We start from the raw sequence: 72,089 nt of genomic DNA, 5'->3' as shown, positions 1-72,089 counted from the left end.
TAAAACATAGCCCAAAGTGGGCTCGCCTCAGGGGTTCGGGAAGGCAATAGAGCATCTCTATCCGGCCAATTGGAGTGGACACATAGAAATCCCGTTAGTAATGTGCAGTGAGGGGGAGCCAGAGGGTTCTGCAAGCATTACGTGACTGGAATGGACCAACATGTGCGTTAGTTAACTTTTAGACAGTTGCAGAAGGCTCTTCTCTTCATTAGAGCTGGGTGAACATTCGAACAAACAGGGAACTTCTCCAAAACCCAAAGATATCATATTTGTCTTGGAGAATTATAACTCTCTTAGAGAAAGTTTATTATCTAGTATAGGCGGCCTCAAGAGGAGTGAGATGAAGGAAAACTACCACAATGAAAATGATGTATGGGACTTCAATCTGGGAGCCGAGCGATGCATCACTCTCAAACTGTGCTCCTCAAAGCTCTTTTAATGAAGTGCACAGAGAAATCACAGCCAGATCTAATAGATTCAGGAGGAAATAAGTCTTGCTGTCTTTACATATATGAAGAAGCATGATGCTGTTGTGTTATTTAATATTAGTTTGTAAAAGAGCTATTAAACAGGCAGCAGACAGTGGCAGTCGAGTGGCAATTCAACCCAGCAGACGCGCAGGGGATGCTGAAGTTGATTGATGCAATGTCATTATTGGTTTGCTCAAAGTAAATTTTCAAAGTTTAGCTTAAAATTGTAAGTACACATGTCACATCCAAGAATAAATGGATGTGACCTCATACTGTTGACAGCATGTTATTGAGGCTTTAAAAAAAAACATATTTTAGATATGTTTTTACCCATATGGCCTCTGCAGTTCCATATGGAAAGCAAAAAATACATAATTTTAACATAAAAACAATTTTTTTAGGACCATTACAAATTCTTTACATTGTGCCAGTTTTCATGACAATTAAGCACATTTCCTAACAAATCTCTCATTATTCTCAGAAGTGATTCTTGAAAAAGTGTTTTTTCAAAACTTTTAAAAAAAAGATTTTTAATTAGCCAGAAATCTTACTGAATCTTTCCAATATGTTTATTAATTAAGGGAGACACGACAAAGGATCTGATAAATACAACAATAAATCGTCCGCATAGAGCGAAATTTTGCACTCCACATCTCCCCTACGAATTCCTTTAATAAAAGTGTCTTGCCGAACAGCTATAGCCAGTGGCTCGATTGCGATGGCAAATAGAAGAGGGGATAGCGGGCAGCCTTGCCTGGTACCTCTTTGTAAACTAAATGGGGCAGATCGATGATTGTTAGTGCGAACCGCTGCCATTGGGGAGGGATAGAGAATCTTAACCCACGATATAAAATTAGGGGCCAAATCCAAATCTTCCTAGAGTGTAAAAGAGGTAGTCCCACTCCACCCGATCAAAGGCCTTTTTGGCATCGAGTGATATCAAAATCTCTGGTATGTCGGGTGAGGAGGGACTGTAAATAATATTTAAAAGATTCCTAACATTACAAAAAGAATAACAATTCTTTATGAAGCCAGTTTGATCTGTGGAAATAATGGAGGGAACAAGCGCCTCAATACATCAGGCTAGCAGTTTCGCAAGAATCTTAACATCAGAGATTAGGAGGGAAATCGGACGATAGGAGCTGCACTGAGAGGGATTCTTGTCTTTCTTCAAAATAAGAGAGATAGTTGCTTCATGCATAGTGTGATGGAGAGAATTTGAGGACAAAGATTCTTTGAATACAGTGAGGAGCAGAGGGGCAAGTACGTCTGAAAATTTTTTAAAGAACTCGGATGGATAGCCATCTGGCCCTGGCGACTTGCCATGTTGCATACTTTTAATTGTGTCAATCTCTTCTACCGAAATGTCTTTCTCTAGATTGGATGCCAAATCTGAGTCTAATTTAGGAATATCCAGGTTGTGAAAAAACGTATCAATGGCAGATTTATCGTCTGGTGGTTCTGAAGTATAAGGGGCAGCATAATACCGACGAAAACATGAATTAATCTCCATATGGTCCACATGTTTTTGACCTTGTTCATCACTAATCTCCAATATATACTGATTAACAGTCTTCTGACGCAAAATTTTCCCAGCCCTTTCCCCGTATTCATAAGAAACATGCCTGGATTTTAATAAAAGGTTTTTACTTGACGAGTTGAGAGGAGATCAAACTCCGTCTTAAGCAACAGACGACGTTTAAGTATATCCTCAGAAGGTGAGTGGCTGTATATAATATCTAATTTCAGAATATCGTCTGTCAGCTGCCTAAGACGTTTGACGGTGGCTTTCCTTTGCATTGAACCATATGAAATGATCTGCCCCCTCAGATAAGCTTTCAATGCTTCCCAAATTGTTAAGAAAGACATGCCCAGGGTCTTATTGTGGGATAGAAAGAGATCGATCTCTGATTTAATAAAATTGACAAAAGTTTCATCCGACAGAAGGAGGGGGTTGAATCTCCATGGGCGTTATCCAGGATCTGTGCCTGGAATATTTAACTTCATTTTCAAGGGGGCATGATCCGAGATGACTATGGAATGATATTCACAATCAACAACCATGTGAAGAAGTTTATTATCAATAAAAAAAACATTATCGATTCGTGAAAATGAGTTATGTACTGGAGAAAAAAAGGAATAACCCCTAGAGGTAGGGTTTCTGAACCGCCAAATGTCTGTCAAACCATATGTCTGAAGAAGATGATTAACTGTTTAGGATGATTTAGATTCAGGACACACTTTAGATGAACTGCGATCTAACTTGGAAGAAAGGACACAATTTATGTCCCCCCCTAAGATGAGGTGGTGGGTATCTACATTGGAAATTCGGGAGAAAGTATGGGTGAAAAAAGTATTATCATCCCAGTTTGGGGCATAAAAGTTTACTAAAATAACAGGGAGTCCATACAATCTTCCCATCACAATGATATAGCGCCCCCTGGGATCTGAGTCTATATTAGACACCACAAATGGTATATTCTTACGCACTAGGATTGCTGCCCCCCTCGTCTTGGAATTAAAACTGGAATGAAATGTTTGCCCTATCCATCCTCCTGTAAGTCTAATCTGGTCCGCCACCCGGAGATGAGTCTCCTGGAGAAACGCTATGTCAGCCTTCAGATAATCAAGGTGGAAGAGAACCTTTTTCCGTTTCACAGGATGATTTAAGGATTTCACATTCCAACTAATAAAATTAATAATGCACCCTGCATTTCCCACTGAACTGGTGTTAGCCATTAGGAAATTTAGTTAAGGGAACACTGAGAACACAACCCCACAAGATAAGACAGTGAAATGCTAAAAATAAAAAACAAAACAAAAAAATAAACCCTTCCAAAAAGTCAAGTCTGATGGACCCCTACCCCAACCACCTAAATGAACCTGGTGGCTGTAACACCCATTGTAAGATGTGCCATACATTATATTATGGCAAAGGAGAACCACTTTAGTGTCAGATAATGAACCAGCTTCCATCCAGCTTTAAAAAAAAATGTAAAGTAAAATAAATATATATATATATATATATGTATATACACCTTCATTATATATATACACAGAAAAAAAAAAAGCGCTTCACATTGTATTGACATCGAGCAACATCGGTAAAATATTATCACTGCATCCATAAGAAGGACAATTGCCATGGGACCCTTTGGTTCATCTAAACGGTAATGTTCCAAGTTGGCCTCTTATTACTAGTATTGAGCCAAGGTAAGTGAAATCCCTGCACTCTCCGTTTCCAAAGAAGAGAGAGGCTAAAATGTATATGTATATTAATAGTACTTTACCATAATACCAAAGCAAATGCCACGAGACGAAAAATTGGTCCTTTGGTCTCTGTCGACGTAAAGAAAAGTCCAAAACAAAGTAACGTTAGTAGAATGGCGTATTAAATTCACTTGTTTGATGTTTACTCGCCTTGAATCGTGGACTTCACGTAAGCCATTGCTTTCTCCGGGACCAGAAATTCCTTGTTATCACCCTTGTAGGAGATTCGGAGACGGGCTGGGAACATTAGCCCGTAACGAACGTCACGCCGGCCTCGAAGAAGGTTCCTGACATCGTTGAAAGTGGCCCGTGCTCTGGCCACACTTGCGGTGTAATCTGGGAAGATGGCTATCGGTTCACCTTTATAACGAAGTGGGCCTTGTTCTCGGGCTCGGCGGAGAACTTCAACGCAGTCCTGGTAATAATGGAGCTTTGCGACAATTACCCGGGGCTTTTCGTTAGGCTTTTTAGGCATCAGGCCTCTGTGTGAACCGTCGATTAGGATGTCTTTCTCCAGGTTTAAAACTTCCTTCAGCAGCTTAGAGACAGCAACGGTAGAGCTCGAGCCGGTCTCCTCTGGAATCCCCACAATGCGTACGTTACATCTCTGCATCCGTCCCTCCAAATCGTCGTTCTTTTCCTTCAGGTTAGCAAGCTCTGTTTTAAGTTCTGCATTTGTCGCCTGTAATGAAGTGATCTCGTCCGACCATGATGATATTCCTGTCTCCACATCGGTGATAGCGGCCTTCATGTTATCTATTTCAGCACGTACCGCCGCCGTATTTTTCGCAGTTTCCGATTTAACTTCTTTTAACTCATTCTTAAGGAAGCTATAATCTTCAGCAAGAGCATTTTTAAGTTCCGCACGGATGAAGACGGAGATATCCTCTCTCAGGGATGTAAGAATATCTGCTTTCCAATCCTCCGTGTCCGTCACCTACTTTGACTGTGAAATAGGAGGCGAATCAGCGGGGGCGGTACTGGCTTGCGTCGAGGTTGTCTCCGACCTGGTGCTCGCAGGGCCGCTTTATTTATATTTACGCAGGTTAGACGCCATTGCAGAGACTGATACGGATGGCAGTTGTTCAGAGGGGTGTCACGAATATTAGAAAACGGCGTCCACAATAAATTCAGCAAAAATGCGCTATAAAATAATAATTTTAAAGGAAGCTAGACAGGAGCTAAGCTACACACGTCTTACTCCATTGAATGCTCACTAGCGCCCCCCTGAGAGCATCTAATTAACATTAAACTGCTAACTGTCTCAACTCTATTTCCCACAACCCACATTAACTATTTTTCAACTCTAAAGCATCAGAGATGCTACTTGATTTCAAGCTTGGAAACATTTTTGAGTGCTGTCAGAAAGGACAAACATTACTCACGCTGCTCATCAGTTTCAGATCGAGTAAGTGCCTGTGGTATCTGTTTTAATTGCTGTGAATTAGCATCTGGCTGGGGCACACACACATGTGGAGGGGCCATTTGAAGAGATTCCTATGGTAGGGCATGAGGTCTTTCTTTTCTTTTCTTTTTTTTATGACAGCGAACAGGGACTCTCTGAAATGCAAATGTGTGCATGGGAGAGATGATGGCCATCCGACACGGATGCACATTTTGACATTTAAATGGCAGACGCTGTGACAGAGGTCATTGGCTTGCTGACAGTGACATCACATGACCTCTAATCACCCCTCTGTATCCAATATTCCGCTCATCTCCTGCCTGTTAAATTGAAGATTGAAGTGTCGCGCTGCTTATATTGGCGGATCAGTTGCCACTTGAGTGGAAAACAACAACGAGCAAATTACAAGACCTGTAAAGGTGCCGTCTTTATTGGGACAAGTGTGACACATCGTAAGGGTCCCCACATTTTTCCCCCCTAATAAAGCACTTGACATAATCTAATTAATCCCGAATTAATATATACAGGAAATGGCTGCATCTTAATGGCATGTTAAAATGCATCTTGTCAGCTTATTTTGCACGGTTCATTTCAATTTGTTGCAATTCTCTTAAGTATCTATCTATCTATCTATCTATCTATCTATCCATCCCTACGAAGAGCATTTAAAACAGCCAGAGGTTGAAACAGAAGTAGATTTAATAGTCTGTTTTTTATTTGAAGAATCAGAAAACTCTATTATTTTGCTATATGCCAGTGAACATTTCAATTACAAGCGTTTGACACCTATCTTTTGCGCAACACTTAAGAAAAGCAACAATCGATGCGTTAGTTTTAAATGCTTTGCGCTCTCTGAAACTCTCAGCTGGTGTGTTGTGTGTGTGTCGGCCCTGAACCTGCTGTGTGTGAAGATCGCGGCCCAGCTGTGATAGAAACGTGTTATAGATCTACGGCAGAGCACAAAGACCAATCAATACAGACAGTAAGAGGCTACACCTCTGTCTGCCGATCTGACGGAGAGCTCTCGTCCGCGATCCATACTCAACAAGCGAGGAAAACTTCAAGGTTGAAACGCTGCACGAAAAACACGCACGTTCTGCTGCTTTGAAGGGCAGACAAAAACTTACAGAGACAGCTGAAAAAACACTCTCAGGCTGTTGTGGAGAGATGCCTGCATTTGAATGATGTTTAAAGTAGTGCTAAACTGTAAAGAAAATACATTGTTTTTATAAAAAAAAATCCAAAAACATGCAATATCATATGAGACGTAAGATTTATTGCACGTAAAAGCATTGATTGTTTGTTAAATGTTGTATTTATGTAAATAAAGGAGTCAAATACTTGTAATTTAAATATTTAACAAACAAATCAAATGAAAATGGATGGACACAGACGGACAGTCAACAGAGCAATATAGATAGATAGAACAACAGAAAAATAACGATAGATAGAACAATAGACAGATGATAGAGAGAGATCCACAACTGTAGGGTGTCAAGTGTGCAGGCTGAACCAACTTATGAAAGTTGGTGTCTTCTCACAGTCTCTGTTGACAGTATGACTGTCACAAAAGTATTTATCTCACAGTATTTATAATTTAAAGAAACACGATCTAGTTAAGTTGATGCAAAGTTTTTACATACCAAGGGAAGAGGACTGTTAAATTTTTGCTAAATGTCAGCAAGCGAACCGTGTGGGTGGCCAAGCATCATAGTTCAGGCTGAAATGGAAGATATTTGAACAGAAAAGTCATCTCACAGAGAACACACCAGAGTAAAATACACCCTGTTTTACACTATCAACTTCAGTCGAAACTATAACAGCTCAGTACAGATATGCAAATACTTTTCAGTCACTGTTGCTCCTTTTGAATCATTGCAATAGTCCAAAATAATTTACATAAATGTCCTATTTTCACATTCTTCTTTGCATTTTATATTTAATAAACACACTCGACCTGTGTCTATCATTATAGTTGAAATGTATAATTTCTTTGCCACTAGTGCAACTGAACCAAGTGTGTAGTTTCCCAAACACATATATATATATTTTATTTTTTTTAAGGATCTACTGTATACTATTTTTAAAATGGTATTTACAGTATAGGATGAGCACTTTTTTTAAAAAAATAGTATAAAACAGTATGCATTATGCACCAATACATTATTTGTAATTTTTTAAAATTCTATAAATATTTTAGTATTAGCGTTGGCATGAATTATATCTTAACTGAAGGCGGTCATTAATCATTAATCACAAGGAAATATACTATTCAGAACAGTGTTGTTTACATACTATGTGCAATATATACTGTATGATATATTATGGAAGCTTATTTCCACAGTGGAATAAAGAAATAATAATTTTTTAAAAAGTACCTGCGACTTTTTAGCCCGCAATTCTGTTTTTGTTTAGTTTTTTGTTTTTTTCAGAATTACAAGAAGAAAAAAAAAGTCAGAATTTTTAGATAAAAAAAAGTTGCAAGTGCTTCTATTTTTTTTTTTTTTTTCTGTGGTCAAAATAAACTTAGATACTATATTCTACGAAAATAGTATGGTATGCTGTTCTAAATATAGCTCTACTTTCCTGATAAACAGTCTATTACAAGGGAGTCCCACCCCAAAATCATGCCACTGGTTGAGTTAGAAATTAACATGTCGGGTATGTTCAGAAAGTCAACCAACAAATATACTTACTTACATTTCTTTTGTGAATGAAAGTGGGATAGAAATATTTGAATACTGAGAATGTTAGTAAGGATAGCTACTGATAAAACAGCCTGTTAAAATGCAACGTTTATAATTTTAGCAGGATCATAGATGCTGTTAGAAAATGATGGCAAACCTTGAGCAGGAGTGCTGGAAAATGCATTTTAATATGTTTCCCATCACATTCATTCTTGAATTCACAGCTTGAGATGGAGATGAAGATGAAGGGATGCCAAACGTCAGCATCTACAGTGACCTCTACTGGTGGAGGCTGCAATAACACTCCATTAATGTCCGTTCATCTGTCAGAAAACTAAGATGTCAAATATGATAACATCAAACACCAAACATCTCTATCATTCTCAGGCCAACAGAGAGAGATAGAGATTTAGAGAGGGATAGCAACAGAGAGTAAGTGTTGCATTGGGTTTCATTCATGCCAGACCGCAGGCTGTATCTAGGGCAAAAAGCTGTGCTGATGAAAACTGCTTTGCAAACACTGTAATAGATAAATAATTAGGTGGGGACCGGCAGGAATCTGAACTTTGTCACCTTCGAGAGATCCCAGATCAACACATGAAATGTCCTCCGGCAAAAACAGAGATATCCTCTGCTCTTACAGGTCAAAGACATAAGAACACATTCAGAATTCACATGCATAAAGTATCAAATCGTACAAGCCTGGTACTCATAGATGTGTCTAATTATGTGGTCATATATAGTGATGGAAACAGTGGTGGAAACTGGATCAACTCTATTAAAGGAATAGTTCATGCAAAAATATAAATTTGCCTATAATGTAGGCTGTTGACTCTCAGGCATATCCAAGATGTAGATTAGTTGTTTCTTCATCTGAACAGATTTGGAGAAATGTACATTCCATCACTTGCTCACAGATGGATCCTCTGCAGTGAATGGGTGCCGTCAGAATGAGAGTCCAAACAGCTGATAAAAACACCACAAGTAATCCACATGACTCCAGTCCATCAGTTAACATCTGGTGAAGTGAAAAACTTCATAAGAAACAAATCCATCATTAAGATGATTTTAACTTCATACAGTCGCTTTTGGCCAAAATACATGTCAAAAATCCATAATAACTCTCCCTTCAGTGAAAAAGTCAATCCCCTGTTGTTCTTTCACATCAAAATCCACCAAAATATTTGTTTAGAGCTGTCTTCACTTGTAAACAGAGCTTGATCAGTGCATATTTCTCTCCTGATTCAAACAAGATGACTTTGTTTTCACTGGGGAGAGCAATATAATATAGAGAGTACCCATAATTTAGCCAGAAGCAATGGTTTAAAGTTATAATTCTCTTAATAATGAATTTGTCTATTTCACTAGATGTTAATTGATGGACTGGAGTGGTGTAGATTACTTGTGGATTATTGTGTTGTTTTCATCAGCTGTTTGGGCTCTCATTCTGACAGCACCCATTCACTGTAGAGCATCCATTGGTGAGCAAGAGATGTAAAGTTACATTTCTCCAAATCTGTTCTGATGAATAAACAAACTCAAATACATCTTGGATAGCCTGAGAATAAATTAAGAATAAATGTTTAGAAAATTTTCATTTTTGGGTGAACTATTCCTTTAACGTGGCATCAGTAGATGGTGTTCTGGTGTGCACTGGGGAGACTGGATCTAAACGTTTTACAGGATTCAACCTAAGTTTCCGTTCAGGCAATAACACAGCGGTGCCAAGATCAATTGTCCTGCAGAGTTCAGTTCCAACCAAGAAAGTTTATAACACCTGGCGAAAGCTATATAACAGCAAAGGTGCCCAGATTGTACAGTAATACTAGTGGGTCCTGTATGTATTTTTGGGCTAAAACTGCCCACAATTCCTTGCAAGACAGACATGAAAACATTCACTCTTGTGAACACATGTCGACTGACACGGAAGAAACAAAAAGTATTCTCGAATAGCTACAAAAAAATTAAGGTTCAACCACCGATGTCAAATGGACTATTTTAACAATGTCCTAACTACCTTTCTGGGCATTGAACATGGTAGCTCCATTGCGGTCTATGCAGGGTTGAAAAACTCTCTGATTTCATCAAAAATATCTTAATTTGTGTTCTGAAGATGAACGAAGGTCTTATGGGTTTGGAACTACATGAGGGAGAGTAATTGATGACAGAATTATTTTATTTTGGGGTGAACTACACTGTAAAATGTAATTGCTGAGCTTACTAAAATGATTAAGTAAACAACTTATTTTATTACGTTTGTTGACATTACTTAGTTTAACTAAGTAATTCCAACTTTTTCCCCAAACAAAGTGCTTAAACTCAACTTCTTCATTTAGCTCAACTTAAAAGTTTAAGTATTGTGAATGCTCCAGATATACAGTAGGTGGCGGTAATACTCCTAAGGTGTGAGAGGCCATTAATTGCACGAAGAAGACAACTGCACATGAGTAATTGCTTGGTACAGATTGCAGGTTCATTTTGGACGTGGCTGGATAAGAGCATGATGAGGTGAGTCTCATTTTTTTATAGTTAACTGCTACATTTTCATTACAAAATAATATACCAATCAAAGTTAATAAACAGTAGTACTTTGTTAATATATTGATATGAAATCGATGGATGACGTTGGATTGCTTTTAGCAATCTAATAATTGGTAATCGTCTAACTTTAAAGATAAACATGTTTTAGGTCAACAGACAAGTTACAGAGGTGGATAGAGTAACAAAAACTTAAGTAAAATACAAGTAATTGTGTGAATGATTAGTTGAATCCATAGTCTTAATAACTACTTGAGTAAAAGGAAAGGGTATGCAATGGAAAAGTAACAAGTTTATAATTAGTGTTCATGTCGTTTTTATACATATAAACAACTGTTTTCAGATTAGTGATCGGCTAGAGAAGCTCTTTACATGTGTAACGTTACTCGTACCCGCAATTGAACATTTGAGCATAGTATACAGGATTTTTGGCTTCGGTTTTAAAATTCTAAAATCTTTCTGTGTTTTCAGATCTATTTCGACCTCACTCAGACCGTCACCATGGTCTTACCTTGAATGACGCCATTCTGTTAGCTCTCTTCGAGACCTAATGTAAACAATGTCAGATGACTGACCCCTAGTGGTTGGTTCCCTATAAATCATCCGGATGAACCGAACACTTCCTCTTTGCCTTTCTCGCCTCTCTAGAGACCGCTTTGGAGGAAATCCACGTGTATACGTTGTTATTTAGAAATCTTTACCCATTCAATCAGTCACTATAGTGCAGGCGCCTGGTGCCCCTGAGGATTGCGGTATTTTTTTCCTTTTTCTTCTATATTTCAGGTGAGTGGTTGGTATTATTTACATTTTAATGAATTTGATTCATGTTAAAATTTGTTTTGTAGGGATTGTATTCCGACGCTTAAGTAGCGTACGGATGTGGTGAGTAACTTTTTGCTCTATATTCACATCAGTTGAAAGGAGGTTTATTTGTTTACCTGTTGATCTGCTGTTCGCGCATAGGTGTTGCATAAAAAAAATAATAATAAAATAAATCAAATAATTTTCTTTTTGAATCAAGGAATGTAGTTATCACACTGACTCCACTGTTCACAGCGGCTCAGTGAAATTAAGTAGATATACATATGATTTGTGATTGTGTATACACACATTTACATATCATTGGCAAACTCCTGTGCGCAGGAGTATTCATATTTTTATGTGTTATCCGAGCTACAACTGTACGCAGCTGTCTAACAATCATGAGTCAACCTCTGTGCCATTATTGTTGTGCTACTATGCATCCTCGGGATGGACATCGCAAATGTCCATCATGTCTGGGTATGGCCCATTTACTGGAGGACATTGGAAAACCATGCCCGGCCACAGCTGAGTTCTCCCTACGATAGAGGGTGCAAAGATCTAGCCTTTTTAAACGGCCAGCTCATGATAGAGGTGCATCAGGATCAGTGGTTGATGCACGCTCTCTTAAACGGAGAAGGGAACATTCTCCTGTTGAAGTCCATGATGGACCTAGCTGTTCTGATGGAAAAAGGTCAAGGGCTTCAGAACCTCAAGCTGACACCCAGATGCAAATTCTAGCAACTTTAGGGGTTTGGCTGGGAAAATTGATAATTTTAGACCCCACGACCGGGGGTTAGGGAGGACTATTCACAAATGCTAAGCAAAGCCTGGAATCATCCCAAAGCTGCACACCAGTTCAATGCTGGTTGCAGACGCTTTGCTAATATAAAATTTGCTGCAGAAACCGGCATGGGCGGTATGCCAGCGGTGGAGCGTGAAATGGCATCTTTAACATCCTTGGGTCTAGACCGGGTGACTGATGACCCACGCTGTCCCTGGAAAGAGTTGTGAGAAGACTGATAACCTAGTGTGTCGAACCTACAACTCAGCCACACGTGCAGCCCGATCTGGTAATGTCTTAGCCATAATTCTGGCTTCTTTACGGAAAATTATAAATCCGGAGGATCGGGACATTATGGGTTTGGTCGATGCAGCCCTGGTTACGCACGCCCAGCTCACTAGAGACAATGGGGCTTCTATGTCATCTGCAATCCTTTCTCATAGACACATTTGGTTAGCACAGACTTCCCTACCTGATACTATCAGGAAGGAACTGACCTACATGCCCATCACACCAGGCCGTGTGTTTCACCCAGACTCTCAGACGATACTTGATAAAGCTGAGCAAGCGCGGAAGAGAAGAGAATCAGTGCAAGGCACGTTTGGTCCCGCTAAGGCAGCTAGACAGCCATATCGAGGCTTTCAGCCCCCTCATCATCCCCATTTAAGTCGGCCAGGACCATGGGAGTTCAACAGAAGACAAAATAACCATTCTCAGAGGTTTGATAGCAGCCAAAGTGCCAGACAAGCACCACGGCATTCACAAATGGCTCGGTCTCGTACATTAGTTAGAGATGCACCACAAAAGAAGCGAAACCCCAGGGGCTCAGGCCCCTACGGGGGAACTGCGTAGCAATCCTGGAAGAGCTGCCGGAATCTGCTCCCAGCTATGCCTGGACAGCTGGGAGAGGAAAATCGCAGATCGTTGGGTACTCGCTACGATAAAAAGCGGATACAGAATCCAGTTTCGGCAAAGAACTCCGGATTCACTTAACTGTGGTCAAAGACGCAGTCCAGGCAGAAATTTTATCCAAAGAAATAACAACCCTTCTTGGGAAGAAGGCAATTACTCAGCTACAACCCTACGAACAGCACACTGGGTTTTATTCGAACTATTTCCTTGTGCCCAAAAAAGACTGTGGTCTCCGACCCATCTTAGACCTAAGACGTCTGAATGCATACATAAAAGTGTTGCCATTCAAGATGCTGACCACCGCCCAAATCTTGGAGGTTATAGAGCCAAACGAGTGGTTTACAACACTAGACCTCAAAGATGCATACTTTCATGTGCCCATTCATCCAGATCACAGGAAGTTCCATTCGAGAACTTCCAATTCGAGGTCCTTCCCTTTGGCCTTTCCCTCTCTCCCCGTGTATTTACCAGGGTGGTGTCAGCCGCTCTTTACCCTCTTCAGGCAGTGGGTATAAAGATCCTCCCATACCTGGACGACTGGCTGATCTGTGCACCAAGCCGTCACAAGGTCTTAAGAGATACAGAGGCTGTTATCAACCATATACAAGAGCTTGGGTTCCGCATGAATCACGAAAAAAGCAATGTCGAACCACGGCAAGAAACCATATTTGTAGGGTTAGTTTTGAACACCTTAACAATGACAGCATCTCTGTCCCCACAGAGGGTAGCAAAGTTATCTGCCCTGGCACAATCTTTCTGCTTAGGCAAGCGGATGGAGTTGGCACAGTTCCAAAGATTACTGGGGATGATATCGGCAGCAATAAAGGTAGTGCCTCTGGGACTGCTCAAAGCACGACCATTGCAATGGTGGATCAACAAATTTCAACTCCACCCCAAATTACACAGGCGAGTGAAGTTGAAGGTCACACAGAAATGTGTTCAGGCTCTGCGTCCATGGATAAGAAGCAGCAGGTTGGATCAAGGTGTTCCTCTGGGGAATATACCAGCGAGGAGAATGGTGGTGACAACTGATGCTTCTCTGAAAAGTTGGGGGGCTGTCTGGCAAGGAAGATCAGTCAGAGGCTCATGGATGTTGGGATAACTACTCGAGCAAGTGGCGTGTGTCCTCTAACTGGTGTCAGGACAAAAACTTAGACCCCATGAATTGTGGTCTTGATTCTATTTTATGCTTTCTTCAGTCACTTTTAGACTCAGGAAAAAAAGTCAACACAGTACGAGTTTATGTGGCGGCTATTTCTCATTTCCACAGTATTGTGGAAGGTTTATCAGTTGGTAAACACATGTTGGTTACTCAATTTCTCAAAGGTGCACGTCGCCTCTATCCAGAAAAAAGGCTGAGATCACCATCCTGGGATCTTCCCATGGTTCTACAGTCATTGACTAGAGCCCCATTTGAACCATTGGCCCAAGCGGATCTTAAATCACTAACGTGGAAAACAGTTTTTTCTTCTTGCTATCTGTTCAGCAAAGAGAGTGGGTGAGTTACATTCTTTAGCAGTAAGTGAAGACTGTCTGAGATGGAAAGCAAACTATTCAGGGGTCTCTCTTTGGCCGAACCCGGCTTTCCTGCCTAAAGTTCTTAATACTTGCACGATCAATCAAGTAATCGAACTTGCAGCGTTTCAACCTGATCCTGATCTCTCTTGTACAGAACTTGATCTTGCTACCTTATGTCCAGTTCGAGCACTTCGCACATACATTGAGCGGACACAGTCGTTACGACATTTACACACTCAGTTGTTTTTGTGTTTCGATAAGAAAAGTATCGGAAAACCAGCCTCGAAACAGCACCTATCACATTGGATAGTAGACACTATTGCACACACATACTCCAGTCAGAGCTTACCAGTCCCAGGGAACCTGGTAGCTCATTCTACCAGGAGTCTGGCCACATCCTGGGCAGCACTGAAGGAGGTGGCACTAACGGACATATGTGCAGCGGCATCATGGAGCTCACCTTGTCCCTTTGCCCGGTATTACAGGGTCAATGTGGCAGACCCAGTTACGCTTGGGTCCACAATTCTGCTCTCGGCCGCTAAGCAGGGATGTGAAGAAGGAGAGGCTTACATTCCCTCGTGACCTTGATGGCACTAGTCATCCAAGGTAAGACCGTGGTGACGGTCTGAGTGAGGTCAAAATAGATCGTAAGTTATGACTATAACTATGGATCTATGAGACCGAATGATGACCGTCACCATTTCTTGTCACTCGGGATGAACTGAGGCGTTCCAGGCAAGAGGAAGTGTTCGGTTCATCCGGATGTTTTATAGGGAACCAACCACTAGGGGTCAGTCATCTGACATTGTTTACATTAGGTCTCGAGGAGAGCTAGCAGAATGGAGTCATTCAAGGTAAGACCGTGGTAACGGTCATCATTCGGTCTCATAGATCCATAGTTATAGTCATAACTTACATTATCGGCAAAGAATCGATTCAAACGAATCAATTTAAATGAATCAACCCGAAAAAACATTATTTAATGCCTTAAAATGCAAAACAATGTTAAATAAGAGATCTGCTGCAAAGAAAACAATATTTTATGCAAGTTTTTAAAGTGGATGCTAAAAGTGTTTTTACAAATTGTTTATTACCATTAATCCATATACTTTGTTAACTGTATGTAACCTTTTCCTTGTCTTCACACAGACTGTCTGTGTTCTTTTAAATCATTCAATGTTCTAAAAGTGCATTTAACAAGAAATCACTCTGAAAATGCAAAACAAACAAGTGGTTTAAAACCAAAACCTTTGATATTTCATAGTCCTCTCTGTGAATTTAAAGAACCCTGCACAGAATCCTTGTTTTTCTGCCATTTGCGTCAACATCTGAAAAATAATGAAATGGTTCAGTGCCCATACAAAGACAGCGATTTTGAAATGTTGTTCGCTTTACGTAGATTATTGCTAAGTTCAACCAGATCACAAGCAAAAACCTCAGGCAAGAATTCTTCTCAGCCCTTGATAAACATACTTCTCGTTTCTGGAAGTTTTCGAATCAAAGAAAGGCACAGCTGGAAAAAAGCTCTCGGAGTATCTAATGTAAATGAAGTCTGCAGTGTTTTTTTTTTTTTTTTTTTTTTTTTTCAACAATAGTGTAAGTCCATTTTATCAAGTTTAAAGTGATCTGTTTTCACTGTTGATCTTGATGTTTTATGTATTATTTGTTAGAACATCACTGTCACTGCTCGACGGACAAGCTCCGTGGTCTTGCTGTCCTTATTTGGGAAGACACTATACAGACTTCTTCAAAACATGCTTTGTAAGTATTCTTCTAATTTAATATCTGTAAAAAGTGCTACAAGATTTTTGTGTCAGCATTATGTCTATTTAAGAGATCTTATATAAAGTACATAGAAGATAAAGTTAAATGCAAGTAAAATATATACTTTTTCCATAACATTTGATCATATAAATCTTAAAATGTGAAACGGTTTTCAAACTATAAAAATCTCATATAGAATAGTAACTTGAATTTTTCCAATCCAATTTCAATCCAACTACTCAGTGCAAAAAGGTCTCTCTATATAGCCATTCCTTACCTATGTCCCGTGACAGTTTTAGCAGCATCCGTTCTGCACCCTATCGCTTCACTCTCTGCTGGTATAGACTGTTTCAACAGTAACAACAAAAACAACAGCCTTGCAATGACCAATAATTAGCATTAAATAAGTTAAACATTAAAAGGATAGGGAAAGGATCTCATTTTGTTACAAACCTGTATAAATTTCATTGTCCTGATGAACACGAAGGAACAAATTTTGAGGAACGTTTGAAACCAAACCGATCATGGGATGAATGTAATTGTTTTACTAAAAAGACATTGCTATTAAAAGTTTTAATGATGCTTTTGCTGAAAAGGTCCAAATTATCACTGACAATTCCCACTGAAGCCCTGTTACAAATTGAAATGTTACTTCAAGAACTTGTAACAGCACCTTAAGCAGTTTAAAAATAGCTCCAACCCTGAAAAAAAAAAACCTACCTGTATCCAGAAGACCTTGATTAGCTTCTTCAGGTGTGTTTGATTAGGGTTGGAGCTAAACTGTGCAGGGACACAGGCCCTCCAGGATCAATGTTCCCCACCCCTGCTTTAAAGGAACATGCACTTGTTTGTGTTTGCAATATAATCGCTTTACTTTCTTTCTTAGGACTGTGATATAGTTAAACCTCAAGTATCGATAGGAATTCTCACTGTGATGCCAGAGGACAGCCCGATGTCTCCACAAGGTTTGCCATTGGAGGTCACTGATACAGCAATCATTTTGGAGGGTCTTATAGCAATGGACTTGAGAATGTTCCACAAGATGTGTTTGTTAGTAATAACAAAGATTTAGTCATGTCTATTGTTGCAGTTTGGGTGTTGTATCTAGGTTGATGGGTGACAAATCCCTATACCCTCAACAAAAATGTTTGTTTTAATCAGTTATCTGTGTGTTTGCAGTAACACAAATGTTTTATTGTAGGGTTGAATTATTGTCTGTTTTAATCGCTCACTATCAACCCTTTTTGTTTTAAACATGCTTTAAAGAAGCAATTTTTGTATACTGTTACAATAAAATGAATGTTTTGACAACATAGTTCATTTTTTGCTTTACTCGTTTTTGTTAGTTTAGCTTACTTGTGAATATAAGGAAACCGATTGCCTCACATTTTTAAGTAAAGTGAACACTAATAATAAGTTACCTCAACTAATGCTTTTGAGTCACCAGTACTTAATTGTACTTGATAATTAAGTTTACAAATACTATTTAGTTTTGCCAACTTAAAATGAATACTTTACTTATAAATTTAAGGCAATCGGTTTCCTCACTTTTTTAAGTTAACTCAACTTTTTACATTTTACAGTGTATGCATTTAACAACAAAAGCATATACAATCGATTGACAATCTCATAGCTCACAGTAGGTCTGTCTTTAAAAGTTTATAAGTTATTGTTAAAAATGAATTGCGCTATGGAGAAACGTTTCAGACTGTTGCACTCTATGACATAAGTTTAGGGCGGCACTATCTGTTTTTCTGTCCAATGGTAGATAGGTGCGTGTTCGGTAAACCTGTCTGAAAAGATTGCCTGAATTTAGAATATTTCTACCATATAAAAATATGGAGAAAATCATAAGAGTAGTATGATAATCCAAATTCTGGATTTCCATTCGCATTTCAGCTGGAAGTCCAGTTTGGGGCATTCTATTGCACTTTTCCAAGTAGGACATTGGAAGTCAGTTGAACGCAGCTTGAGCACCCCTGATCTAAAGTAAAAACAGCAGCACTTCTGTAGCATCTCGTTAAATTTCTGCTGTGTCTATGGACGGATCTGGTCCACAACTTGCATTTACGAAGCAATGATTATTTAATCAAAAGAAGCCTGTTTCAGCAGCAGAGGCACACAGTTCGACCCCGAACCCGCCTTTCTCCTCATCGCCATTCTTTTTCATCCTACGGTTTGAAGTTTGATGTCTTAATTGAATATGTTTACAGAGAAGCAGACTTCCTTCAATCTGGCAGCAACTGAGTTACCCTGTTTAACAGAAGAGGCTGCGTCCTCTGGTTCACCCCGAAATCTCTCTCTTTCCCTCTCTCTCGCTGGCTGGCTGTTCCCGCTTTGATCCTCCTCTGCAGACACCAGAAGAGATGACAGCTTTTCGACGAGTGTGTGCCACTGAGAAGGAGGAAAAAAATGAGGGACTTTTTAAAAATTTGATCAGCAGGTCACATGTAATGCACCACACAGGCTTCTTGATAGGTTATGAATGTCTAGGATGTGCTGAGAATGGGCGACACACTTCACTCACATGCCCATGCAAACACACACCCCTGATGTCCTGTGGGATGGTGGCAGCTGACACAAAATCCCCAGACTGGGTTCTCACCGTTAGTTTATGTGTAAAACCGGCTGCGGTAAGTTGAGATCTATTTGAATAAACTCCCCTCAGCACTGACTCTATCAGAGGTACGCAGCTGCATCTGGACTCCTGCATGTTTCAGGATGGAGATGCTGGATGGCTGTGGCGAGAGAAAGTGCCTGCTCTTTCAAGTGTAAACCGCACCTGAACCTTCACCTGCTAGACAACCTGACACCATCAGCATCTTTAAACGGACAGCAAAACCCATGACCTTTAGCCTCTCTGATAGCCTGCAGCATGAATTTGCATGCTGGTCAAGGAAGGTTTGTGCTAGAAAGTACTAGTTGGGACTGGTCTTGCTGGTTAATGTCCCAGGTTCAATACAAGTTAAAATCTCGACAGCATCTGTGACACATGTTTACAGTAATGCACTTATAATGTTACGTCAATGTTTAAGAGGTTTCATCGCAGGACCTAGAAGAATAATGCATTGGTGCTGTCAGAATGAGATTCCAAACAGCCGATAAAAACATCACAAAGTAATCCACAAGACTTCAGTCCGTCAATAAATGTCCTGTGAAAAGCTGCAAGTTTGGAAGAAGCAAATCCTTCATTAAGATGTTTTTAACTTCAAACTGTTGATTTCTGCTAAAATACGTCCATAATCCATAATATCGCTTTTTCAGTGGAAAAGTCTTCTTGTTTGAATCAGGAGAGAAATATGCACAAATCAAGCATCACTTACAAGTGAAAACATAACCAGTGCTATTTCATCTACCTTTAACAGTATCATTTAAACAATTTAAATTTAAACAACTTCAGCTTTGCAAGCTTCACAATAACCTTGGTGTCTGTATTTTATGAACTGAATTTCTGTGAAAATTTAGAATATGCACTTATATGAATATGAAATTAGTAATTGCCAAATAACAAAATAACGTTTTATATTGAATAAAGTGTATAGCTCTGAATTTGCGTACAGTGACTCCAAAAAGTATCTGTAAAATTAAAAAAGCACAAATGTCACTGCATTATAAAGCAAAACATAATACCTTTTCCTAAAATATGTTGCATGAAAAAGAGCCTGTGCAGTCTTTCTTTAAAATAAATGACTCTTGGTTTGATATTTTGACTGTTTACTAAATATAGAGCCCACACACAGTCAGACAGTTTTAATAGAATCACAGTGATTTTGCACATTATCTCATTTGAAAAATGCACAGAAATACTAACACTGCATAACAGCTCTATTATAAAAAGATCTATACCTCTGTTCAAATCTGGATTATAATTTCTATGCAAATTATATCATAGCAGTGCCATACTGCCCTCTTGTGTCCTTTCTATTAGCCTTGCAACTGTAGAGTTTTAGAAAAATCAGTTGACAGGAGTTATTTACTTATCTGGCTGCATTTAGAAAAAAAATTATGCAGGAAGTAAACATGCAACCTGTTTCTGTGAGATCCTTACCTGAATGAATCCTGGATCAGGACATATTTCACTCTAGAAAATATTTGTATTTAAAAGACTAAAAAAGACCAAACATATGTATTACAATCAAAATTATAATTTGCATTTAAAAAAATAATGCCTATTTGAGAACCATATATATATATATATATGGATTATGATGCTTTGATTTTATTTTCAGATTTTTTTTAAACAATACAATCTTCTCACATTCGTTTCACTTGTCTACACAATTTAAATTTCTTTAGTTTATTTCTCACAATGCAAAAAATTCCATGGGCATGCTAGGTTTTGTGAGATTCCCCAACATTTAAATTTAGTTCATACCAGATCAAATGAATTTTTGCAAGGATACTAAGCACCTTGTGTAACAGAAACAAATTATTTAATTGCAATTTGCCCATAAGTTGTGAGCAGATAGGAGTTTATTCATGTGGTCCCCACATATGTATAGTGTTTTTGCTTGTGCAAGGATTTTTTTTTCTACATGTCCTACTTTTTGTGACAGCATTTTGTCTTCGAATTTAGATGTGATTTCTGTGTGCCCTCCAGGGAGAAAAGTGAGTGGTTGCTGTGGCAACAGATGACATGCATCCAAATAAACAAAAACAATATCAGATGACTGGCCCTTGATAGTAGCAGATTTCCTTCTCGGGAACTCATACGGAGATGCTTTGGAAGATTAGAAAAGGCTAAAGAAATGCAAACACTGATGGATGGGCAAATAAATAAAACGGATGAGAATCATACCTGGTTGCCATGGAGACGTGCCTTCTCCTCACTTCAATAACTGCTGAGCGGAGAGGATTCCAGGCTCTGCAGCGAAAGAAATCCTTCTCTCTGGAACAGAAATAAAGCGAAACACACAGTCACTGCATTTCATGTATGCATAAAAATCCTTTGAAACGACATGTTAGATGCATTGCTCATGCTGGGATACAGATGCCTTGCAGTCATGTGACTCTGGAGACTGAATATCAAGCAGCCTGCATAGCTATTGACATTAATTTCCGTCAAAGTAACAAGAGTAAATGTTACTAAAGCCTTTATAATATAAACGCAAAAGAAGATCAATATTAAAGTAATGCATTATTACATTTGCAATCACTTTTTTTTTTTTTTTTTTTTTTTATTAATATCAAGCTGGGGCACATTTTAAGGTAGAAGTCAGCTAAGAATCAGCACTCTGTGAGTCTTAAACTCTTTCTAAACCCCATCTTTTCTAAGCTTTCAACCGCATATTAATTTACGCAAACTTCATTTCAGAAAAAAAAAAACAACCAAAAGTGGACAAAAACAAACTGGGATAATTTTGAGATTTTATGTTTTCAAGTGATATATAATTTCTGATGATTTCTAAAGTGTGATAGAGAAAAAGGCAACAAAGAAAACTTCAGGTCAGAACTCCTGTTATGATGTCGGTTTTTGAGATATACATTCTTGCCATAAATTAATCTATTACTTTTCCTACATAATTTTTTAACAAAAAAGATTGGTAAAATATCTATTTAGGAGTCTTAGACCTTTCCAACGATATATAGTTTGTCACGAATAGATTAGGATTTAACTGTAACATAGGGAAGTAAAGTAGGCGGCCCACCGACAGGCTGGTGGCAGTTAACAGGTTAGCATTCTTGTTATACAAATTTAAATGATGGAATGTGAACAGCATTAGGCTTGATTAAGGTTAGCATTACTATTTTTGCTATGATTATATTTGCAGTAATATTCATTGATTCATGAGCTACTTAAAGTCAATAGCCAGCAAAAATTAATACTCTGGGGGCTTCAAACCTTCTGTTGTGCGCCCTTTCTTATTTAAAGCGCACATTCATTTATATAAAGTTGATTTCAAAAGAAACAAACAACACAAAGTTGTTCTACACCTAAATTGGTACACCTCGCATAGCGTAACAAGGGCCTCTTTTTGTTTCTGAGCCATGCTGTTCAACCTATCCGCAAACGAGGGGGAGGGTAAACGCATCGGAGACACTACGTTTGACCGACAGCCACAAAACCCAATCCCAAATCAAACAGTCGTTCAAACGGACCAATAACGTCGCTCTCTGGGCAATTCCAGCAGAGTGGGCGGAGCTTGAACACAAACGCCCGCCCACCATCCAATCGTTAGGTTGCGCGAAGGCTGCAGTTTCAGTTTGTTTTATTCACCATTTTGAGTAGCTGAAGGTAAAATTTAAACTAAATACTTTCGTAAAGCAGGAATATTTCCCGCATTGTTTAATTTTTACCACAAGGGAGAGGGCGTTGGGTTTTGCGACGTCACCCTCGTGCGTTTTAAAATACCACATTTTGGTTGCATTTCTTTTGCTCTTTCACATTTTTAACCTCTACAGTATTCCTGCAAAATGGCAAGACCAGTGAGGTACGTGGGTTTCCGTTCGTCCTGCTGATGGCTGCTGCATGCACACTGAGTTCTAGGCTTCACGCATGTGCCAGGCATCCTTAGCTTCTTGTTTAGAACTTGATTTTGTAACATTTTTGCTCATTCGTGCATGCATTTTTATCGTCGCCTCTTTTTCTAGTGGCGCGTGACTGTCTCTTTTATATTTACGGGCATATGTTCCACGTTTCTAGCGTGCATCAGTCAGGATTCTGAAATCTGATATTCTTTGTGCATCACCTTCCCACATTTCAGAATATATCTGTTGTGTGAGAAGCACTGTAAGGCTTCATGTTTCCTTGAAAGCCACTGAGAATATGGCTTCCCATTCATCCTCGCCAAAGCTTCTGGAGGGGTAATAAAATCCCACTGGAGGTGCTCATTGGCCCATTCGAGTGATTTTGCAACCTGTGATGCGCACATATTTGCGTGAATACCTCGATAGTGCAGAAACAATGGGTTGCGAAAGGCCGTTGGTGTTTTTTTAGGGAGGGAAGCGCGTTTTTGATGGATTTTTTTTTTGATAGCGATAAATTAACACGACTCGGGTGACGTCAGAGGGGGCGGGGCGGTAGAGAGCGACCACACCCCCTGTTTGGAGACCATAAAAGATGCCCGGGGCCGATATAAAAAGATCGAAATGTCGCGAACATGCAAATACTGTTATAACGATAAAATTGGAATAACATAATATTAGCCAGCGCAGTTATTACAAATATGAATTACTGAAACGATAGAGATTCTGGAATGAGTCCTACAGTAAAAACTGTTGTTGCCAATAAGAATACGAAGCAGACGTTTCCGGCGAAATTGATTTTACAAGCTTAATTGTTATTTTTAATGAAAAGAAAATATATATGGCAAAATTCATGTGCTTATTTAATTTTTCATTTTTTTACTGTGTAAAATTTACATTCTGTATTTTATCATGTACATTTACGATTCATTTAAATATTAAAAATAGTTTTAATATTGCATGTTTAATTCAAACTTGTTACTTCTTTGTAATTCTTTGTAAAAAAAAAAAAAAAAAAAAAAATTATTACTAGCGATTTCTGAGTGGAAACACTCCCATTTTTTCATTCTTTTATTTATTTATTTTGTAAATGGCACATTTATTTCAATTGGTTACTTGCCATTTCTTTGTAATCATTTGTACTATTTTTCTAGCAAGTTCTGAATGAAAACTTACCATTTTGTTCTTTTTATAATCCGAAAAGTCTAGTAGTAATCCATCTAATTACTTAAAAGTAACGTGTGGCTCTTCAAGCATCTCAACACTGTGGGCCTGATTGGTTAAATGGGACAAGACTGCAGTATTAATGAAACCCTCATTGAAACACTAATTGAGGAACTGTTTAACGATCATTAATTCAAGTAAACATAATGAAGCGAGGCATGTTAAATGAGCTTTAATGCTGACCACCTTCCGATGGTCTGTAAACCCTTAAAACACTGCTGCATCTCAAATGTGTGTTTGGAAACTCGTTCCAGTATTCTCCGTCTCTCTCTTACAGGAACAGAAAGGTGGTGAATTACTCCCAGTTTAACGAATCTGATGACGCAGGTAATAAACCAGCATTGTTTAAGTTTGTCTAAAAAATTATGTCAGCAGTACTCTTTGCTCAATATTGGCATCAAAGTATTACTTCAAGTCCAATCCGTCTTCATTTCTGCCTCCAGATGAGGATTATGGGAGAGAAAAGGAAACAACTAAGAAGATACGCGCTCCACCTCGTGAAATCAAGCACAAGAAATCTAAGAATTCGCAGGAAGAGAGGCAAGAATATTTTCAGCTTTTGTGTGATGAATTCTCAGAATAATGCTTCTTATATGTATCGAAAGTGTGAATTTCATGTTCTGAACCTTTTTGAGATCCATTTTCTCCTTATGACCCAAATATGCGTCAGTAAATTATAACTAGGAAATAATTCCCACACACTAGGACGTTCTCCTTCAAAGATCAAGCTACTAACAAACCTTATCTGTTGTTTTACAGCGAGGATTCGGATGACAAACTCTCCAAACCCAAAAATGATTCTGCAGGTAAATTGCGTGAATTGTCTACTGTAGGCGAGTTAGTGATTCATAAAATGATGATTACTTTCTGATCTCGTGCTTTTCAGATGACTTGGGTAGTGATGAAGACAACGACTTCGGAGAGGAAGATGAAGATGGAGATGGAGGAAGTGATTATGATGATAAAAAGGCCAAGAAGGGAAAGAAAGTAAAGGTGGAGAAGCCAGGCAAAAAGTCACTGAAGAGGAAACGAGGTGGAGGTGAGTCGTGGATCGACAAAAAAAAAAAGATCACTTTCCCTTGAACTCTCATGCATTCAACATCAAGCACCAGATGTTAAACTATCAGCATTAGGTCTAGTCTTATTTTAGCCAAGAGCTGCCCATTAAGATCGTGTGATTCGCATATAAAACAAGCACAGTTTAAGAGTGCATGATCTGAAATCGGATGCAAATTAAATGAAGCATAAATGTAAATCTGTGCGCATGATGTTCTCTGCAGATGATAGTGATGATGATAAAGAGGTGAGCAGGAAACCGAGGCAGGTGAGGCAGGCTGCGTCAAAGGCCGTGTCCAAACAGAGAGAAATCCTTCTGGGAGACGGAGGCAGTGAGGATGAGGACAAAGATGAGGAAGAACAAGCATTCCTGGATCGTAAGTGTGCTACTTTTTAACTGCAGTGTTAAATATGTCACTTTGATTAAGCATCATCATTATTATTGTTGCTCATCCTTGCAACTTGTTGTGAAGAGATGTATTGTAATTTGTTTTCTAAGCTATTTGACTTATGTTTTTGGCCTGGCAAAAGATAATCAAGTGAACAAAAATTCCATTGAAGTCTTTTCTACTTGATACACCTGTATATTACAATTTTCTCTGTTGCAGAAGAGTCAGGCAGTGATGAAGACTTCATGGTTGATGATGATGATGACAGCGACTATGGGGGCTCCAAAAAGAAAGGCAAAAAAGTGGTGCAGAGAGGAGGAAGGAGAGTGGAGAAGAAGGACAAGAAATCCCCTAAACCCAGGCTAAAGGCCACAGGTAACCACTGCCCCTCTTGAGATTTTAGGGTTCGGAAAAGAGCAGCTTGGACATTCTTTGAACTGTCTCTTTTTGTGTTTTAAGGAGTAAAGAACATCAGAAGAGTTTGAAATGATCAGTAAATGATGTTAGCATAAAACAATGACACAATTATAATTTTTAGGTAAACTATTGCTTTAATTTTCTTATTTAAATCATGTTTTCCTTAAAAAGATCGCTAGTCTGAGTTTTAAAGTGCTGACGAAGGCAGAAATGCTGATGCTTTTTGAAATGTACTACTTTAGTCACGAGGTGGGAGTCAGTAAGATTATTGTGTTTTTGAAAGAAGACGCCTCTTATGCAATATATACCTAAAAAAATAAATGAATACTATTTAAAATAAGTTTTCTATTTTAATATGTAATAAAATTTGTAATTTGTTCCTGTGATGCAAAGCTGTATTTTCAGCATCATTACTCAGTGATCAGTGTCACAGGGTCCTGCAGAATTCATTTTAATTTGGTGCTCAAGAAACATTTCTGATTATCATCAATATTGACAACAGTTGTGGTGGTGCATATTTTTGTTGATACTTTTTTTTTTCCACAATTCTTTGATGAACAAAGTTCAAAAGAACAGCATTTATCTGAAAAGGAAGTCTTTTTAGCATAAATTTCTTTGTCTTTTGATCAATTTAATGCATCCTTGCTGAACACACACACACATACACATATATATGTGTGTGTATATATATATATAACAACCCTTAATCACCCCAGACTTTTGAACAAGAGTGAAAATGTGTTCGTCTGTCCCTCAGTGAACCCTAGCCCCATGAAAGGCAAAGGGAAAGGTCGCCCAGCTAAAGCAGTGGAGAAATCCTCGCCCAAAGATGACGAGGAACCTGAGAGTCCCCTTGAAGACGAGGAGGAGGAAGAGGTGGAGAAGAAAGAGTCTCCTTTATCCAAAAAGACAAAGGATGACGCCCCTGAAGACGAGGAAGAAGACGAGGAAGAGGACGGCTCGGAAGAGGAGGCTCCATCTGGGGAAGACTAGCCATGTTATTCACGTCATCCCTTTCTTCTATTTCCCTTTACACTCTTTCCTTTTTTGCTGTTTTTTTGGGGTGGGGAGGGGTGGGGGGTGGGTTGTTTGCGTTTCAGATTTGTCTGATGTGGCCTGGCTTAACGGTTTGAACTTTCTCTTTTTTTTTTTTTTTTGTTTACCTATAATTTTCATATCGCAAAAGGATGATTTCCCCGAACTTGTTAGCATATATATCTATATATATTATTGAGTAAAATGTGTCTGAATCCGTTTATTTATGGGTATATAATCTCGAGGGAAGCCCATCGTTCCAACCAGTAGCTTCGCTGCGTGCCCAGGGTAATCACAAAAAAAGCTTTTGCGCTCATTCATTTCAGTAACCTGTATAAAGCTTAAAATCCACTCTGCACTGTTGCGACCGATGATCTTCATTCATGAAGTAAATTGCTGTGTAAAATGCTCGTAAAACCATCCTTGTGTAAATTATTGTGACTAAGGGCCTCACTCGTGCAGCACAAAAAAAATGCAATTGTCTACAAACTGTTAGTCAATGCACTGCAGTTTGCACAATATTGTGCTTGTTTATCAAACGAGGACCAAATTGTTGCGTTCGGTTTTGCGAGCAACACCGTATTTTCTAAAATTACTACATAAAACAGCAATTTACCTACGAATAGTTTTGCGAAGTTTTGCTACGGTGTTTCCTGAATGATATCCGATGCGTTTGTTTGTCGCAATCCGTAATAGTTCACAGCATTTATTTTGGTCATGCTTATCCCAAGATTGGTTTTGTATTTATTCAACATGCGCTTTCAGCTCTTTACATGCGAATCATCAGCTGAAGATGGACAAACTGACAACTAATGCTCATGTTTTGAGAATGTCTTTCGTCGTGGTACACAAGCTATCCAGGGTTTGTGGTTTTACCTTTTAAATAAACGATTGTCTCCATTTGTGTAGTTTGAACCATAATGCAGTTAGTGTTTTAATAGAATACTCTGGGTTAAAAATGGGCCGAATTCAGTTTATGAAATCTGCAGAATTACCTTAGAAAGTCATTTTGATTCCTAACTGAGTTTGTTGTGCATCTACAATGGCACTGTAAGTGTGTTTTAGTTTTTTTCAGCAAACGAAGATGTGAGTTTTTTTTTTATGTGATGATCAGTTCTGCAGATGCCAGTCATTGAGCTTAACTATTAACATTGAGCTATGATCTCTGTAATATGCATTTGTTTTAGTTTTTTTCTCATCCACCAGATCATCTCGTGTAAAGGCTTCAGTACGAATGCTATCATCTCTATTCGCAGTGTGAGTGTGCTGAGATCAGGCCTTAAATGGTTAATTGCATGGGAAGTAGGAATCTGAAGTCTCGCGTACTCTTTCTGCCTTACAAAGCCTGTTTATTTCAATTTTTTTGATAGTGTACCGCAAAGCTAAATGTTCAAAAACCGCTAGTATCTTTGACTCGTGCCCGTTTTTGTCCAGAGATTGTATTGCCGATTGTTGAGGGATCTCTTCAGTTGAGCAAATAACATTTTAAAGAGTCAAACATTGTTATTCTTCAGCCCTGGATCAGATGCGTTTGTAATCTCATAACAGAGAGGCATTGTAAGGATGGAGAATAATTGTACTATTCATACCTTATGTGTGTTTGCTCATTAAATATATATTTCTGTTGCTGCTTGTTTTTAATTTGAGACACATATGACGTATATACCATGATGCTTTTCTGTCTACAGCGCATACATGGCATTCTTACTAGGTTCGATCCTTTCTGCCAGGCATCTCTGAATATTTCCACTCGTGCTGTCTATAAATTGGTTTTTAACCTAGCTGTCCAAAAATGTATGAATGTTTTGTTTTTTGTGCTTGATTAAATTTAGTTTCTTTTTTTCCTCCTCAGATTTTTTTTGTATTGTTTTTTTTTTTTTTTTTTTTTTTTAAGAAAAGAAATAAAATGTATCTTCATTTTAATGAGAAACTGTCTTACCCATGTCTTCTTGTGGAAAACACCTTCCTTGGAGATTGATATTTTGTACGTATTTAATGTATGATACTATCATAGATCAGTGTGCATGTAATTTGTTTTTATTCATCAAAATCTAATGTTTTAACATCCTTTTGCTCAAAGTCAAATTGTCTTAAAGTGATGAGAACATTCAGAAGTAGTGTAAGTTTGAATGCTTCCTCAGTGAGTTTTGATTGGTCTGTGCCAGCTCTGTTAATTGGAGAATAATCTTAAAGGAATAGTTATTCAAATAATTAAAATGCATTCACTCTCAGGCCATCCAAGATCTAAATGAGTTCGTTTCTTTGTTGGAACAGACACACTTATTTACTACATTATATTACATCACTTGCTCACCAGTGAATCCTCTGTAGTGAATGGGTGCCGTCAGAATACGAGTCCAGAAGCAACGGTTCATAGTTAAAAAGTATTTAATGGATTACAAACATGCAACTTTTGTGGTGTGGATTATTGTGATGTTTTTATCAGCTGTTTGGACTCTCATTCTGACGGCACCCATTCACTGCTGAGGATCCAGTTGTGAGCAAGTGAAGGAATGCTAAATTTCTCCAAATCTGTTACCATGAACAAACAAATAAATATATTTATAATAATATCTATTTTCATTTTTTCTAATTTTCTTAGTGGAACTTCATTATTTGTTCATCTCACTTCTAAAGAAATAGAAAGTTGAATCAGTTTTGACAGTGCGATATCTAGAATGCTGACAGAACTGCATTCCTTTAGAAGCATAATACATAGTTGTCTGAATCATCTGAGATAATTGGGATATTTGAGACACCTCCCTATCTTCTGTGTTGCTAGTATAATTCTTTATAATATGTCAACATGGATTGAATTAAGATTTAGAGTTTAAATATAGCAGGCTTATTTTCCAGTTACTAATAAAACCAACGTGATTTCCATAGAGTTTAAGTTAGTTTGTCATTCTACCGTTGTTAACGTAAACATTATGTCGTCAGTAGTTGCGATACTAAATTCCAACACATGGTGGCAGTGTTCCAACTCCTACAACCACCGTGCTAGTCTGAGACCATTCAAAGACGTTAACGATATATATTGCATTAGTAAAATGTAGACTATTCTCCTTGCTAATAATCTGTAATTTTCCTCAAATAAAATGTGCTGACTGTCTTTAGAATAAAACTAAATGACATTAAGTTTCTAAAAAAAAAAAAAAAAAAAGGAAGTTGAAGTGTGACAAAACACTAAAAAAAGAAGAGGCTGGTTGTGTTAAACTTATAGTGTGAAAAATGTCAAGTTACAAAAGAAACAAACAAAACTTTTAAACATGTATTGCTTGAAATTATGTTTGTGTGTGTGTGTGTGTGTGTGTGTCCAAAAGCATTTCTTAATAGGCCTACTTGTTGCCTGTTTTTCAAATAATATTTAAACTAGTTAAAAGCAAATTAATAATGAATAAAAGCATCATTACAATGCATAAATATAAATGTGTGACCCTGTAAATGTGCAAAAACTCAATTATTCATTAGACAGATAGATAGATAGATAGATAGATAGATAGATAGATAGTTTTCCTGTAGTCTATCGCCTTACAAACTCTCAGACTAAAGCTTCACATCCCAAATAATCCATTAAAGGAAATCACTCTACATGAAAGCAGACAAAAATGTTGTGCTTGACTTAAATGGCTTTAATTCATGACCTTCAGCAATGCAGAAGATTGAGCAGAGCCTCTGTGATGTGGCTTTCTATACGTGTGTGTTCTCAGCTCATCCCGCCCACTTCCTGCAGCGGCTCTTCAAATTTCTACTGATGTCACTGCACTTTCTACTCATTCACACGGGAATCCATATAACCACAGCAGACGACACTCCAAATCACACTTTCAGATGGATATGAAACGTACGTATTGTTTTTGTAACAGTTTGATGATGTGTTGCTGATGTTGCAGCTGTAGATATAAAATCATAAAACAAACCACTGTCTTTATATTTTTGGCGTATATTCGTTTTAATGTATTACCTTTAAGTGTCATGAATAATTGAGTAAATATTGGTGATTAGTTGTATTCCTTTACAGACAAATAAAAATGATCAATTGTTTAAAATAATGTTATTTAAATGTTAAAATGCTTGTTAATTTTATCCTAAAACAGGTGTATTCATACATACAGAATGTCAATTTAAGAAACAAAAAAATTCCAGGAGCTGAAATTCCCTGTCAGAGGCAGCGTCAGGTAAAATGTGACGCGCTTCAGCGCTTGTTCCTGTCTAAAGCCTTTTCATAACTCAGTTATGTTTCAACTTTTTACTCTTAGCTGAGGCAGGAGCTAAATAAAAGAGTCACTCCTAGAGTTAAATGTGTTTGTACATGTTGCACTTAAAGATATGTATCCTTCCTTCTCAATAATCTGTCAACTCATTGTGACCGGATGCTGTAACTGTCAATGAGCTAGCTATATTCAGAAAAACAGGTTCAGAACATAAGGGACCTCGCAGTATTTATATACAAAATCTAGTCATATTTTAAAATGTGAATGTTTTAAAATGTACACTAACATACACTGAAAAGGTTCATGGTAAAAAGATTGAAGTAAATTTGGTCGCTGGTGTCCCTTCATATTGGTGTTGTGATGATAGAGCTGAATTTTCAGCATCATTCCTCCAGTCTTCAGTGGCAGGTGATACTTCAGAAATCATTCTAATGCTGATTTGCTGCTGCAAAAAAAAAAAAGTTTTTTTATTATTATAATCAGCATTTTTTTTTTTTTTTTGTAGATACATTCTTTGATATACTGAAAGTTCAAAAGAACAGTATTTTATTTAAAAAAAAAATTAAAGATATTTTTGTAATATTAGAAATGTCTTTACTATCATTTTTGGTCAGTTTAATGCATCACTTAATAATTAATCAATTAATAACACCAACCGTATACAGTATACAAATCAGGAAAAATCCAATATTTATGTATAGAACATACAATGAAATTTAATCCACTACATTTTTAAAAAAGTAATAATAAAAGCAGATTCTGCCACAATGTATAAATAATTATTTAATTATGAATCTTAATTACAACAATAAGATTTCTGTGCTTAACTGTCATGAAAGTGTCACAGTGATGGTCCAAAAACATGCCAAAACAAATTGCCTACGCTGTAGAATTGATTGATAAATTTTTTGTTTATTGTTGCCATGCATTCAAAATTTTTCATAACAATCAAGGTTGTCTTATGTCCACAATCATAAAACTGCTCTAATAGATGTACTGCCTTTAAGTTCAAAGATCAGCTGCTGCGTGCTAAGAAACTTATCAATATTTTATAGTCCTGAACAAACACACTGTTGACTAAAGGGGTGTTTTATTCTGCCACACATCCTGGTGTCAACGGTCGTAATCACATGGCTGATTTTCTAATCTTTGTCAGCATGGGAAGTTGACTGAATTGAATTAAATTCTCGAGAAAAACAGCAAATGGACATTTCTGAAAAGAACACGATTCATATATTCAGTGTATTCTGAATCCATTTGGTAGCTTTGTAGCAGGAAGAGCACGCAACAGAAGACATAATGTTGGACATGTGCATTAGTGGTTAAACAGCTTCTTTCATCACTGCAGAGTTTGAAGAGGTGAAAGAGAGGAGAATCTGGACATGCATGGCAGGATCTCACAGTTGTTCTTGATTAATGCATTGACATGTGGCCTGGAGGTATGCTTGGCTGCTGGGACCATCTACATCCCACCTATGCTGCTGGAGGCAGGGGTGGAAGAACGATTCATGACTATGGTATTGGGTAAGTCACTACAAAAGAGATCGCTGTCAAAGTTGTTTCAATAGTGTAGCCGACTAATTACATATCTGGACTGACAAACAAACATTTTAAAGGTGTTGGAACTTCAGATGAGCTTCAAGGCTTTCAGTGGTTTTGAAAATTTAAAAGAATGTAGGCTAGTAGCCTACAAATAGGAGTATGAGAATGCTTCTGCATATCAGAAATATGTAAAACATGAGTTGTCAAACTCAGTTAACAAGTTTCTTAAATGTCATATATTGTATTTAAGTTAAATGTTTCTGACAAGACACCAGAAGGTGTGTCATCCTGTCTTTTTGCCGCTCCTTGAACGCTGACGTAAAAGTTCGTTAAGTTAAGTTTACGTATAAATGATTACATCTGACTCACTTACTGAGCCACATCAATGCTTCGTCACTTCTAGCTGGGGCTTTTGAAACTTTTTAATGTGACATTCAGCCAAGTATGGTGACCCATACTCAGAATTTGTGCTCTGCATTTAACCCATCCGAAATGCACACACACCGAGCAGTGAACACACACACACTGTGAGCACACACCCGGAGCAGTGGGCAGCCATTTATGCTGCGGCACCCGGGGAGCAGTTGGGGGTTCGATGCCTTGCTCAAGGGCACCTAAGTCGTGGTATTGAAGGTGGAGAGAGAACTGTACATGCACTCCCCCCACCCACAATTCCTGCCGGCCCGGGACTCAAACTCACAACCTTTCGATTGTGAGTCCGACTCTCTAACCATTAGGCCACGACCTCCCATCATGCTAAGGGCACTTAAATATGTATCTCCTTGTGAGGGACTACTTCTGAAATGTAAAGGCAACTGTATTCTTATTACAATATTATTAAAAAAATGTTTTAAAAAACTGGTTGTTGATTAAATTCATTTTAAATTATTCATTAAATACATTTAAATGTAATTAAATTAAATCCAAACAGTGCATTCAGGCTATACATTTTTTTCCCCTGGGAATTGAACCCACAACCTCGCGCTGCTAACTCAATGCTCTACCACTTGAGCCACAGGAACACGTTTTAATTAAATAATGAAAATTATCTATTAAATTACTAATTCAATAAATTAATTTGTCATTTTACTGTGTTGTATAACAATTCTTTAGAAGAAAATAGTATCATATATATGCATTTAGCAGACACGTCCAGATTGCACTTACATTTGATGTTTTTATTTCAGCTGTGGGCCCAGTCCTGGGGCTGATCGCGGTCCCTCTAATTGGTTCAGCGAGTGATAGTTGGAGAAGTAAATATGGTCGCCGGCGTCCCTTCATATGGGTTTTGTGCATGGGCGTCCTGCTCGGACTCTTGATCATCCCTCAGACGTCCACCCTCTTCACCCTGCTCACAAAACGACAGCAGCATTGGTTGAAGGTCCCACTGCTGGTCCTTGCCATTTGTTTGGTGGAATTCTGTGGTCAGGCTTGCTTCACCCCTCTAGAGGCCTTGGTCTCTGACCTCTTTCCTGGAGAGGAAGAGAGTCGCAAGGCTTTTTCCGTCTACTCCCTCATGCTCAGTTTGGGCGGATGCATTGGCTACCTGCTGCCCGCGGTTGACTGGACAGCTTCGGACACTGTGGTCTACTTGGGTGGACAAGAAGCCTTCATCTACATTGTTCTGACCTTCATTTTTCTCTCCTGTTTGATGGGTACAACCTTCATCTCTGAGGAGAAGACAGTACGAGAAAGGCTGGGGGAAGCTGAGGTGTCCAGAAAGCCTGAAAAACTGAAGACTTGCTGCTGCCCTTGTGTGGCATTCCCCAGATTTCTGCTTTTCCGAAGGACATACTCTAGTCTCGTTTCTGTGGTTCCCCGACTCTACTCGCTGTGCAGTCGCATGCCAAAAGTCATTGCAAGGCTGTTTGTTGCGGAATTGTGCAGTTGGATGGCACTTATGTCCTTTATGCTTTTCTACACTGACTTTGTTGGAGAAGGATTGTATAATGGGGTGCCCAGTGAAGAGCCAGGCTCCTCAGGAAGGATCCGCTATGATGAAGGTGACATATTATCTGTAATATAAAGAAAAAAATTCATTCCTAAAAGTATTTGAAACAAGATAAATTTACTTGAGAAGCAACACTGCATATGATTTTAAAACTTGTCTTCAGAAAAAGTTTACTCTTAGAAAAAAAGGCATATTAGCTGTAACTGTAACTTTTTTTTTTTTTACCCCTTAGGGGTAAAAAAAAAAAAAAGGGTAAAAAAAAGAGAGTGTATCTTTAATAGAAATGTATGTCGTCTGGCTGCACTTGCAAGTTTTTTTCTTCACTTGTTTTACATTTAACCAACACAAAAGTATGTAAAAGTCTTTTTTGAGCAGCATATTAAAATGATTTATGAAGGATCATGTGACACTAAAGTAATGGCTTGTATATGTATGGAATCTAAGTGTTTTAATGTCATTTTTATGTCACTGCAGGTGTTCGAATGGCCAGTCTGGGTCTTTTCCTACAATGTGTGACCTCTGTGATCTTCTCATTGGTAATGGAGCGTATGGTGTTGTGTATCGGTGCCAGGAAGCTGTATCTGAGCAGCGTGGTTCTGCTGGCTGTGAGTACAGCAATTATGACCATATCCCACAACATTATACTAGTCACCATCATGGCTGCTGCTACAGGATACACCTTCTGCACCCTGCAAATTCTGCCATACACACTCACATGTTTATACCACTCAAATGCACAGGTAAGAGCTTCAAACAAAGATTATGCATTTGCATATCTGTATTTATCCTAAACAGTTGCACTTCTTAATTTCTAGGTCTTTTTGTCCACCGAAAGGAGCAATTTTCCTCTCAGGGAGGAAGATCTAATGCTAATCAGATCAGAGATGCCATCCTCGACTAAGCAGAAAAGAACTAATGGGTATCCAGGTACGATACCCTTCCATAGCAATATAAAAAACTCACAACCACATGATCTGCATGTGTCTATCACCATGGACACACAACCCTCAGCCCAAAGAGGCATGGGCACAGACATCGCCATTTTAGACAGTGCCTACCTGCTGTCTCAGGTGGTCCCGTCCCTCTTCATGGGCTCCATCGTTCAACTCTTCCACAGTGTGACCGCATACATGGCCTGTGCATCTTTGTTGAGTCTGGTGGCTGTGTATTTCTCCAGTAAGATTGTCTTTGAGAAGGCGGATATTGATGCAAGATGATGGAGATGTTCCCAACAGAGCAACAGACTCTGGATAGTGACAAAAACTATAAAGGGCAGCTGGTTCTGTTTAGTATTTTTGGAGAAAGCGATGCAATGTGCAATTAAATGCCTTATGTAATTTAAGTAATTTATTGAAAAAAAACATGAGCTATATGATATTCAGCAAACAATATATGGTCATGCATATATATAAAAATTCTTATTTGAGCATTCATTTATTTGATGGAACTATTGCCTGCGCTTACTGCGTCTGTCTGTGTTCCCCTTGCTTTTTACCAATATATGGTTTAGTTCCTGTTCTTTTCTGTTCAGGTTCCTGTTCCTGTTTGCCCTTTTTTGGTTCTGCTCACTACCCTGTTAAGTTCATTATCAGTACCATACCAGCATCGGTTTTACCCTCATTAGTGGTCTAATTTAGTCTCCCTCTTTTGCTATTTGTGTTTGACGGTTAATGTAGATGTTAGCCTGTGTGTAAGCTCTTCCTAGTCATTGGAGGAGGATAACCAATTAAAGGACTTTATATTATTGGAATAACCTTTTTCTGCCTGCTTCATCATCCTAACAGCAGAGTAGGACAACAATATAATATTTGCAATATTACACAATTGTATGCCTTTAAAGCAGAGAAATAACATAAGTAACAATGAAGTATTAGATGACTTGGGCGTATTGAAGTGCAGTAAAGTAAATATGCTAAATGTTTGTTAAAGCCAGGACGAGTGATTGTCTTGTGACACCCTGTACAACCTGTTAAAAAAAAGTGCTGTTTACATGTTTGGTTCAGAGATCATTAACTATCTGAAGAGAGAAAGAAACAAGTCTGAAGTTTTGCTGGCTATTTTATTTTTATTTTATTTTTTTTCTTTGTTAGTGCTTAAATAACTGGAGCAACAAAAAGATTAGATTGGATGTCTTAATGGCTTATTTTATTTGATAAATCTTTGAGATTGCAGACAAATAAATGTATTCATTGCATTTTGTTTCAAATAGTTCCTTGTACTGTATTTTTACAGTAGGTACTTTTTTGTGTTTGATGTAAGATATAATGTTGCTATCTAAATGACATTTGCAAGTAAATTTGTTAAATTAAATTAACTAAATAAAATCTAAAACTTAGAATGAACTTTATAATTGAGGTCTGGCTATGTTAGGAATGGCATAATACAATTTTAATCATAGCCGGTTAGTTCTTGACTTGGGACGGGTGGCACTGGTAGGTTCTTTATTAACCACTGCCATCTAGTGTATCTGTAGCATCTGGTTTAATTTTTTTTTCATTGTCAAAGCAGACCAATTTACCAACCATTGCTCCATTCACTTGGTTTTTATTTTCCCATGTTCTTCTTTTTTCTTTCCATTCAGTTCTCTCTGTGTGTGCGCGCGTATACGTATGTCAAAATTTACCCAGTTGGAGTGGCTCAACAATTAAATGACCTTTTGACTAATTTATTAATCACCGGAAAGAACGATGTGAATCAAACATGATTTTGCTTGTTTTCACAAGTGTTTTTTTTTTTTTTTGTGACAATCTGAATAAATAATTAAACAAACGTGAACGTAAAATGAAGAGCAAGGGAAATAACTGTATGTCATGGCCAAAAATGTTGTGTTTTGCGATGTTTGAAAGCTGTTGTAGTGTTTATTCACATTTTTTTTTTGATTGTGTAGAGTGGTCCGATGCATTTTAAATAAGAGAGAGAGAACTTTTCAAACAAAAAAATAATAATAATTGTTGTTGTTTCCTGACACAATGACCAGCTAACATCAATTGACTAATCATATCAGCAACATGTGGAAGTGTGAATGAGTACTAGTAAGGTAAAATCACTATCACTATCAAAATAGCTATATGGTAAATCTCTCTCGCAGGTGTAACTTGGTTGAAGACTAATGTACATCAGTGATGTTACTACACTGCTGCTTTGTTTTTAGTGTTTGTTGGGTGACTGTTTTAACTGTTTGTACTACTTAACCATGTTGTCAGTTAGGAGTAGAAACATTTAAAGTGGGGGCTGTAGTCTTTTAGTGTGTCCACCTGGAGAGTGGTGTTTAGCCATTTGTGTTCTTGCACAACTGTGTGGTGTGGGTATGGTGAGGTTAAAAAATCCAAAAGGCCCCAGCTGGTCATTTCTCTCCCTCTGGTCATTCTGTAACTGTTAGATTTGTGTATCTGGTTTGATTTAGATTGTTTTTTGGAAACAATGTGTTGATCTATTTTATTTTGTGTATAAATAAATTGCTTAATTTTACACTTTGTCTTTGTCTCCATGCTCACCCTGCCTTTGGCCATGTACCTGTGTGGTCTTGTATAGGGCTGTTATGTCCTGGTATATTCCGGGTGGCATAGTCGATTTATAGGATTTGTATCCATTTTTGGTAATTTCCCATACCTGACCACCAATTGCCACATTAGCAATGGTTCCCTCTAAAGAAACACGTGCAGCCATCATCACTTTGCATCAAAATGGCCTCACATGCAAGGAAATTGTCACAAAGAATATTGCACCTGAAAGAACCATTACAGGATCATCAAGAACTTAAAGGAGTGTGGTTCGACTGCAGTGAAGAAGACTTCAGGATGTCCCAAAGTGTACAGCAAGTGCCAGGACGTCTCCTTCTGAGGAGTCAGCTACAGAATCGTGTCACTAGCAGTACAGAGCTTGATCAGCAGCAGGTTGGTTTGCGTGGAAAAACAGTATGTTCAGCTATAGACAGGCTCTAAAAGCTGCCATAGTCCAACATATCCGCAAACCCATAGAAATTAACCAAAACATTCTAAGAGGTTTATTTATTTTATTTGGCACAGTGGCTAACAACTAGCTACACACTACCCGATTTAAATATTCCCTCACACTTTAATAGTAATGACTTTATGAATTTATTCAATGATATATATATATATATATATATATATATATATATATATATATATATATCAGAAATAGAATAACAAATTTAGGTTATACAGCGTCTAGTCTTTCAGCTTCTTTCATTGCACCCAAAGAAAAACTGCAATGCTTTTACAAATATAGGACAGGGTGAGCTAAACTTATCACTGCATCTAAACCAACAAATGCCTATTAGAGTCTGTACCAAATAAATTACTACAAGAGATGTAACCTGTAGCAGAAGAACTGCTTCTCAGTATTATTATCTCCTCTTTATCTTTAGGTCACATCCCAAAACCAGCTAAGCTGGTGGTTATTAAACCTCTTAAGAACACATAACTAGATCCTAATGAGTTGACAAATTACAGAACCATTTCAAATCTTATGTTTGTGTAACATTTTAGAATGTTGTCTACTCAATTGTGCTCCTTCTTGCAAAAAATGCTCTCTATGAAGAATTTCAGGTCAGGTTTCAGGCCCCACCTTAGCACAGAAACTGCACTTTGACTTGCTTCAGACCAAGGCTGCATCTCATTGCTAGGTTTACTTGATCTTAGTGCTGCGATCAACACTATAGATCATGACATTCTCCTAAATTAATAAAAAACTATATAGGTATGCAAGAGCAGGCTTTAAGATGGTTTAGATCAAACCTGTCCGAAAGCTACCCCTTTATTTAAACTGATAGTGATCTCATTTATCACCAGTAAAGTATGGAGTGCCACAAGGATCTGTCCTAGGTATTTTCAATATACACATTTCCCCTGGGTCATATATGTTTCCATTGTTATGCTGATGATACTTCAATATATATCTCAACAAGACCAGATGAAACTTCTAAATTATCTAAGATAACGTTGTGTGTTAAAAATGTTGAAAATTTGATGACCAATACTTTTCTCCTACTGAATCGGATAAGACAGAGATATTACTTATTGGACCAAAAAGCAGTACACAGAATCTATTGGATTACAATTTGCAACTAGATGCATGTACTGTTATTATCTCTGCGACCTGTCATTTGAAAATCATATGTCCCATGTTACAAAAACTGCATTCTTCCATCTTAGAAACATTGCCAAGCTACACAACACGTTACCTGTTTCTGATGCAGAAAAGCTCGTTCATGCATTCATGACCTCTAGACTGGACTATCGCAATGCACTGGTGGTTGTCCTGCATCTTCAATAAACAAGCAACAGGTAGTCCAAAATGTAGTGGCTAGAGTCCTTACCAAGAAAATATGATCATTACCCCAATTTCACACTCGCTGCACTGGCTACCTATTAAGTTCCATATCTGTTACAAAATATTATTACTTGCCTATAAGGCCCTTAATGGTTTAGCTCCTGCGTACCTAACTAGTCTTCTACCACGCTACAATCCATCACGCTCCCAAAGGTTCCAAAACTGTGGACGTTTGGTAGCACCTAGGATAGCAAAGTTCACCAAAGGAGGTAGAGCTTTTTTGCATTTGGCTCCCAAGCACTGGAATAGCCTTCCTGATAACATTCAGGGTTCAGACACGTTCTCTCTTATTTAAATCTAGACGCATCTCTTTGGCCAAGCATTCAAATAATGCATCTCATAATCTTGTACTGGAGTTATATCTGATAAAATGCACATTACTCCTTACCTTGGGTTGAAAAATCATTTTTTGCTTGGTTGGAACAGCAGCTACACTACATTTCTATTTGTTTCTCTGTTTCTGCCACGGGATTGGCATACCGTGGTAACTAGGAATTACACAAGCTTAAGTCTGGATCAAGCCCTTACAAAGATCTGAGATATGATGCAAACCCCTCCGGCCCTCAGATGATGCCAAACCTGAAACAACATGCTACCAAATTTTGCTACATGTTTGATTGCAACAATCTTTGCTGTTAAGTGTTCATCATCTGTTTGATTACATCATTAACTGAATTTTACCATATTTCTGCCATATCTACATCAAATTGACAGTCACTACTGACAAGTTACTACTAAATATAATGTAGAAACTTAATTTTCAGTAAAGCTGCTTTGAAACTATTTTTTTTTTGTGGAAAGCGCTCCAAATAAACCAAGATGTGAGAGCATCTGCAATTGCCTGATGTCAAGAAGGGCAGCAAGAAGCCAATTTTCTCCAAGAAAAACATCAAGGATGTTCTGCAGGAAGAACAATGATTGGACAGCAGAAGACTGGTGCAAAGTTAGCCTTTAAAACTTCATTATACCATAGAAACGTGGAAAAATAATGTGCAAATACTGAAGCAGCAAACTTTGCAGAACACAATTTATGTCATTGCCAAAACTTTTGGCCATAACTGTAGGTAGCAGTAGAGGACTGCAGTACTTTATATGCATGGCCACAAGAAAAATAAAAGTGTTTACAATGATATTTAAAGTAACTATGACAATTATAAGAAAGCGAATATTCTTTATAACAAAATGAATATTTATGTTTAAAATTATATATACTTTACAATTATATGTATAATTTAACTTTCAAACATTTCATATCAATTTTTTCTAGAAATCATTTGGATGTTACTTTTTTATTATAATTATGGATGCATTTAAAGCATGGTTATATTTCTTTGGTTCTAGAACATATTTCGGGTTTGAATAGGTTAAATATTTTGCTTGCATGCAATACATATAAATGTGCATAAATAGATCAAAAGCTGTAATTTTTCCCCCTTTGCTTTCGTTGGATGTTTTTCCTGTACTTATAAATAATTCATGCGTCCATTTACTCTAACCAATGACGTACCTCGTTTTAGGGCGAGCCTCCGCCACACAACCAATCAGAAGCGAGGAATCGGATCCGTGCCCTAGAGTGCATTTCGATGCGTGTCATGTGACAGACCTCTGTGAGAAATGCCAACATGGAACCGTGGCAAGGACGATGTTCTTCCCAACAATAACATTGAAAGGGACATCTGGATTCATCCTATGTCGCACATCCACAATTTGGACATTTCAACCCATATTTACACAAGGTAATGAGGCTACGTATATCGTTTTACGTTCTGTAAACCAACCCGAAGTCGATTTTTTTTAACAGAGGGTCAGATTCGATCTAAACGACTCGACTTTGATGAACTTGACACCTGTTTCTGAGAATGTTGTGGCCGTGTTGTCCAAAAGCCGCTGTTTTTGTCGCTTGTGTGTTGGAGCATGTGTGCAGGCCTGTTTTCCTGCCCTGCTGACGCACTTTTGTGAAACACATGTCTAGTGCCTCGTGTGTGTGTGCTATAGTTGAGCATTGCTGCTCTGTTGATGCCAGTTTGATTATGTCGTTCCTCTTGTAATTGGTTAAGTGTGCACTGTGATTTATGTTGTGATGGTGTTTTCAACAGCCCCTCCTCTTTCCATCCCATAAACCTCGGTGCTTTAATGTCTGCAAACATTGTGATGATAAGCATGGGCGCATGTAAATATTGCCCCCCAGAACGGTTTGGACCCTTATTAAAAAGATTTTTTTTTCATTGCATCAGAATTAAAACGTTACAAGTGTAAGCTAACCTAACTAAATACAGACCAGCTGACCTTAAGGTGATTTTTATCGGATGTATGAATTAAGTTACGAATCAAAAGTTGTCCAAATAGTTTATATATTACTTAATTTTTTTTTTTTTTTGGTAAAATACATTGATTGGAATATATTGTCCTGCCAATAATTTGTGCAGAATGAATTAAATTTTATTGTATATATATATATATATATATATATATATATATATATATATATATATATATATATATATTAGGGCTGTAGCTATCGAATATTTTAGTAATAGAGTATTCTACCAAAAAATTCCATCGATTAATCGAGTAATCGGATAAAATGTGTTTTTGCTTAAAGTGTAATATTAATTATGCAAGAGAAAATAAGACTCCTGGGTCTCTTAAAATTAACAGCTCAGTTTCCTTTTTTAGAAAAATTTTTTTTTTATTTTTTAAATGCATAGAATGCAATGCATACATCAAAAATAAACTTTTCATTATTACCCATTGTTTCTCTGTCTGTACTTGTACTGTGAACAATGAAAATAAAGTTGACAGATGAATTAAGTGCATTTAAGTGCCATTCAGTTGGGGTTTTAAATAAAGCATTTTCTGATATGCACATTAAACACATAAAACATTAATTTAATTTATCTTTTAATTATTGAAAATTAACTTAACTTTTTGGTAAACAAAGGGGATTTACTATTTAAAATAAAACATGGAAGATATGTTGTGAGATTAAACCTTAAAAAAGGCTACTACCTTACTTTTTTAGTAGTAGGGTATGTACAGTCGTTGCCAAAAGTTTTGAGAATTACATAAATATTAGTTTTCAAAAAGTTTGCTGCTAAACTTCTTTTAGATCTTTGTTTCAGTTGTTTCTGTGATGTACTGAAATGTAATTACAAGCACTTCATACGTTTCAAAGGCTTTTATCGACAATTACATGACATTTATGCAAAGAGTCAGTATTTGCAGTGTTGGCCCTTCTTTTTCAGGACCTCTGCAATTCGACTGGGCATGCTCTCAAGCAACCCATTCTTTCATAATCACTTCTTGGAGTTTGTCAGAATTAGTGGGTTTTTGTTTGTCCACCCGCCTCTTGAGGATTGACCACAAGTTCTCAATGGGATTAAGATCTGGGGAGTTTCCAGGCCATGGACCCAAAATTTCAACATTCTGGTCCCCGAGCCACTTAGTTCTCACTTTTGCCTTATGGCACGGTGCTCCATCGTGCTGGAAAATGCATTGTTCTTCATCAAACTGTTGTTGGATTGTTGGAAGAAGTTGCTGTTGGAGGTTGTTTTGGTACCATTCTTTATTCATGGCTGTGTTTTTGGGCAGAATTGTGAGTGAGCCAATGGAAGAACAATGATTTCAAGCATCACCCTCCTTTTAACATGTCAAGTCTGCCATTCTAACCCAATCAGCCTGACATAATGATCTCCAGCCTTGTGCTCGTCAACATTCTCACCTGAGTTAACAAGACGATTACTGAAATGATCCCAGCAGGTCCTTTGATGACAGCAATGAAATGCAGTGGAAAGGTTTTTTTGAGATTAAGTTAATTTTCATGGCAAAGAAGTACTATGCAATTCATCTGATCACTCCTTATAACATTCTGGAGTATATGCAAATTGCTATTATAAAACTTAAGCAACAACTTTTCCAATTTCCAATATTTATGTAATTCTCAAAACTTTGGGCCACGACTGTACATTCTGCTTAACCAGACTTTTATTTTGACGGGTTGACATACCTACAGTTCTGTGTATGTGATGTGACGCTAGTTTTACTCAAATCAAATGGTCAAATGCTCATGAAGTGACTCTCAGAGCAGTTCTGGAGATGTTGTTCATGTGTTCACGTCCTTATTTAGTGAGACCGCAGACGCTGAAATCACCGCGAGCGTCACGCGCGCTTCAGTGTGTGTGATAAAGGAAGACGCACTTCTGCTCCATTCATTAACACAGACACGCAGAACATGCAGGATTTTTAAATAGACTGTTCCGGCTTAATAGTTACAGATATTAGTCCAGATTGTGATTTGATGTAAGTGCTATGACCTATTTTTGATTAATTAATTAAAAATGTGGCAAATTCCATGCCATTCCGCGTTAAATTGTAAATTCCGTTTTTATGACTGGATTCCGTGATTCCCTCCGCGTTTTCTGCATCGCAGAAATCATAGGGCCCTAGTTGTGGTATGCCAGCTCTATCTTGCAATGGACACATGCCACGACGTTCTCTTTACGTTTTCCCGCGCCCACAAATCAAAACACTGCTGACTCCTTGCAGTTTGCGATTTCGGACGCAGCGCTTGTGTCTCCGTCCGCTTTGTGGGTGACGTAAACGCGTTGTCACATTAAAAAAAATCATTGCGAAAGAACCTGACGTGAGATTTAAAATAAATTAAGAGGCTTCGAGGCAGAGGAATTTGCTTCGATAATTTTTTGTAATCGAGTTACTCGAGTTACTCGAAGGAATCGTTTCAGCCCTAATATATATATATTAGTATATATATTTATATATATATATATACACACACACACACACATATATATATGTATGTATGTATGTATGTGTTTGTGTGTGTGTGTGTGTGTTTTCCAATGTACTATCTATCTATCTATCTATATTAGTATTATGTAAGTGTGTGTATATGCATATGAAATATATGTATGTCATGTATATGAAATATAAATAATATTATATAATATATACTTTCTTCATCATGTTTTTTTGTTGTGGAATGTGACCTGGAAATGTATTCACTTAAATTTTTTGTGTCTAAAGTGTCCAAATACTTTATCGTGCCACTGCAAATCACTACTTATCCTCGTTATTCCATTTCTAACTTCTTTATTTTTGCAGTGTTTACAAATCGTGGCAATACCTTCAGCCTTCCTCTGATCTGCACACCAACAAATGGTCTCCATAAGTGACAAAGTGGTGGCCACTGCTAATGAATCATTTGCGGACCATGGCTTGGCCACCTTGCCCTTCTTGGAAGTGGCAGGCAGTGAGAGCAGTGAGAGGGGCAGCTCCATCTCATGCTCCAGTCCAGAAACCGGAGATGCTGGAGCTCAGCTCGGCTATAGCCCTGGGGAGGAAGACGAGGACGATGGGCCGCTGCAGATCTTTTTCGACTCCACGGAGGAGATGTTGACTCAGCCGCCCAAGCTGCCTGATTTTATACCCCAGCTCTCCAGCACCTTTTCTCCAACCCTGGAGGACATTGAGGAGTTCTTGATGGAGAAGATGGAGCTTTTGAGTGATGCTCCTCTTAGTCCAGAGGAAAAGGCAAAGGAGGTTGAGCCTCCCATACAGCCGTCTTCCCCCGTTGACATAGAGCCGAAATTCAGCCCAACGACAATGCCTCCTAACGCTCAGAGTGTTAACACCACGGCTAGTGCTACGCCGTTGCTCATTGGTGCTCCATTTGTTCTTCAATTGCAACCTCTCCAGCTAAGCCACACCCTCTCACAGGCAGACACACAATCGGGTGTGGCCAGTGGGCTTCAGGTGGCCCATCTGGTGCTTGGTGTCCAAGGGGCACAGAACATTACCCTCCTTTCACCGCAGGTGCCCTCAGCAACTCTCCTCTCCATTGTTGGCGAGGCTGTCAACCAAGACCAAAAGTATGTGAAGATCGCTCCCTTGCCTATTGCCATCAGGGCGGTCGGAATAGCGGGCACAGGCCTGGTCAAAGCCATCACACCACGTCCATCCAGGTCCTCCACGGAAACCTTGCGGGTACATAAATGCTCTCACCCTGGGTGTGAGAAGATGTACACCAAGAGCAGCCACCTGAAGGCTCATTTCCGCAGACACACAGGAGAGAAACCCTACCTGTGCAGCTGGCCAGACTGTGGCTGGAGGTGAGTGTTGAAACTAGAAAATAATCCACTTGAAAGCCAGATGATTAAAATGAATTCTCTTTGCTTTCTTAAGTCAAGTCACATTTATTTCTGTAGCGTTTAATACAGTACAGATTGTTTCAATGCAGTTGCACAGTAATAAACAAGAAACATATTAAAGTACTTCAGTTACAAAATTAATAAAGTTTTAGCAGCTCTAAAAAGACAAAAGTGTCATTATTCAGTTCAGTTTAGTTTAGTGATGATTCAGATTAGTTAAATAACGATGTAAATGTTGCTAAGTTCATTAGTTGCTATAGTTCAACTATAAAGCAGCTCTACACAAGATAATAGTGTCATTATACACTTTTGGTCTTATTGTGTAATATTCGTTGAAGCACAAAATGTCTTAATATTTCATAAAAACCTTCCCCAACTTTGAAACTACTTTTCTCTTTGGCTGATGTCGTCTAGGCTGAACAAGCCATTGCTAATGCATGGTAGCATTGGATTGCACAATTTAATGTTTTTGAAAGATGTCTCTTATGATTAACAAGGCTGCATTTATCTGATCAGAAATATGGTAAAGACCGTAATAACAATTTAAATGAACTCTTTCCATTAAAATATGTTAAAATGTAATTTCTTCTGATGATCACAGCTGAATTTTTGGCATCATTACTCCAGTCTTCAGAGTCACATGAAATCATTCTAATATGCTGATTTTTGCGTGTTTAAAAGAAAAAAGGTGCTGCTTCATATTTTTGTAGAAAGCATGATCCTTTTTTCAGGATTCCTTGATTATTATAAAGTTCGAAAGAACTGCATTTATATGATTTAGAAATCTTTTGTGGCATTAAAAATATATTTACTGTTACTTGTGATCAATTAAATGTGTCCTTGCTAAACTGAACTATTAATAAAAATAAAAAGTATTAAAAGTTGACCCGTTTTTTGAATGGTAGTGTATTTTGTGCAAAACCTGTAAATGTAAGGAAATTTAAAAAGAATGAAATGTCATTGAAATTTATTAATTTATATACATACATGCATACATACATATATATATATATATATATATATATATATGTATATATGCATATATGCATGTATGTATATAAATCAATATATATATATATATATATATATATATATATATATATATATATATATATATATATATCAAGTCACCAAACAAACATATAAAGTGGCGGAAGTCTCCGCGTTCAGCGCAAATCCAGCCCTGCAGCTGATTCTAAGGCCAGTGACACACGTGCGTGGCGTGAGCATGGCGTTTCTGCTATGTGTCAGTTGCGTGACGGATGCTTTGCGTTTTCTGTGTCTTTACACACCAGAATCGTGCCTGACGCAGCACTGGCGCGCGGCTGCTACTGTAGGTGACATAGAGGGAGACCGCCGACAGACCAGGATCTTGTCTTCACGACAACAATATCTATACTTCATGTTGAGCATAAATATAAAGCCTACTGATAAAGGACACCGTCAACAGTATTGACGGCAAAATGGACTATGTTTGACAGGTGCAATATGCCAGTGTGTCACCGGCCTAAGGTTTTCAAAAGGCATTACGCGAGTGTGAACATCACTACAACTAGGAAAAAAACGATTGTAATTCAAACGCAGCTCCCGTCGGCATTTAAACAGACCTTTGCTCTTAATTCTGATCGGGCCAATGCAATAACGAAATCTGAGCAGGTTTAAAAACTTTAACTGTTGATGCTGCACTTTACACTTTGGAAAAGTTATATATATTTTTTAAATATGAGCAGGCCTACAAGCTGGGATTGGTAATGCTGCACTGTAATCATATTTATTTATATTTTTCATTATATTTTATTATATGATATTGGTTTTGAGACTGAGAGTATTTTATTTAGTGGAGAACTTTGCAGCAGTATTTTATTTCTTTTTTTATTTTATATATATTTTATTAAAAAGTATAAAAAAAAATGTAAACAAATTGTAAAAAAAAAAGTTTATAGTAATAAACAACCTGCAGTTTAATGTTTGCATTTCTTTCCCTTACTGTACCGAAAATGAACCGAAGCGTGACTTTAAAACCGAGGTACATACCGAACCGTGATTTTTGCGTACCGTTACACCCCTAATATATATATATATATATATATATATATATATATATATATATATATATATATATATATATATATATATATATATATAGCAATATATATGTAGCAATGCTCAAAATATTGAGAAATATCTAGAAATAACTCTTTGTGAGAGCAATTTCAATAAAATGATTTTTAAAAATGTGTATCTAGTACTAAATGATGAAAGCTTATTCACTGTTCAACTTAGATTAACATCAAAAGCTGTAATGAGACCTTGATTGAATGATTTGGGCTGATGTGTATGTCCTGCTGTGTTTTGTGCATTAAAGGTTCTCTCGATCTGATGAGCTGTCCCGCCATCGGCGCTCTCATTCGGGAGTCAAGCCTTATGAGTGCACAATGTGTGACAAAAAGTTCGCCAGGAGTGACCACCTGTCCAAACACACTAAGGTGCACCGGGGTCCTCGTGCCGGCAGACTGGTCAGGGCAAACGTCTGATCGCTGCATAAACCTGGAGTGTGATCCTGGAGTCTGAGAGGGAAAGCTATGATACCTACAGTATACAGGCTCACAGCCCGTAACCTTCCGCCTTCGTTCTTGTCTCTGTTTCCTCCCCCACTTTTTTATCGTTTATCTTGGTGCTACAGTCAGCTAACTTGAAACTCAGGGATGTGATTGTTAAGCTCAAAGCAGATTTCTGGCTTTTTGGTGGGCTGAAGCAAAGCTCGCAGTCGATTTCATCACGTTTCGTCCTTTGCTGGTGTTGAGCTGCAACAGATTTCGAGATCTGTATTTATTGCCTTTAAACAGAGGCTGCAGGAAGTCTGGCGATATAAAGGGCAATACAGAGGCTAATTTGAAGAAATGCATTTCTTGTACAGTTTGTGAATATTGTGTTAAAGATCTAACCAGGAGAAAACATAAAAGGATCAGAGTGTTAAAACCAGATTGAAGCAGAATTTCCCTTAAATTAAGACGAAATGCACTATGATTTAGGCTATGCTTATCAAGCACTGGCTCTGTCAGGGTGAATCTCAAGAAAAATGTTATAGAAATTTTAGTCCCACAAAATTCAATAAAAAAATAATGTTTTACTTGTATGTTGCATAAAGAATAGTTCTTATGACAGTTAAGTATATTTGAAACTATAAAATGTCAGTAACCATATAAACATGCAAAAAGCAGCATATTTTCATCATTGTAATGTAAAAACATCTCATGATCCTATTGTAATTTTTTTTTATCAAAAACCATATTGCTCAACAAAATATATTTAACTGATATAGTACTATTGTTAGTGTACATTATGGTAGTATTAGTTGTTCAAATTAATTTAGACATTTTTATCTTTATCTTACAATCATGAGAAATTGGGGTGGACAGATGCACTTAATTGTCATTAAAATAATGTGACAATATGAAAGAAGTCATTTTATTTAATTCAAATGATTTTTTTTGACATTTCACGTGAGATTCACCTTATTAAAGTACTCTGCTGGAGTACAGCGCTTTTAAAATGAATTATTACGGAATGCAAAATTAGGTCTGATGCAGTTATTTGTGACATGTCACAGTGTTTTAAAATATATTTAAGTTTTTATGTTATGTTTTATGTTAAAAACTTAGTCCCCGCCCCTTCCTTTTCGTGCAAACCCAATCGCGTTGAAATATCTGGAATTTTCATGGCCCAATCACATCCCTGCGCCAACTGAAGGCTATTTATGCATCAAGTTGCTCTCCACATTTTTTTTTCTCGTGCCTCATCTCTCTCAGTCTATTGAGAGCGAATGCCAAACCTGGGGTCCCGTGTCTGTATGGGGCCATGGATAACATCACTACATGTATGGATGAACTTATGTACTGTAAAACATATAAGCTAGAAACAATTTTCTCTTCGATCAGTAATCACACAAAGAGAATTGTTTCCTTTATGTTGTCGTAATGTGCTTTTTGCATTAGATCAATGCATTTTTTCTACTTAGTGCCGTGTCACGGTTGATAAGCTAAATTGCTGAGGACAGGTGTTACTGTCCACAAAAACTGGCAGCTGATCGCTTCCTGTCGAAATGAAGCTATCTGGACATCATTTTACCGATACATCATTGAAGGCTTCAACTCTGTCATTAATAAGTTTCTTTTCAAAAAGGGTCATGTTAATCTACCACATGGAGTGAATTTCCTTGACATCGTCTAGCCTTTTTACATCTGGTCTTAAGAACTTTATGCATTATTTTTGTTCCCTCTACTTAGTAGCTCATGTAGGCTTTCTTGAACTATCGGGTGCTCGCTTAGTATCTGGACTTATCAATACTCTAAACTTTGTAGCAGTTTCTGAATGATCACGTAGGTACTTCTTTTTTAATATCGCACCGAGAGCATCCTGATTTACAGTGTTTCCACTAGTACTGTCATGTAAGATCTTCAGTTTCTTGTTCTCTCCCTTTTTTTTTTGAAGAGAGATGTCTGTTTTGGGGAATTCTAAGATTATTTTCCCTTGCAAGGGCTCATCCTTGATTTTTCTGCCGCCACCTTCACCCCAATAAAGGCGTTAAATTATTTCCTTTACCTACAACATCATGTTAATGCATTAACAGTTTCCATTTACACAGACCATCCGACTATAGCTGCTCCCATACCATATAGATGGTCAAATCTGGTCAAATTTAAATTATATTTTTTGAATAACTGAAAAATGCCATTTTCCAATGTAAGAAAATAAAGTAAAAAAACAAACAAAAAAGGAACTTTTTGGGAAGCTGTGATATGTCACCTTTAAGGTTTAGACGAGTCTAATTGGCTATTCAAAGGAAAGTTCTGGGTTAAAAACAAATTAAATCTTGACTTACTATATAATACTAACTCTAATCAGTATTATATGAAGGTAAACATGTGAATTAGTTTTTTTCTGACAGTGTGAAAATCAATGTTTTAGTGTTATTTATAAACTATATTAGTATGAGTTTTTTTGTTGTTTTTTTATATTAATTTCATTTTAAATTGTATACACATTTGTCATTTATATTGTTTTTTTTTTATAGGATTTCTTTTTAGCTTTATTTTTATTTCAGTTGTATTTTTTTAGTTATTCTACTACAACTTAATTTAATTAGAATTTTTATGCTTTTGTCATTGATGTGTAAATATTTTTAATTAGATTTCAGTTCTTTTTTAAGTTTTATTTTTAGTCATTTTAGTACTTCAGCTTATTTTATTTCAGTTATAGTTGCAAAGGCAACATTTATACAACTGCTGGTATAGTTTTAGCTTTATTTAACAATAACAGTGTAAAGTGCAAAGATATCAGAAAGAGATTTCCACTTAAAGGAATTACGGTAGTTATGCATAACCAGAAGCTTTATCAGCCTATTTTAGACAAAATTAAGATTTTAAAGATTAATTAATAAACATTTTTGTATGTACAGGTGCATCTAAAAAAAAATTAATATCATGGAAAAGTTAAATTTAATTAAAAAAGCAAACTTTCTTATATTCTAGATTCATTGCACACTAACTGAAATATTCAATCTATACTGAAAAATAGTTGTTTTGTTTTAATTCTGATGTTTATGACTTAACAGCTTAGGAAAATAAAAAATTCAGTATCTCAAAAAATTAGTATTTTTTTCAGAGATCAATCAAAAAAAGATTTACAAAAGATCTCCATTTTCAAGATCTCCAAAGCAGGTTTAATTATCTCAATACTTGGTTGGGGCTCCTTTTGCATGAATGACGATGGCGATCAGACTGTGGCACTGCTGAGGCATTACTGAAGCCCAGGTTGCTTTGATAGCGGTCTTCAGCTCCTCTGTATGTTACTTATCTTCCTCTTCACAATACCACATAGATTCTCTGTGAGGTTTAGGTCAGGTGAGTTGGCTGGCCAATCAAGCAGGTCATCAAACCATTTGGAAGTGGTTTTGTCACTGTGGACATGTGCTGAAGTCCTGCTGCAAAATGAAATCGGCATCGCTATAAAGCATGTCAGCAGATGAAAGCATAAAGTGCTCCAGAATCTCCTGGTAGATGGATAAATGGACTTTGGACTTGATAAAACACAATGGAGCAACACCAGCAGATGTCACAGCACCCAAATCATCACTGACTTCAGAAACTTCACACTGGACTTTGGATTCTGTGCCTCTCCAGTCTTCCTCCAGACTCCAGACCTTGATTTCCAAATGAAATGCTAAATTTACTTTCATCTGAAAAGAGGACTGTGGACCACTGGGCAACAGTCCAGTTCTTTTTCTCCTTACTCCATGTGAAATGCTTTTGATGTTTTTTCTGGTTCAGGAGTGGCTTGGTTCTATGGATTTGACAGCTGTAGCTCTTTTACTGAAGACATCTGAGTGTGGTGACTCTTGATGCGCTGACTCTGACTTCAGTCCACCCTTGAATCGGCTTTTCCTGACAATCTTCCCAAGGCTGTGGTAATCCCTGTTGCTTGTTCACCTTTTCCTACCTACCACAATTTTTCCTTCCAGTCAACTTTCTATAAAGTATTTCAATACAGCGCTCTGTGAACAGCCAACCCTTTCAGCAGTGACCTTCTGTGGCTTACCCTCCTTGTGAAGGGTGTTGATGATTGTCTTCTGGACAACTGTCAAGTTCAGTAGTCTTTCCCATAATTGTGGTTGCATGTTCTGAACTAGCCCAAGAGAATCCCAGTATTTATACTCAAAATTAATCAAACTAATCAAGCTCAAAATGAAATATAAAATTTTTTTGAGATACTGAATTTTTTATTTTCCTAAGCTGTAAGTCATAACCATCAGAATTAAAACAAAAAAACTCTTGAAATATTTCAGTTTGTGTGCAATGAATCTAGAATATGAGTTTTTTTTTTTTTTTTTTTTTTACTTTTCCATGATATTCAATTTTTTTTAAATGCACCTGAAAGAATGAATGTCCAAGTCACAGATGAACATTTCTTTAAAGAAAAACAAAAAACCTTGGTGTTTTATGGAAAATTGTTTGTAAATAAGTGATTATGCTTTTTATGTTTCACATGATTTTCTTTATAATGTAGAGCACTTTTATTTCCGGATAAAGGCTTATTGTTGCCATTAGCACTCTTTTCTGAAGAATAACTGTAAAGAATCATACACAAAAACCTTCTAGTAAAAGCATCAGTCACTGATCTTGTAGGAATGCTGGGTTTGTGCCTGCACTTATTTCCCATGTTTTTTTTCCGCAGCGCTGGAATCTGTTTGGAAGGTGCGGTGGCTGGAGCTGGCACAAGACTAAAATTACACTTTTATTCTGCCACTCTTTCCTACGCACAAGGCAAATAAGTACGAATGAGACAAAGTTATAAATAAATGACAGCGGTGTCGGAAGGTGTGGTAAATTTTAATCCAATTGCATCAGAAGAGGGTGTTTACATGTGTATATGTGTTGTTAACAAGTGATCCCTTATGTTTTTGGTAAGGAAAATATTATATTTTATGATAAACTTGTTTTTCTGCGCTTGCCATTTTTTATTAACCTTTTAACTTTTTGCACTTTCTAAAGAACATGTACTATCTATCTATCTATCTATCTATCTATCTATCTATCTATCTATCTATCTATCTATCTATCTATCTATCTATCTATCTATCTATCTATCATCTTTGTGTCATTTATCTAAATGTCAAGTGTAATCGAATTGAATGGATGTTATATAAGAGTTTATTTTCACTCAAATAGTATTTTGTATGTATTGATACGTTAAATCACTTTGTTGTGGTAATAGGTGAAATGAGACAGTCCATCATGAGATTATCTACAGTGCATATAGAAAAGAATGAGCCCCCTTTAAAATCACATTTTGTTGCTTTGCACCCTGATTTGAAGACAGACACAGTTTTTGTTTTATCCAGCTGTATTTACTCTGTGCAATTTATAACATCCGAGTAAAAGATACGGTTGGATAAATCAAAAGCTGTGTCCATCTTTGTTTCAGGCTGCAAAGCAACAAAATGTGAGGGCTGAATCTTTTTTACTGTACATGCTTTCAATGCACTTCACTGGCTACCTCTCATGCTGAATTTACATCTGGAGGATATTAACGCGATTCAATTGGAGGGACCTCACTGTTTTATAGATTCATAAAATCCGAGGCTTTGTTGTGGAGTTTTATTGCTCGCTGTTGGAGTTATAAGTATTTAATCTGGTGGGCTTGTTGCTTCCTGTTTTGTGTTATTGTGGTTGCAGCTAAAAATATGAGTACGTTACGTTATATGCAGATACTTTAGCGTTTCCTTTTCTCCTTCTCTGCCAGTTTTTTTTTTTTCGTTCACACTGTAACGTAAATAAGGCGGAAAACCGCTTTAAATAACATTAGTCGAATTTCTATCAGCTCATGTTTAATGAGTCTAGAGTTCGCTAACACTCCGTTAGCTGGCGGACTAGCACGCTATGCTAGCTGACCACCAAATATTTTTACACGATGTAAACGTCCAAGAAAACAGTCAGCATTTTTTATTTTATTTCTTTTTTGGTATTAATCCGTCGAAAAACCCTTTCAGGACCGATTCTGGAGAGCTAAAAGCTTCTCAGGTGAGTTTGACAGACATTAGCTCGATGCTAACGAGCGAATCTTATTATACTATTACAGGTTGTAGCTTAACATTTTTGGACGTCCGATTATATTATCAATCACCTTATAATTTTTTGACTTTATAAGTATTGTAGAGGACTTTGAAAAGTAAAACGAATGTTAAATGATGTACTTTGACCCGTCTGGACAGTTAAATGTGGTCAAGTTGACGTGGAGGTTTGCATACGTTACAGCAGTCCACAATACATAAAGTTTTATGTGATATTAAATGCTTAAATACACTTTTAGGCTTTATTATCACAGTTTTGCCAGACTTTGGTTCTGGAATTTAAAGTTCAAAACAAAGGTATATGTGTAGTTTCAATGTTTAGCCTAATTTAAACGATTTATATAGTATTCTATATACGGATGAAATTTGTCATTATAAGAGGAGATCTACAATCAAAACCATTCAGATTAATTTGTACATTTATTTATTATTAACGTGCTTCATTGCATTGTTTTATACTTAAAGTGTAATTAAGGTGAGATCCAGGGTCATTTGGATCTTTAAAAATTGGAGAAAAAATATATGCATCAACAAAATATACATCAAATTGTAGCCATTAAATTAGAGTTGCACAAGTTTCACATTTACAGTATGCAATCACTGTCATCATGCAACAGGCCACAATTTTGAGCTATATGTAATTCCTGTTGATATCTATGTTCATTTTGTTGATTTTGTTGTGTAGTTTGAAATTCCCAGACGTGGTCTCCTACAGTCTGAGGAAAGCTGTCATGTCTCGTCTGTCTGTTGTTTCTATATTTGTGTGTTCTGTTCTGTCAGATTATATGTGGGAGACTTTTTTCGCGCTCTTTGGCAACTGCCAGCTGGATATCGGATGAGTCAAGGCAGATTTATTTTTAATTTAAGCTTCTTACACACACACACACACACACACACACACACACTCACACAGTCATCCTGCACTCTCTGCATTGCCAGGATTACACTGAAGTCCAGTACCATTTGGTTTATAAGATGGTGTGCATATTTACCATGTTTTTATGAATTCCTATGTTTATTAAAAAGTAAATGATAAACATCAGTGGTTGAGTAAGGCAATGGCATGTATATGCACCCATCTAATTGATGGAATTGAATCTTGATTGTAATTTCAGCCTCTGTCAGGATATTAGCCGGAATATGGCGTGACGTGTCGGTCAGGCTGTGATACCGAACAGGATCCCATCAGGTAATGTTTACCCCACATCTGCAGATAGAGAAGGACATGGACAGCTCAGTGACCCTGTGGCAGTTCCTGCTGCAGCTGTTGCTGGATCCCAGCAATGACCGGCTTATCTGCTGGACCAACGAGGATGGAGAGTTCAAACTGTTGCAAGCGGAAGAGGTGGCCAGATTATGGGGCGTTCGCAAGAACAAACCCAGCATGAACTACGACAAACTTAGCCGGGCTCTGCGTTACTACTATGACAAGGTGTGTTTTGTCAAGCATCTGAAACATCTCAGGAGCCAGCAACATCTCATTCACTCACCCTCATGTTGGTCCAAACCATTGCAACTTACTTTACTGCATTTTGATGATTGTAGAAGCTGTGGATGAGTTTAGTCAAAATACGATTATAAAGGTAGTCCATCAACTTGTGCTCTATATTATGAAAGTTTTTTAAAGCTGTTTAATAGATTTTTATGTGGAGCAGGCTCCCAGTTTTGTCAGTTTTCCTAGATAGTGATGCCTTCCATGATCTTTGCCTTATATAAGAACAGTTTTGTTTACCAGCTGACATTAGTGATTTTTTTATCATGCAAAATAGAATACATTTTATTGTTTACCTTTTATTAGTTAATTTATTAACATGAAAACTGTTTATACATCTTTTATACCATTTTATGCTGTTTTTTGTCGTCATGTAGCTTGACAGTTGTATGGGAGGAGAATCATACAAGTGTGAATGTTCTGCTAAACTCTTCTACACAATATGCAAATATTAATTAGAATTTAATTATTAAAAAATTCTAAATAACTTTATTATATTGAGTTATATAAAAATATAATATCATATAAAAACTATAAATTATAAAATAATTATAGATTATAATAATTTTTATTTTTGGATGAACTAATCTTTCAGGCTTTTCTGATTTTTCCTGATGAACGCTTTTGTGCTCATATATTTAAATCGGTGTGTATTATAATTGCTAGCTTTCAGTCCTCTCACCACCCCCACACTCCTCCATAGTTTTGATGCTCTAAACACACAATCAAGTCACTCTGAGTCTGAACTGAAACAGAAGGGTCACTGACCCTGTTAGTGCAGTAAGGAAGTAATGGCCCTGCCAGGAGTTTATTCTCGATTGGGAACCGCGTGTTTGAGGTTTTAGTGTAATAGCTTTTTAAGCCTCATCTTGGCACCACAGGGCAAGAGGTATTGTTTTCTGCATTCTTCCTGGTCTCTTAACATAGGTTCATTTACTTAATTGCATGTAATTTTCTGAGAGCGAGCGAGCATAGAGGAACGCAATAGACTGGATTTAAAAAATGTACATGCAAGGCATTTTAGTTGATTTCTTTGGGTGATTGCAAAGATATTTTTAGTTTTATGTAGGAGAAAGTCAACTTAAATAAACATGAATTTTCTCAAATGTTCTTCCTTGCAGAACATCATCAAAAAAGTAAATGGGCAGAAGTTTGTGTATCGTTTCGTGTCATACCCTGATATCCTAAAAGGAGAAGTCATAGCCAGAACGGAGGGTGCAGACGGCGGCTCAAACGGACCTCTGCCTCTCTCTGACAAACCTGCAAACATCTCCAGGGATAAAGACGACAAAGCCATCCCAGACCGAGGTGCAGGAACACCGGGTCAGTCCAAATCGTCCAGCCGGAATGATTATATCCACTCAGGCTTGTATTCTTCCTTCACTTTGAACTCTCTTCAGTCAGGAACGCAACTTTTTAAATCCATTAAGATTGAAAATCCAGGGGAAAAGCTAATGGAGAAAAAGGCCGCCCAGGAGTCACCCCAGCCACCCACCGTCATTAAATTTGGGACCATGCCACAGAACAGACAGGGCACTCCGTCTGTTATAGAGAAGCCTGAACTTCCGGCACAGCCCACCCAAGCCCCACCCCCTGCTCCGGCAGAACCTGAGGCCAAACAGACACCCGTCTCGCATGTAGTGTGTGCATTTGTGGAGAATCCCACCTCGGAGAATGCCATGACGGGCTTCCCGCTCTCAAGAGTGTCTCCATCGCCGCTCCCTCGTTCCAAATCGCCCTCCTCTTCACCGATGACGGATTCCCAGGAGCTGGTGATTGACAGTGAAATCGAGTCCCTCTCCTCACAGCCCTCAGAGTTACAGCTGCAGGTATGACACTTAGTGCTGATGCCCTCTTATTCAGTACTTCCACTGGGAAAATACAAATATACATGATATTGGAAGGAAGGTGGGGTTTTAAATCCTAGAAGATAAGCTAGCAGCTTTGAGGCCTTTTAAACTCCACATTTACTTTTTTCTAATAAAAAAAGAATTGTTTTCTAAATGTAGAATAATGCCCACCTTTATCCTGTTCAAATTCTACAATGTATTGAACCTCGCAAACATAGTAACATGTTCATCTTTGTCTTCCTTTCATGATCTATCAGGACCAGCCCATCTCTGTTTTCAAGGACTCTATAGCAGTGTTTGAGATGTCTGAATCTCCACCCCGCAGTCTCAGTGGAAAGTCTAAGAAACCCAAAGGCCTTGAGTTGATGCCGACGCTGGTGGTGACCAGCTCTGACCTCAGCCCTTTCAATCTGTCCAGCCCATCCCTCCCTACGGCTTCTCTCACCCCAGCCTTCCTGCAGGTCAGTCCCCTCCTGACCTCCACATTACACATGTACAATGCTGTCATTGATTTGTTAGAATCATTAGACCGTCAGCAGATTTGTGTCTGGGTCACATTTTCTGTCCGTCTAACTAGAGGCGTATGGTATCCTCTTGTGCAGTTATTTACTGCTGACGCTTCATTTATTAAATGCTTGTTTCACACACATTCACCCAAAATGTTAAATTAATTTTAAAGAATGTTGGTAAACAAATTAGTCAGTGGCTATCGTCAACTGTTTGGTTACTAACATTCTTCAAAATAGTGTTGTCACGGTACCAAAATTTCAGTATTTGGTACCGATACCAGTGAAAATCCACGGTTCTCGGTACCAATTTCGGTACCAAAGCAAAACACAAAAATATGCTAATAAAAAAAAAAAAACTTTTTAGCACTAAAAAATAAAACCAATGCCATTCTTTATACTTATTTACAATTGTGTTTAAAGTTTTTCTACAAGTTATATAATAAAGTTTCACCCAAATTTAATTTGTCTTTTAATTTATAAAATTTAAACTTTTTATTTTTGGTAAATAAAGGGGATTTGCTATTAAAATGAAAACATGGAAGAAATATTGTGATTTATTTCTTTAAAAAATAAAGTTTTATAAATTTTTTCAACAGTAGTAGCAGTATCACATACATTTTACTAAATAATAGTAATATTTCTAGCACAATGCCTTTATGTAAAAATTAACTTTTAGGCCTAATGAATGCATATTTGTCATTTTAACTGAACTTAAGACTGGTGGTGATGCTTAAGATATTTTTGGTCATTGAGGGTTTCTGTAAAAAAAAGCGTGGTAAGACTCTCGCTCTTTGCATGTGTGAGAAACAGCGCTATCAGTAAAGCGACAATGAGTCATGCGCCTTCACAAAGAGTTTACAGAGCATCAAATACAGGTGCCGCTGTGCGTCCAGATGAACTGAAAAGTTCAGTTTGCTTGATGGAGAGAGAACTCTGAAGCTCAGATGCTGAAATTAATGCAAGCGTCATGCGCTTCAGTCTATGTAGTAAACAAACCCGCACGTCTCTGCCATTCATTAATTCACACAGAGACGCACAGAACACGGATTCATATTTCAAACAACTTTTGCGGCTTAACATTTACAGATACTGGTCCATATGGAGATTTGATTTTATTAATTTATGCTAACTTTGACAAATTCCATGACTGTCCATATTAAAATGTAGGTTTCATTTTCATGACTGGATTTTGAGATTCCGTCCTCGTTTTCTGCTTCGCGGAAATCATAGCGCTGAACCGGGTTTGAACGGGACCTCGGTACTAACGGTACTAAAAGAAACCTGGTACCGTCACATTTAAATTTTTTAAGTACCGACTTGGTACCGAAGTACCGGGTCTTTTGACAACACTACTTCAAAATGTAATCTCTTCTGTTCAACAGAAGAAAGAAACTCATACAGGTTTGGAACAATTTGAGGGTAAGTAAACGATGTCAGAATTTTAATTTTTGGGTGAACTGTCTCTTTAAGATTTTGTGGTCAGAGTTTCCATCGGTTCAAAATTAATAATTATTTTGCCAACAAAATTCAGCAAGCAAAGCATAAATAGGATAGTCTAGTGCAGGAGAAAGAAAAATAAGTGATTTTTGTTAACTGCAAGCTGTGATTGGACATTTTTTATATTATTTGCATTTGACGTTTGCATAGAGATACTTGAATGTATTCTAATGCAATTTATTCAGAATTATTATTTGAAATATTTGCAACTTTTATGTCAAAATAGCTTGTGAACCTGTTTTATATGCATAATATGCTTGCATATGTAAGCAGGCTGTTGTAAAAATACAAAGAAATTACCAATGATGATAAAAATAATCAGTGTCTCTGAGAGTGTGATGTTTAAAAGAAAATTATCATTTTACAACCAATCTTAGAATGTGTGGTAGTCCTGAACGGGAATATGATGAGGTCAATTGAAGTCCTTTTGGTAATTTGGTTGCATTGATGTAATTTAAAGACTCTAGAGGGCAGTAGTGCACCTCTTAAACTGGTGATGATGTGCCTTGGAGACACTCATTGGCTGTTACATGATCGTCATCATATGGTGAGGTTTATCTGGATGCTACTTTGATGGATCACCTCGTTAAGACTTCACAATCTTTGCATTTATGAGCACTCCAGAGGATCAACCTCCTGCTGTCTCTTCAGTGAGATGAAAGATGAAATATACTATAATTCAAATCCATTATTTATGGTTTTTGGGGAAATGCAGCACCGTTGGCCTGTGATTAATTCTTATTGCTTCTTAAAGTCTCATTAAGCCACTTTTAATTAAACATTTATATTTCAGGGTTATAAGTCCTGCAAATGCTTTGTGGTGTGATGTTCACAAGTATTTTGGAAGGCATCTTTAATGAATGCAAGCTGGAAAGAGATTCACTTTGAGCAAAACTGAAAAAGTTCACATTTGTTGCAGACTCCCCTGCTGCTCACACCCAGTCCACTTCTGTCCAATATCCATTTCTGGAGCACACTCAGTCCGGTGGCACCCCTCAGTCCCGCCCGGAGACAGGGCACACATACCCTCTTCCAGGTGAGTCACTTCAAATGATTTACTAAGCTGATGGCCTGGGTCTCAACCAAAATTTGATTCCACCCTCCTTAAGATTACAATCGCATGTTATTATATGTATTCAAATCACGTCATCTGTGAGGATCACAGAAATTATTTTTCACTCAGTATGGTGCTTGTGCTCATACCAGCCCACATTTCCACTGAATTGAGCAAGACAAAAATCATAAGCAACTCGATACGATGCTGTTTAAAGTAATGGGAGTGATGTCTTTGAGCAAGGTTTTGAGTCGGTTCAGAAAATTGTTTGGGATTCAGAGCATTGTTTAGGATTCCCACAGGCCTGGAAAAGCAGGAAACATCAGAGAATTACAAAAGTGTGTTTTCCAAGCCCTGGGGTGGAGGGGTGGGGTGGGGCATACTTATGTGATCATAGTAATTTTATTTATTTATTCTTTTTGTAGTGAAATTAGTTTTTATAACTAAATGTATTACCGGTATTTATATTTTCAAAAAAATTATTTAAATATTTTATTATAATATTTATTATAATTATTGCTTTAAAGTTGCTTTAAAATTTATTTTATTATTTGGTATAGTTATTGGTTATTAATTATTGGATATTAATGGATGATTTAGTTGACAGCATCTTTCTTATCAACTTAATCAAACTATCCGCAGCAGAAACATTTGGTTTAAAAGTCTGAAAACTTGTTATATAAGTACTGTTTATATATTATTATTATTATTATTATAGTATTTATTATTAATTTTTTTGTTGTTTAATTATATCTTAAGTTTTAGTAACTTTGTTATATGCTTTTTTGTTTATATATATATTTCTGTTTAGCTTTATTTTATTTAAATTAACAAACTTTATTTAATTTTCTCTTAAGTTTTTCATTTAATATTTATTTTATTTTACCTTTATTTCAATTAACAAAAACAATTTTAATAGTTTTCACACAGGTGAAAACACCTTTAGACACATTGAGTTCATTGAGTAGACATTAAAGGGGTCATATGATGCTTTTTCAGATCAACAGAATATGTTGACATGCTTTAATGTTCAAAAAACACATTATTTTTCAAATCTTGTACATTATTGTAGGTCCTCTGTGCCCCGCCCCTCTCAAACGCGTCGTTTTCTACAAAAGTCCCTCCTTCCGACAAGTGCAGTCTGCTCTGATTGGCCAACTGACCCACTGCATTGTGATTGGCTGAACACCGCAAGCACTCGTCGGAAATGTAACGCCCCTTTCCATAATCACGAGCTTCATCTTTCAAAATAAATGTAAAGAAGGTTAATAATGTCCTTAGTTTTGCCAACAGTTTAAGTCTGAAAGAGGAACAGAGTCACGAGACAGACACAGTGATGAAGCTCCTATGTGTTTGCAGTACACAAGCCACGGACGGTTAAAACAGCTGACTCCACTATGTGACCGTCTCTCTCTCTCTCTCTCTCTCACACACACACACACACACACATGCTCTGTCTCTCACTCACACACACACACACACACTCAATGCGCTAAACTCTGCATTTGACCATTCAGTAGCAAATACTTAAACTAATATCAAAACATACTTACAGTCGCTGATTCAGAAGCGCCAGATTGTCGTAGCAAAGTCAGAAGTACCTCCTGTCCTAGGTTCACGAAATAGTCGTCCATAAAATGCGTTGCTGTTCTGTTGTAAGTAATTTTAAAGATTCTTAAATGCATCTACTTTCGGAAGGCCAAATAAAGTGCTTTTGGTTCTGCCTAGATGCACACAGCATCTCCCTGACATGACTGCTTCAACACTAACTGTAGTTACTGAAACCACGGCTTCTTTCTTTGCGCAAATATTTCCACATAGTGACATAGAGATGTGGGGGTGTATTTGAATGAGCCGTTTAAGGGGTGGCGTGGCAGAGTCTTAACTTTTATAAAGAATATCTCTTTGGATTTGAGACTTTAGTCTTTACAACTTTACAGATCATCTTCATGTAACAATAGCAAAGAGAAAGGAAAAATTGAAATTGCATCATATGACCCCTTTAAAATAACAATGTCCCAGAACAGATGCTTTCAGTTTTTTTCATTCTGTTTCTTTTCATTTTATCAGTTTCCTTCTGTCCTGAGTTCCACGCAGTTCTCTGTTCCCGTGTATAATTTAGACGGCACCAACACGCCCGGCCCTCTCTCACCCGACCCACAGAAGACATAAGAGAGGGAGAAAGACTGGCACACTTCATCTTTGCCTCACGTTCTTGATTGATAAACAGATTAACCTCATTCTGTTCACCTGATCTGACATCCTTGAGGTAACGAAGATTTGTGACCAGCGTTTAAGCGTCAAGAGCATCCGTTTGACCCTTGAACCTTTTTGATGTCCATACGAATTTATATCAAGCCATCATATAGTGTCTGCAGGACACTGTAAATCTTGTTTTTTTAATGCACTGCTATTCAGGGATTGGCTGTGGTGAGACTAAAGCAGATGGCTGTTGATCTGCACAGCTGCCAATATGCGAGCTTATCATAAAACATCCATTGCTTGATCATTTGATTAGGATCCTGATTGAATTTCCTTGTGTTTTGCTTCTTGTGGAGTCTTGTGGACTTCGATCAGACACAGAAGAGATTCTCGCATGACGTCGGCACCATGTGTTTGTATAGCATTGGATAAAGAGAGATAATTTTGTACATAATCCAACAAGTTCAACTCATTTTTGCCTTTTGTTTGGGAAGTCCTCAAACAAACATGCCTTGCCAAGCTAAACCGCCCCTTGCCTTGTGATTTTGATAAAGGTGACCGCCGTTTTACCTTGTATCTTTCTTCATGCTGCACTTACTGCCATGTATTTAAAGTGTTCTGTCATAATAACCCCACAAACAGCACTTGGATGAAAACAAGCTGCACTTACTAGGGCTTTTGCGCCTGTTCGTGTTTACTACCCATGCCGATAAGAAGTAGTGAACTAGTTGGCTTATTTTTGAAAATCTAATGTCACCCATCTACTCTGGGACGCAGTTTGTGTACATGCCAATTTTCATTCTATTATGTCTACATCTACAATTCAGTGCATCACCTAGTAAAGCTAGCTGGTGCAACCCTCAAAATGTTCCTGACAACATTTTAATGTTTAAGAGCCACATGAACACAATCACTTTATGTAATGATTGTGATCAGAGTCAGCAGAAGTCAAGTTTATTTTGTATAGCTCATCAAAAATGAAACTTCACATCGTTCCAAACCTGCATGTCTTTCTATTTTTTCTGAGGAACGCAGTCATTTGGAGAATGTCCATGCAATGGAAGTCAACAAAAGAACACTGAACCCAACTGACCTTCACACTGAGATATGTGATACACATACATATTTTGCGTTGAACACAAGAAACAAAGTTATAGATATTTCATTCATTTTTGGGTGAACATCTCTTAATGAATATAGAGGCTAACAATCAGGAAGCCACGAAGCTTTCTGGTGCTTTGACCATGATGCACATTTTTGAGAGGCTGTTTAGTAGGCTGAATTGACATCATCCTCGTTCCAATGCTTGATGGCGACTGTCTAATGAAGCGTGTTTCCACACACGCCCCAACGCCATCGAACCATTACCGTAACACCACCAGATATGCCACTGCAGCCATGCTTATCATGCAGATCTACTCCGCGAAACGATTTCCCCTCTCTGAAAGACTGGAAGCCATTAGGAATGATTTCAGTTGAGTGGAAAAACCCAAGGACTTCCAATAGACAAGCTGATGGAGCCTAGACAGCATAAAATGGAATGGAATGGCACCGGCTAAGTGCTTAAAGCCTCATCCCACCATTAGGATGGTTGGATTGGTGGAGATCAGTTGGATGTGTACCGTAACTGGATTGCTGTCTGTAGAGTCCAGGCCAAATACTCAAAACCATTCCTGCATTTGTCAGCTTTCCCAGTGTTGTGCAAGATTCAATCCCTCCGCACAATACAATCTACCTCGGACAACAAGGCAAAGCTGTTGATTAATGCCCAGTCAGAAGTGTCTGTCCTTGTTGTAGCTGGTTAGCATGGTCCAGTTAACACCTGCTGGTAGATTATAAGATATTTTTTTCTGTTTATGCTCACTCAGAACTGGCATATGCTTTGAAAGCATCAAATTTATTTCCAATATAACTGCATTATAGTAAATACAAAGTTACATTATCATTTAAAAGTTTGGGGTCAGTAAGCTTTTTTTATTTATTTATTTTTTAGAGATTAATACTTTTACTCCTCAAGGATGCATTTGATCGAAAATGTGAGTAAAAATATTTATAATGTTACAAATTATTACTATTTCAAATAAATGCTGTTCTTTTGAACTTTCTAGTCATGAAAGAATTTCGAAGAAAAAAAATGTATTCCAAACAAATATTTAACTTTTTTTAGCATTGATAATAATAAAAAATATTATATTGGAATTATATTATATTTACATATCAGAATGATTTCTGAAGAATCGTGTGACACTAAAGGATGGAGTAATGATGCTGGGAGTTTAGCTTTGTATCACAGGAATAAATTGCATTTTACAACATATTAAAACAGAACATATTTATTTTAAATTGTAATTTCAATGTATTTATTTTTTTGGTCAAATAAATGCAACATTGATTAGCATAAGAGACTTTCTTCAGAAACATTAAATAAGATTTTCTGACTCCAAACTTTTGCATGGTAGTGTGTCATTTAAAAGATTAAGTGATTTATTTACCACAAAGTGTAAAGTAGTGTCTCTGATCAGGCATTATACTATAGAGAATACCCAGAACAAGGTCTGGAATTATTTTAGGGGCCAGTGGACTTTGTATTCTGCAAGAGAATTGAATATTGCACGACACTGGCAAAGATTGCTAAATGTCTGAACCAAATTCTGCAGCCACTCTTTGATGTCAGTGCAGTATCGTTGTTTTGTCTTGTTTAAACCAGGTTAAAACAAGGTTGCACAACATAAAACCCTACCTCTAAGAGTCCTAAACTCAACAAGCCATGATTTATAACTGACATGCATTGGATGCAAAACTGGAACAAAAATGCTGACATTCATGTTGCAGAAACAGAGCTCTGTTAGTGTCTCTCTTAAAGTGCAATGATAAAAATAGAAAGGGATAAAAAAAAAAAATACATGTATATAAAAACAGCATCTCAAATTCAGTTCTCAGGTATTGTATGATTACCCACAGTCCTTATCCTTTCACAGAGCTCTATGTTCAAATCCACCAAACTGATCGGAGTAGAAGAAACGGTTCTTTCACATCCATACTAATGACATGGTGCCTTCTAGTCCTGTTGTCTGTTGCCAGTAAAATCAAAATAGGCAACAGTTAATTGTTTCTATTCAGAAAGGATATGTTTTGTCCTTTGCTACCAAAAAACTAAAACTTCAGCTATTTAAAGGATTGTTCTGGGTTGAACATCTTTAATACAGGTTGAAGTTGTATTTAACCTAGAACATTCCTTCAGCATAATATCATAAATCTAGATAATACAAGATAGAATCTAAATTCAGATCCAGTAGAAAACGGATCAGATGAAATAGTTTACTCATACTTTCTAGTACTGTTGGGTTCATATTTTCAGTCTGCATAGGGACATTTTATTCCATTTAAAAGCTGCTGTTTTAGTGCAAGTGTGCAAACAGCTAACTTAATTTTTTTTTTTTTTTCATGTTGTTCCACACCTGCATGACAAAAATGAGATGTTTTGCTGAATGTCTTTTCCATACATAAAAGCAATTCATTTATATGTATGATTTGTGCTTTTCTGAAACCATACAGATGGTTTGTGCAAGACATTTTTTACCCAAGATTTGAACAATGAACTACTTTTCATATAACACTATAAATTAAACTTATGGTGCTTTTATGCTCTTTTTGGGCCTATAAATCATCTGCTTTCACTGTATGGAAAAGAGCAGCTTGGACATTGTGAATTATTATTATTTTTTTTTTCATGGAAAAAAGAAAATCATATAAATTTTTGGGGGTGGGGAGTTCAAATATTCTTTTAAGTACATAAGTTCAAATGTTTAATTGTACATAGAGTAAGATGTGATGGGATGTCACTAGCGTTGTGCTGTTGTTATGTAGTATTTTCACGTCTTCATTTGCATTCCCGCAGAATTCAGACTGTGTTTGATTGCTCTTGCCTGTATCGTGAGCACTGCACATGCAGTTGCCTTCTCATCGAGGGAATATTGAGTTGCTTAATGCCTTTTACAATTTGAATAATGTATTTGTGCAGTGTGCTATGTGAATTGTTTTTAAACCTGTTTCCGTTATTTTTGTTAAATGCTCTCTTACCCACTTAGTAGATTTAGTTTTTCATTAAATAGTCATTTGTTTTGTTTCTATGAAAATTCTAACTTCTCCCTGTAACTGATAAAATGGGTTTGTTATACATGTTTAGCTGTTAAGCAATGATGTTATGTTTCTTCTGTTTGGTCAAGTTTGGTTTTTCCCATAACATATTCAACTATTGTAGCCATACTGAACATCTGTTGTATTTTAATGCGAGTCTAAAGCACTTAAATTATCTCTTTTTTTTCTCCCCCCTCATTTTTTCTCTTTACTGGCACTTTGTATTTTTTAGAATCTGTTGTAAAACTGTAAATCTCAGCTTATTATTAGTGACTCCACCACCTCAAGCACTCAAAGTTTGGTTTTGGATCAGCATTTGTAAACTATGCATTTAAACTTTTTGCTGCAAAGAGATTTTGTAATTAATTTTTAGACTTTCTGGCACCTACTATAAGCATCATCTCTTAACTGAGATTTTCAATTCCAAAAAGTCAGAAAGCCCTATATTTTACAAAAATTTTACTTTTTACGAATAGGGTATAAATTGGCGTTCCTCTTCCAATTTTATTTATTTTTTTTCTCTTATCACAATTTTGCGAAAGAAGTCTGAATCGCGATATGTAAAATCACATTATAAAAAAAGTCTTAATTTGTGAGAGTCAAATTACCTTTTTTTTATATATATATTCTTTATTCAATGGCAGAAACAGGCTTCCATACAAATCAGTCTTTAGCAAGAACTATTAAAAATGTTAAAATATTTACTCACATGAAAAGTAATTGATATTCAATTAATTCTAGATTATATGTTTTTATCCGCATTCTATTTAGCTGTTCTTCTTTTGCCTGCAACCTGCTTTTCCCATAATTTCCCTCCAAAAATAGCAAGTTGCCCTAAAATTGTCACACCCAGAAAGTGGCATCATGTGAGCTCTTTCTTATAACTAACAGAACATAGTTATATAATGTCACTCCATTTTGTAAATTTGCTCACATTGTATTGTTAACTGTATTCTTAACCATTCCATATATATATATATATGAGAAATGTTTACAACAACATTTGGAAAATATCTTGTGCAGAGTAAAACATAAATTACTTCAACCCTGTTTGTTACCCATTATAGTGTATTTATTGCATGAAATGACACAAAAATTACAAATCAGGATTTTAACCCATATTCAGACTTTAAAACAGATTAGATATTTTTCCTCCTTCTTCAGGAACTCCATATACAGTAGAAAACAACTAACATTTGCATATATCATAATATCTTGAATATTAATATATTTTGTTTCTTAAATATGCTTCGGAAGTTAATAGATTGCTATTTTGTACCCTATTCTTGGAAAGTGCAAATATTACAATTTTAAGACACATAAGATTTTCTCATCCTCTAAATGTTGACATGACTGCACTGCATTTTGAACAGTATTTTGTTTTTCATGAGTAAATTAGATTTTTTTTTGTGGAAAAAGGGATGATGATAATCAAAAGTGTGATAAATTCTACTGTTATGGTACAATATTTACATCAAATGTTTTAAATATTTTTGTGCAAATGTATTTTCAGATTGTCTCAAGTAGTTCAAATGTTTACGAATCTGTTCATTGGCATTCCTGTTGTACTAATCTGTGGATGTTGGAAGGGAAGGAATATTTCTATATAAAACAAGAAAAACAGTAACTCGTTTGGCTTCTGTGTCTTCATTAAATACAGCTGCGGAAAGCTGACCTCATTTATGCAACAATTGTGTTAACGTTAGCATGTCTGACACCTGCATAAACCAGAAAAACAAATAGAATTTTACCCAGGCCGAGAGAAATACGCTGACAGCGCAACCTCCAACGATCAGGATCGCCAGGTCACTGAACCATCAGACCTGAAGCTGTACAACACAATACAAGGAAACTTTTCCAGGAAAACGGTGGGATGTTCTTTTCTGATCTTAATCACTACACCAGGAATGTGTTATGAGCACATCGGCCCTGGCAGAGAATTAATTGGCTACTGATTTGTGAATAAGACTGATAGCCAGCCCAGTAGGGTTTGAATGAGGCTGCGAAGAACAAAAGTAACACAAAGCATGAGCCCATTTCCAATTCAGATGCATTCAAAGAAAACATTGCAGGGCTTTTACATATTGAAAAACATAATAATAAATACTATTTTTATGCTATTATTTTGATCCAATAAAACCCACTGATATCCCAATGCTGATTGGTCAGCGGGTTTCGAAAAATAAACACCATCTTTTCGAAATAAAATAAAATCCATTCAATAAAAAACACTTTCTTTAAAACTTACTGTATTGCACACATCCATTGCAGCCACTGTAACCGGTTAAATTATGACATTTGTGCACAAGATCATTTCATTCATCAAAAATATTTTAATACAAAAATAAACTTAACACTTCATGACATTTCTTTTTAGCTCTGTTGATTGTTGATGATTTGTATGATTATCCAAGGATATATTTGGTCCTTGATGTCCCTGAGTCAACGACACCATTGTCCCTTTGCTCCTCTCATATTTTCATCTATGTTCTCCATTGTTACGGATCGAGGGATGCTTTCTGCTCTGACGTGTCCCATGAGTTCAGCACGGCAGCAGAACAGGTCTTGATCCTGTTTTCCTCAAGTCTTTCAGCAGGGGAATCACCAGGTAAAGCTATATAAAAATCCTAGATGTTAGAAAGTCACGCTTCTCACAAATGAATGAAGAAGTGTTATTTGAGCAGCCAAATAGTAATAGTTTTAGCTAAAAGGACAAGGCTAGTTTTATTCAGCTGGTAGAGCTTGGCACTCAGAATGCCGAGATCAGAGGTTTGATTCTCAATTTAACACACAAATGTATATTTTGAGCTCAGTGTAAGTTGTTTTGAATAAAAGCATCCACCGGATGCATTAGAAAAAGCCAGCTTTAACAATATAAATTGAGAGAGTCGACGCACCTTCCATTAATTTTTTGTGACTTTGCTGGACGAAGAACAGCAGAATGAAGAAGGCCAATCCCAGGCAGCTGAAGATCATTCCACACAACAGGAAACTGAAGCTACCTTGATTGTGCATCACCTGAGGGAGGAAAGAGACTCAAATCAGCAATTACAAAAGTTAGGCCATAACTGCACTAGCAATGCAAAGTCCCAAAGAACAAGACTTACCAAACCCACGAGCACCTGGAGTAACATCTCACCCATCCCTGCACTGGTCACCATGACTGTGGTGGCACAACCTAGAGAGGAAACACAACATAGTCAACTCAGTTGCTTTTTTTCTTTCTTTTTTTTAAAATATTTTTTCACATTCTAGAGAACAATCCCCATGCTAGCAAATAACTAATGACATTGTAATCAATGTGATCATGCATATATGCATACACCCACATATAGTATACATATACACCTCCATAAACATACACCGTTCATACTTTTGTATCTATACATAAGCACATACAGCCGTCACATACAGAGTCATTCAGATCAACTCAGTTTCTCATTGACTATAAAATGCTATATATATATATATATATATATATATATATATATATATATACAGTACAAACCAAAAGTTTGGACACACCTTCTCATTCAAAGAGTTTTCTTTATTTTCATGACTATGAAAATTGTAGAGTCACACTGAAGGCATCAAGGTTTATTTGACCAAGAAGGAGAGTGATGGGGTGCTGCGCCAGATGACCTGGCCTCCACAGTCACCGGACCTGAACCCAATCGAGATGGTTTAGGGGTGAGCTGGACCGCAGACAGAAGGCAAAAGGGCCAACAAGTGCTAAGCATCTCTCGGGGAACTCCTTCAAGACTGTTGGAAGACCATTTCAGGTGACTACCTCTTGAAGCTCATCAAGAGAATGCCAAGAGTGTGCAAAGCAGTAATCAAAGCAAAAGGTGGCTACTTTGAAGAACTTAGAATATGACATATTTTCAGTTGTTTCACACTTTTTTGTTATGTATATAATTCCATATATAATTCCACATGTGTTAATTCATAGTTTTGATGCCTTCAGTGTGAATCTACAATTTTCATAGTCATGAAAATAAAGAAAACTCTTTGAATGAGAAGGTGTGTCCAAACTTTTACTTATATATATATAAAGGAAATTATTTCTTTAAATTATGTTGCAGAACCATTCAAATTAATTCAAATTCACAGTTAAAATCACAAGATAACTGAATAAAACTTGTGTAACTTAATGCAAATTTAGGGCTGCACGGATTGGGAAAAAAGTCCACAATCGCAATTTTTCTGATTAAAAATAGCGATTGTAAATTGAAATGCATTGTTTAAAAACAGAATAATAATAATAATTATAACAACCAAATTAAAATATTAACTACTGATATTGCAATATTTCCCTGTAAAAAACAAAAAAAAAACTATGATAATTGTATTTTGCAGTTTTGCAACTTAAAAATGTCAAAACTAATATTTATGCTTGTCCTAATTTCTTAATTTTCAAACATTAAACCACTGTGCTTTTATTATAGTGGAAAGAAATGCAGAGAGACCTTATACACTAGAAAATAAGCTGCTCAGGGTTATTATAGTTAACTGAAGCTTGCATTCCATAAGTTACGCCTCTTTGCCGCCATCTCTGTTTGAAAACCTGGAATTGCAGCGGTGTGCGGAATTATCTTCCATGCGTGGGTTGTGCTCCAGCGCGGATGAATCTAATGTTTTGAGGAGTTTGTGTGCGTGTGTGGCGGTCAGTAGTCTCGCAGCTTTCATTGGCCAAGGCCCGCCCATGAGGCCGTTTGACTGACATGTCAAACAACCAATCACAGTTCGTTTTGT

General features: G+C 37.2%; 5 protein-coding genes across 6 annotated transcripts in view; 4 read left to right on the top strand and 1 right to left on the bottom strand.

The window, feature by feature from the left end:
• Positions 1–22,332: 22,332 nt before the first annotated feature.
• LOC132119666 (nuclear ubiquitous casein and cyclin-dependent kinase substrate 1-like) lies at positions 22,333–28,622 on the top strand. Its single transcript, XM_059529821.1, has 9 exons — positions 22,333–22,580; positions 24,116–24,165; positions 24,282–24,378; positions 24,598–24,644; positions 24,725–24,877; positions 25,119–25,271; positions 25,503–25,658; positions 26,458–27,738; positions 27,892–28,622. Exons 1-8 carry the CDS (start codon positions 22,564–22,566, stop codon positions 26,691–26,693), a joined length of 909 nt encoding a protein of 302 aa, XP_059385804.1. The 5' UTR covers positions 22,333–22,563; the 3' UTR covers positions 26,694–27,738; positions 27,892–28,622.
• A 1,676-nt stretch (positions 28,623–30,298) lies between these two features.
• Positions 30,299–35,889, top strand: LOC132119093 (solute carrier family 45 member 3-like). Its single transcript, XM_059528841.1, has 6 exons — positions 30,299–30,579; positions 30,833–30,913; positions 32,298–32,473; positions 33,679–34,494; positions 34,917–35,182; positions 35,258–35,889. The coding sequence occupies exons 3-6, from the start codon at positions 32,332–32,334 to the stop codon at positions 35,657–35,659; spliced, it is 1,626 nt and encodes a 541-aa protein (XP_059384824.1). The 5' UTR covers positions 30,299–30,579; positions 30,833–30,913; positions 32,298–32,331; the 3' UTR covers positions 35,660–35,889.
• Positions 35,890–41,393: 5,504 nt separating this feature from the next.
• Positions 41,394–49,233, top strand: LOC132119665 (Krueppel-like factor 15). The gene is made up of 3 exons (XM_059529820.1): positions 41,394–41,533; positions 44,919–45,925; positions 48,330–49,233. Exons 2-3 carry the CDS (start codon positions 44,973–44,975, stop codon positions 48,496–48,498), a joined length of 1,122 nt encoding a protein of 373 aa, XP_059385803.1. The 5' UTR covers positions 41,394–41,533; positions 44,919–44,972; the 3' UTR covers positions 48,499–49,233.
• Positions 49,234–53,616: 4,383 nt separating this feature from the next.
• Positions 53,617–64,559, top strand: elk4 (ETS transcription factor ELK4). The gene is made up of 6 exons (XM_059529819.1): positions 53,617–54,543; positions 55,709–56,025; positions 57,207–57,914; positions 58,193–58,396; positions 60,861–60,977; positions 63,066–64,559. Exons 2-6 carry the CDS (start codon positions 55,786–55,788, stop codon positions 63,165–63,167), a joined length of 1,371 nt encoding a protein of 456 aa, XP_059385802.1. The 5' UTR covers positions 53,617–54,543; positions 55,709–55,785; the 3' UTR covers positions 63,168–64,559.
• Positions 64,560–69,700: 5,141 nt separating this feature from the next.
• Positions 69,701–72,089, bottom strand: part of LOC132119663 (major facilitator superfamily domain-containing protein 4A) — a 16,359-nt gene continuing 13,970 nt past the window's right edge. Inside the window, exons 8-10 of one of the 2 annotated variants that reach the window (XM_059529818.1) lie at positions 70,442–70,512; positions 70,232–70,352; positions 69,701–69,948 (exon numbers count right to left, since the gene is read on the bottom strand). In XM_059529818.1, coding sequence (XP_059385801.1) covers positions 69,833–69,948; positions 70,232–70,352; positions 70,442–70,512 — 308 coding nt within the window. In that variant the 3' untranslated portion in view covers positions 69,701–69,832. Of the gene's footprint in view, positions 69,949–70,231; positions 70,353–70,441; positions 70,513–72,089 lie in introns of those variants that run through there. The other variant, XR_009426176.1, reaches the window with a different exon arrangement.

Source organism: Carassius carassius, chromosome 38 (assembly GCF_963082965.1).
Source record: "Carassius carassius chromosome 38, fCarCar2.1, whole genome shotgun sequence".
NCBI lineage: Eukaryota > Metazoa > Chordata > Actinopteri > Cypriniformes > Cyprinidae > Carassius > Carassius carassius.
The sequence above is the reverse complement of the archived record's forward strand: the minus strand, read 5'-3'. Positions and strand labels throughout refer to the sequence as shown.

Coding starts and splice junctions, on each gene's coding strand:
- LOC132119666 (XM_059529821.1), top strand. Junction 24,379..24,597: donor AAGAATTCGCAGGAAGAGAG/GCAAGAATATTT, acceptor GTTGTTTTACAG/CGAGGATTCGGATGACAAAC. Junction 25,272..25,502: donor AGAACAAGCATTCCTGGATC/GTAAGTGTGCTA, acceptor TCTCTGTTGCAG/AAGAGTCAGGCAGTGATGAA.
- LOC132119665 (XM_059529820.1), top strand. CDS start 44,973: ATGGTCTCCATAAGTGACAAAGTGGTGGCCACTGCTAATGAATCATTT. Junction 45,926..48,329: donor TGGCCAGACTGTGGCTGGAG/GTGAGTGTTGAA, acceptor TGTGCATTAAAG/GTTCTCTCGATCTGATGAGC.
- LOC132119093 (XM_059528841.1), top strand. CDS start 32,332: ATGCATGGCAGGATCTCACAGTTGTTCTTGATTAATGCATTGACATGT. Junction 32,474..33,678: donor ATTCATGACTATGGTATTGG/GTAAGTCACTAC, acceptor TTTTTATTTCAG/CTGTGGGCCCAGTCCTGGGG. Junction 35,183..35,257: donor TATACCACTCAAATGCACAG/GTAAGAGCTTCA, acceptor CTTAATTTCTAG/GTCTTTTTGTCCACCGAAAG.
- elk4 (XM_059529819.1), top strand. CDS start 55,786: ATGTTTACCCCACATCTGCAGATAGAGAAGGACATGGACAGCTCAGTG. Junction 56,026..57,206: donor TGCGTTACTACTATGACAAG/GTGTGTTTTGTC, acceptor TCTTCCTTGCAG/AACATCATCAAAAAAGTAAA. Junction 57,915..58,192: donor CCTCAGAGTTACAGCTGCAG/GTATGACACTTA, acceptor ATGATCTATCAG/GACCAGCCCATCTCTGTTTT.